Source organism: Helianthus annuus, chromosome 8, assembly GCF_002127325.2.
Source record: "Helianthus annuus cultivar XRQ/B chromosome 8, HanXRQr2.0-SUNRISE, whole genome shotgun sequence".
Taxonomy (NCBI): domain Eukaryota; kingdom Viridiplantae; phylum Streptophyta; class Magnoliopsida; order Asterales; family Asteraceae; genus Helianthus; species Helianthus annuus.
In genome coordinates, this window is record NC_035440.2 from 71,438,648 (window position 1) to 71,510,736 (window position 72,089).

General features: G+C 38.2%; 2 protein-coding genes across 2 annotated transcripts; both read right to left on the reverse strand.

Moving 5' to 3' along the window:
- Positions 1 to 22,339: 22,339 nt before the first annotated feature.
- LOC118480986 lies at positions 22,340 to 23,542 on the reverse strand. Its single transcript, XM_035976032.1, has one exon. The coding sequence runs from the start codon at positions 23,540 to 23,542 to the stop codon at positions 22,340 to 22,342; it is 1,203 nt and encodes a 400-aa protein (XP_035831925.1).
- A 31,420-nt stretch (positions 23,543 to 54,962) lies between these two features.
- Positions 54,963 to 59,209, reverse strand: LOC110873031 (probable xyloglucan glycosyltransferase 12). The gene is made up of 5 exons (XM_022121946.2): positions 58,059 to 59,209; positions 57,125 to 57,433; positions 56,726 to 57,016; positions 55,956 to 56,069; positions 54,963 to 55,854 (listed from the first exon to the last, which is right to left on the reverse strand). The coding sequence occupies exons 1-5, from the start codon at positions 58,791 to 58,793 to the stop codon at positions 55,240 to 55,242; spliced, it is 2,064 nt and encodes a 687-aa protein (XP_021977638.1). The 5' UTR covers positions 58,794 to 59,209; the 3' UTR covers positions 54,963 to 55,239.
- Positions 59,210 to 72,089: the final 12,880 nt, after the last annotated feature.

The window sequence follows — 72,089 nt, forward strand, 5'->3', positions numbered from 1 at the left end:
TCTGTTTTTGTGCATGGGGTGTGGGTTCTAGTTTCCCTTAGTAACTTCCACCATTCCGAGTGTGTTTTATCCATTACAACATCATTCAAACACCATTTAATACTTAAAAACCATCATTCATTCAAGAGTAAATTACATAATTTCCTAGAAAATAAAAACATAAACTAAATCTGGATAAGTAGGTCATGAAACACAAGAATTCTCAAACCTCAAAGAAGTCCTAGCCTATATAATTCTATTTTAAGAGCAAAATTTCTGAAAAGATAGTTTTTTTTTCGGTTGAGTGTGGCTTGAAGAACTTCTTCTCCGGAAAGGGCTCCTTACACATCGTTAAGCCATTCTTCTATCTCCCGAGGGAGAAGGAAGGCGGGCTCATTGGCATCCTCGTTTTGAGGAGGTGTGACTTCCACCGGAACCTCTTGTAAATTGTCAAGAGGAGGTTCCGCGGGGAGGTCATTGTCACACCCTGACTTTTGCGGAAGCGTGATTTGGTGTGACTTGCTTAATATCATTGCATTCAATCATAACAACAACTATATGATAAAACTAAAGTTGTTCATCCATTAAATAAGTTTAAAACATAGCAACATTGTCTTGAAACATAGACTTCAACTTCGAACTACAAACCATACGAATTGTTTAGAGTTCCATAAGGACTCAACAAAAGACTTTAAATGAAACCAGGCTTTAGAAGATGTGTCTTATCCAGGATAAGACACACTAACCAAACCCTAAGACACCGGATGACATCTTTTATTCTCAACATAACTTGAAACTTCCAAACGCCCGCCAGATCCACATTTAATTCCCTGAAATACATGTAGTTTGAAAACATCAACAAAAGTTGAGCGAGTTCATGTGATTTGTATGTATGCACAAATCATCCTTGTAAACATTTGTAAGTATGTATGTATGTATTTGTAAACTGGTATGAAGCGACAAGGAACAGATCAATTAATGTGTAGCTAATACATTAACATGTGTGAAACGATGTAGGAAGGCTCAAACCTAGCAGATTTTGTACCGGGCCTCCGGCTGTAAGACATAGTCATCACATGGGCCAAACCTCGGTACACATGGGTGTGGGCTTGCTACACCCAAATAGATCTATCACTCATATCCCTCGGTCCTAAAACGAGGATTAATGGTCTTAAGAGTGCGCCTACCCATTCACATGATCTAACAGTATTTTCCTTAGCTAACCATACCATTTGTAATTGTTTGTAAACATTTAGTAACATGTACTTCACCCCTGAAGTTATAAAACAAAAACAGTTAAAGAAGAGGGAGACATGAACTCACAGCTTTGCGTTCTTCGTATCCAATGTAACTCAAGCTTCCTCTAGATCGCACGACTACCTACAAGCGTGCTATGGTTCATTAGACGAGTGGGTCATGCCTTGACCTTGATCTTATTTAGTATTTTGAGTTACGTTCCTTTGTGTCTTCAATATTATTCTAAGTATATAATTATTTGTTAAAATAATAAATATTTTAACTTAAATTATATTTATTAGATTTTGGAATATCAGTTAACATATTGTACTTTAACTTGTCACATGACGTATTTTGTACATGTATATCCTTCCCAAGGATGGGTGTATTTGTATTCGTATTCTTATACTTGTATATTTTTGCCATGTATCGGTGTTGTATTCCCGGAGTGTATTTATACGTATGAAAATATGTATTTTCTTGTAATTGTTAAGTATTCTTATACTTAATTTCGTGTTAATTTTTCCGGAATATTATCTTTAATAAAAGTTCACCAATATATATTTCCAAAATATATATTTTGAGGAATATTACTTAGAAAAATTATTCATAATTTTTCCTTTGGCAAAAATATTTGTATTTTCATATAAGTTCCAAAAATATTATATTTTCAAGTCTAACTTGGAAGATATATACAAATCCATTTTCCTTCCAAAAATTATATTTCATGTTTACTTAAGGAAATACATTTTCTCCCAAAAATAATGTATTTCGTGTTTGTTCGAGATAATTTATATTTCTTCAAAAATATTATATCCTCTAAAATTTCAAGAAAAATATATATATTTTTACTTGCCAAAAATAATATATTTTCTCCTTGTCAAAAATATGATATAGTCTTGAAATACTTGTAAAAATCATATTTTTGTTTCCTTGGTGTCCAAAATATTATTTACCAAAAATATACTTGTGAATAAATATTTCGGAATATTTTTATGAGTTGTATTCCCTTGTTCGGTTTCACCAATATTTTGTGTATTCTTTGTATATTTATTCCTAGGAATTTTGGTAATATTTTGGATTGTAATTTTTAGTATTATGATGAGTTATATTATTTCAAGTCCTAGAATAATATAACTAATACACATAATATACAAATAATCACACACATGGTGTCATCTAAATATATATTTTCCTAAATACATATTTAGACACTTTTATTTATAAAAACCAACCTCTAATATTTATCTTTTTGTAACAAAAATTATGGCAAACTTTATGTGAAAAATTCATGGTTTAAAATACACTTGTAAATATTTGTTTGGAAATATTTTTCTAAGTGTTTAATTTTTAGAAAAATTTTGCCATAGTTTCCCCTAAAAATGGAGGTTTCCATACCTTGAAGGTATATCATTTTCTTTTGTAAAACCAACACAATCAATTCACAATCTGTTAGTGCATATGTCTGTTGACTTCGTCTTAATCGAGTCATGTAACTACAATAGGTAGACCAGGACACGTTGTACGAGAGAAACGGGAAACAGACCTGAATCAGCCACCCCTCACGAAGTGGCTAGGCCACCTCACACGAGGTGACCAAGTTCATGCGGCCTGGCCAGTTCGTGCGACCTGGGCCAGCTCGTGTGGACTGGTTCGTGCGGTCTAGCATTTCCTATATATATGTGGTCTTGGGTCTTCATTTGTAGGACTTTTGGATTCCGGTATCGAAGCTCTGCCGAAGTGTCTCCAGCTCGTGTAACCTTGTCAAATCAATACAATCGACATTTAAAGTGATTCTACGTGCAAAGCTATCTGTTACAACATCAATACGTCTGATTCCACCTTTCGTACTGATCGAGAACTCTTCTGAACGACTCGTTTGATCGAATCTCGATCCTACAAGTGGTATCAAAGCTCAGGAGGAAGAGTTCTTACCATTTCAGCTTGTTTTCACGGATAAAACTGATTTCTACTCATTTCTACCCACTTTTCTATACTTTTTCATCAAATTTACCGAGTTTTTACGGTTAGAATGATCTGATTTCGTGATATAACACGTGAAACATTGGTTTAAACAATCTGTGAACAAATTGGACGGTAAATCTACCTAAAAACTGGTAAAAATTTGACGAAATCATGAACTATTGAACTTAGAATTTTCAAACGAGGTGAATTTCTTTCCAAACCGTTTGATTTTTGAGACAGAAAGTTTGAAATCTGCCCAAACCGTTTGAGAAACACTCAGATTATGTGAAAAGATATCAGGTCGTTTGGAAAGAATTCCAGGTCGTTTGAAATTGGGTTCCAGGTCGCACGACCTGAATTCAAGTTGTGAGAAAAGTTTCAGCTCGTTTTGAAAGTGTCTCCAGGTCGCACGGTTTGAAAAACCAGAACGTACAGGGTGGTCAAATCGCTTAAAATTTCCAGATCGCTTGAGTTCAGGTCGTACCAAATCCAGGTTGTACCAACCTCAGGTCGCACCAAATTCAGATTGTGCCAACTTCCAGGTCATTTTAACTAATTCTTCCAGGTTGTGTGGTTTGAGGCTTCCAGCTCGTTCCAAACCCTCAGATCGTTTGAAGATTTTGTTTTTGTGAACTCTCGATACCAAAACATGGAAAACGTATTCTATAACGCGTTTAGTGCTACCTCGGCTACTTCAAGTTCAGTTGCTCAGAATGTAAATATGGAAAATGAAACGGGAACGTTACAAAAACCCCCAAAGTTGATGGGCATTGAAGAATATTACAGTTAGCAAGAGCAGTTCAAAAACTGGGTTCAACCAAATCATCTAATGTCTTGGGTTTGTATTGAAACTAAGTATGTTCGACCCCGTTCTGATGTGGGAGTTATAAAAATTATTTCTGAGTTTTCGGAAAAAGAGAGAGACATGTACAAGGCAGAAAAAATGATGATCAGTTTACTACAACAAGCTGTGAAAGAAGACATTTTCGTATTACTTCAACATGATGGTAGTGCACGTTCGATTTGGGAAGAACTTCGCACAAAATTCGAAGGAAGTACAGAGATGATCAAAAATAAAAAATCATTATTAAAGAAAGAATTTCAATTGTTTTCAAGTTTGTCGGGTGAAACTACAAAGACTCTTATTGAGAGATATTGTCATTTAGTGCGTTCAATGACCCGGTTGGATATCAATAAAGATCGAGAGGAATGGGTTGAAAAATTAGCCGATGCTTTACCTCAAAATGAATGGGGTACATATCTTATGATTTTGAAGAATACCGGAGAGTATGATAGATTGTCAATTGCTCAATTCATTGAAACACTTGAAGGACAAGATCTTGAACAACAAAAGATCGCTAGAATGAACAATTCAAGTGGTCAACAAGATATCAAGATGTATTTCAAAGGTAATATTCAAAATGTTGAAGCTGGTCCAAAGATCCAGACCGCTTTCAGCGCAGAAAACTCATCCGGTTCACTCAATCAAAGTTCAATCAACAACAGTGGATTTTCTTCATATCCGAGTGTTAATCCTAATGTTTCAACCTCAAATTATCAGTCTCAAAGCTCAAACAATGGTAATGGTCATGTGCTACAATGCAACATCGCGTTGCATCTTCAGAACGGTCAGAATTTCTCTGAAGAAGTCGCTAAAGGTCATATGACATTACTAGTTACCGTGTTAGAATCATATGAGAGTTTGGTTGCAGGAAGGATCAGAAATCCTATGTTAACAAAAGAGGATTACAATCAGATTGATGCTGAGGAAATGGAGCTAATGGATATTAAGTGGTGTTTAGCGAGCATGTTGAGGAGAGCTGAGAAATTTAAGCAGATTACCGGAAGAGATGACTTACGTGATGCTAATGTTTCTACTTTAGGTTTTGATAAGTCTAAAGTTACTTATTTTTGGTGCAGGGAAAAAGGACATTTCAAGAGGGAATGTACCAACCGAGAAGCAGGTGGAGCTCAGAATCCTTTCGGAAACAATGAATATTGTCGGAAAGCAATATATCATCGGGTAGCTCAACAACCGTCATCATCCCGTACTATTCCGATTGAAGATGGAAAGAAGAAAGCTTGTATTACTATGCCTCCAGATCAAGAAGATGAAAGAATTCCAGAGGGATTTAGCTGGGATAAATATATTTCGGCAGAAAGTAACTCAAAGTTTAGAGTATTTGTTGCACAGATCATTCAAGAGCCAGAGTTGATGAAAGAATGGATGGATGTGTTTGCAAATGATGAAAAAAGTCAAGATGGAGAGTTTGTCTCTTCAGAAGATAGTTCAGAAAAGACACCAGTCTTTGATCAATCATCAATTGATAGCAGTGATGATGATGAAGAAATTAATCAAATAAACATTGGTAAAAATCATTTATCTGCTGAAAGTTTCAAATTTTATTTTGCAGATAAATTGGAGGAGCTAAAGGAAAAACGAGCAGCAAAAGAAAAGAAAGAAGTAAAATGTGAGAATGTTGCTCAGGAAGAGAAATATGAACAGAGTGAAGAAGTTAAAGTTGTTGAGAAGATTGTTGAGATTGAAAAGATTGTAGAGGTCACAAAACCTTGTCTGAAATGTTTGGAACCATGCAAACATTATGAAGAGAAAGATAAGAAGTTTAGTGAGCTAGACAAGATGAAAGAAAAATTGTTGTTTGATGTTAAGTATGTAAAAGAATCGTATGATGTGTTGAACAAAATGGTTAATCAGTTGGAAAAGACAAACTCAGAAAGGGAAGATGCTTTGACAATGATGAATGCAGTGATGATGTCTAAGCAGAAGGCCACCAATCACTATATTGATGAGTGTGCAAAGTTGAAGCAAGAATTAGAGACTGAAAAGATTGAGAATGAAAGAATCAGTCGATTGCTAATGAATTACTCAAGTTCTGATTACTTGATTGATAGAATCTATCCGACAGTAGCAGGTTTTGAAGCTTTTCAAGATAAGAAGTCGGAAGATACGGATACTGGTAAGAAACAAAGTGCAAATTATAACAAGTGTCCGCCTCCGATCTGGGAAGGTTATTCTCCCAGAAAACCAAATTCGAAACAAGTCAAAAAGGCAGTCAATATAAAGTTAAAGTCTGAAACAACTGATGAGTTACTAGACAATATTGACGTCACATTCACATCGTTTGATACTGATCATGAGTCTGAGTTAATAAAGAAAGTGGTTGATCAGGTGTTGGATAAGGATGGGGAGTCAGAGTCAAAATCTGAATCTGAGAGTTCAAGTTCATCAGTTGACAGTTCGAAATCATCGGTCAAAAGGGTTTACAATAAAGAATTTTTGTTATCAAAAATTAATTTGAATGACGAAACACTCAAAGTTGCAAATACTTTAAATGACTCCGACAAATTATATTTTGATAAAGAATTTCCCATAAAAAATGTGAAAACTGAAAATATTAAAAAGATTTTCAAATTAATAGAAGTTAAAATTTCAGAAATACAAAATAAAATTGGTTTTTCAAAACCTAAATATACTTCGAGAGTTCAGCAAAGATTAAACAAAAAGAAGGGTTTTGGTTCTGGTCATTATAAGAGACCGAATCACAAAAACAACTTCAAAAAGAAGGGTGTGGGTTTTGATGTCGATAATAATAATAATGATAAAAGTTCTAAAACAAATACAGTATTTGTTTCAGGTGCTTCTTTAGAAGAAGAAAAGGAAAAAGTTTTCTGAAAACAGTCTAACAAGGAGTTTCTTGCTGAAAAACAAAAGTTTGAGAAGACTGTGTTTGGAACCAAAAAGGAAACAAGAACTTGCTATAGATGCAAAAAAGTTGGTCACATCACCTGGAACAGTCCAATGGTAACCAACATAAAACAGGAAGTTCTTTCTAAACTTTAAGAAAAAATTGTTGATGAAAATGAACCACCAACGGACAAATTCAAAGTGTTTAAAAATTCTACATTTGAAATTGATGAGAGTTCAAGACGTTTTTACAAAAGAAATGTGAATCTTAACAATCAAACGTGGGTTGTTAAGAAATCAGATGTTAAATCTGGCAATGAATCTGACTCGTCAAAGTCAGAGGAGCCACCAGTTGAACTAAAAAGAAAAAATTCAGTTCCGCCAATGGATGACGCACACTTTCCACCATTGCGGACTGAAAATTTAAAACAAAAAGTTGGAAAAGTAGAGATTTCGAATCAATTCTATTCTGAAAAGAAAGAATTTGATGTCAAAAAAGCGTTTAATGGCAAAGTAAAACATATCTTTGGTAAGATGGTCGATGGTAGGGGCCAAAGGGGTAAAAGAATTTTATGAATCAAAGAGGAGAACTTACACACCGAGTGAAAATAACTCGGATGCACCCAAGGCTGGTCAGGCTTGGGTGTCAGCATTCTTTGTTTGAAATCCTAACTTGCCGGAGCTCCCAAGTTGGTAATCGTGGAGCATGAATTGGCATCATTCTTGAAAAATTTTTGTGTGAAAAGTCTACAAGTGATAGTTTTTACAAGCTGTTGAAAGAACAAAGTGATGAATGAATCCCCATGATGTGTGAAATCAACAAAACTAATTTTTCGGAAAAACCATTTTGATTAAAACAAACTTAAATGTTTTGAAATCATAATGGGAAAATAGTTTGTTGTCAGGGGGAGTTCTAATTGTCTAAGCCAAGCGGATGGCGATTTGAAGCAATTCACATCAGTTTGTCATTTTATTTGTACAGTTTATTGTTTTTACTTTCAAATTTTCCTTGAAAATCAAAAATTAAAACATATTTGTGATTTTAGAGGGAGTAAAAATTTAGAAATTTTAAAAATTTGAAAAATCCGAAAACATGATAAAATCTAAAAAAGCCAAAAACATTGAAAAATCAAAAATGAGTTTTGTTGTGAAAAAGAGGAAATGATAGTACATCAGTGGACTATCACAATATGCTAAAGAAATTGAAAGTCAAAATAATTTTAAACAAGTCTCACTGATAATATGCCAGTAGACTTCACACGACTAGTAGATTGAATTTGAGATATAAACCTAAATATCAATACTTGCTTATCTCATGGGGAACATCTCTCGGATATATGGGTAACCCCCGAAATCTTGCTTGAGAGATTGCCTAATTCTGAGATACTAGGTCTTTATATTGTTTGATATCTGGGGTATTATACCTAGTCTTCTGATATTGCGGAAGCAATGGCCTAGACTTCGTATAATACTTTATGTGCTTTAAAAGCTTACTGTCTGCATAAAAATTGAAAAATATCGAAAGATGTAATTCAAGTGCAGTTGTAAAGAAGATCCCCAAGGGGGACACACCTCAAAGTCGAGCCTTCATCTCTTTGACTCAACGGAAGTTCATACCTGAGCTCTCAAGGTCTCGCACTAACCCAGAGTACAGATATCATTATGGTATATTCACCTGTAAGACTGAATCTAGGGAATCTTGATACGGGAGTATATTCTGAGGTGGGACACGCGAATAAGTTAAGTGCTTAAAACACTAATTCTCGTATCTCGAAATAATTGAACTTTGTGTGAAAATTTAAATGGATCAGTATACTGACAATCTAAGTTAATCGTTTTGAATTTAAAGTCTAAAAAAGGTCAACGGTGTTAGTGATTTGTCTCAAAAAATGATATGATCCTCTTACACAAACTCACAAAAATATGTTTGTATATAATATATTTCCCAAAATCCAAAAAGATTTTCAGTGTGTTTTAGCATAAAATTTTGAAAATTCAAAAAGATTTTATTTCATCTTATTTTCGACAACTGGTGTTGGAAAGCTGATTTTCAAAATTCCAAGTGCTGAACATGATGAACAGAATTTGTTTGAAATGACAAATGAATTTGAAATGATTAAATGGTTCATTAATTTGAAACCAAATTTGTTTTTACAAGTGAATAATCAGAGTTCATCAATGTCAAAACTGTCTATCTTGCAAATGGTGTCTAGATGATTAGACTATGAATGCTTTTAAAATAAAAAATCTTATGTTTTGAGTAGAGTATATGCAGGTAAAAATCTTTGAAAGAGCTAGGTTTGGACTCATGAGGACTTTCCACATAAGCGTATGCATATTAGAGCCAGGTTTCCAATGCAAAGTCTGCAGATAGTGAATTCCAGACTACGATCCCAGCTTATCGAAAGGGGGAGTCTGAAGACATAAGAGCCAGATTCAAATCTTGGAATAGCTTTCGAGATAGAAGCTGCTAATGTTGAAGAGCTTAATGAATCAAGAGATCTGATCAAGAGAATTAGAAAGTTCGAAGAGTAAGGTTGAGATTCTGGAAGAGTAAGAGAGAGTTTAATAAAGATGCGTACAATGGAGAATACTTTGGAGAGAGCGAGAAGACTGATCAAGACGGAAGACTCGACACACTGAAGACTCGTCATCATCCAAGGGGGAGTTTGTTAGTGCATATGTCTGTTGACTTCGTCTTGTATTGAGTCATGTTACTAGAATAGATAGACCAGGACACGTTGTACGAGAGAAACGAGAAACAGGCCTGAATCAGCCACCCCTCACAAAGTGGCTAGGCCACCTCGCACGAGGTGACCAAGTTCATGCGGCCTGGCCAGTTCGTGCGACCTGGGCCAGCTCGTGTGGACTGGTTCGTGCGGTCTGGCATCTCCTATATATATGTGGTCTTGGGTCTTCATTTGTAGGACTTTTGGATTCCGGTAGCGAAGCTCTGCCGAAGTGCCGCCAGCTCGTGTAACCTTGTTAAATCAATACAATCAACATTTAAAGTGATTCTGTGTGCAAATCTAGCTGTTATAACATCAATACGTCTGATTCCGCCTTTCGTATTAATCGAGAACTCTTCTGAACAACTCGTTTGATCGAATCTCAATCCTACACAATCAACAACAAACAATCTTTACTTACCAATTTTGCCAAAAACAAGCATATTCTACTATTTCATGAACTTGAAAATTTGTAAAAATTTGTAGTAACTTACTAGTGTTCTTAGTAAGCCTTGTTACCCTTTAAAGTGTGGTTATTTATTTATAAATCATATTCTTGAAGGATTTAGACTTTCACAACTTGTAAAATGATTTTTCTAAAAATCAGTCTTTTGAATTTTTCTTGTTAACAACATATTTCTACACTTGTTTTAACACTAAAACATGGTTGGTTTCTTTAAAAATTATAGTTATGTAAATCTTGTAATTTAAACTTGGTTTCTTGAGAAAACTATCTTTAAAATCATCCATGTTCAAGACTAATAACATGTATTCATCTTCATTTTACACAAAATCATCTTTGTTTTCAAGTTCATGTTCACATAATAGGATGATCATCTTGATTATCCACAAGATCATCCTCTCACTTGCTAGATCATGTGTTTAATCACAATCTAGCAAGTCTCATTGATGTTCAACACCATAAACATGTATGAACAACAATCATCAAGCATAACAACACATATTCATCAAGATTTCTTATGTATTCAAGCTTATGTTCAAGTTCTTTTCTTGTGATTCTTAGTGTTCTTCAAGATTATCATTATGTAACATCTTTTAACCACTTGAATAAGATGTAAAATGAAGAGTATAGTGTTCTTACTACTAGCTCAAGGCTAGGGATGATCAAGAGAAGAAATGAAGTGGATAAAAGCAAACGGTGAAGGTCCTTCAACTTACGAAAGCTCCAAGCTTCCTTATACGGCTTCTAACACCTTTGAGTATGTATGGATCGCATGAGAAGTGAATGAAGATGATGATGGTGTGGGGATGGGTTACGGCCATGAGGTAAGGGGAAGGGAAGGGGAAGATGGTTTGGTGATATGATGATGAAAATGAAATGCTTAGTCTTGTGGTTATACCTCATAATATGTCAACACAAGATTGTCTAGTGTATAATATGTTTAATAAAGTGGAAGCAAGATCAAATAAAATAACCAAATGAAATCTAGGGTGGGCCATGCTTGTTGGACCGAAAATAGGTAGGGGCGGGTCTTAGGTGTAGGTTGTAACTAAATGTTAGTTTATGGTTGAAATGTAGGTATTTAGTTAGATGTTTAGTTAGTTGATATCTATATAGTATGTTATGGTGTTCAGGGACCATAACTAGCTTGGTAATGTTAAAACAATGCTTCTAGTGAAAATTTGGTGTTTCGGGTAGTGTCCGGTTGTTCGGTTGGTTACCGGTTCGTTAAGGTGCTAATCTATGTAGTTTAGTGTGCTTTATGTTACCTTTTGTGACAGTTTTGATTCCCGACACTTAGGAAAGCATTCAGGACCATTTAAGCATATTTCTGCATAATATTAGTGTGTTTAAATGCTGAAAATTGCTGATTTTTGCTGAATTCAACACTTTAGGTGAGTTTTAGGCACTTTCCGGCACTTAAACTATCTCTAGGAAGGCAGTTTTATGATCCTTACTTTCCTACACACTATACTAGTGTAACTCTTGGTTTCTGGCCCATTCTGTACCTCAATACCATATCTGTCTATGTTCTGAATTATGTCAGCATTTTCTGTTTTGTCTGATAACTGTGTTTCGTGCATCATTTGAATCAACAAGGTTTGCATGCAATAATGCTATGTCATTTGCAATATATGATGCACATGTATGTATATGGTAATAATCAGAAAGCAGTTTCAGTAAATAAATTGTAATTCAGCACAGTCATTAGGCACTAATCATTATTTAATAATTATACGGATGCATGCAAATTTAACAGTTGTCACAGTCATCCCACCCGATGGGGTTAATGACTTCTTGTGCCAAGTTCCAATCTTCTTGGGGAAAGATTGGTTCCATAGGAGGCATTGCAAGAATATTCAACCTTTGTTGCAAAAGGTTGATTTCTTGGAAGCTATTTTCTAGCCCTACCGTGAGATAGTTGATACGGTCGATAAGGACTTCTTCTACGGATGTCATTTCGTCGAGAGCTTCTCGTAGTGCCATCACATAGCGCACAAGAGTTGCTTCGATCGAAGGCCTTCGTTCCTTGCGGCCGTTCCTTGAATGTGCTGAAGAGGTTGACATTCTAAGAAAACAAACCGAAAAACTTCAAATCAATGAAACAGTACTCCGGCCACGGCCCCATGCTCGCTGAGCACGACCCCGTGGCCACCTCTGTGCAGGTTTTTGAAACAAGGAATCTTGGAGCTTTAAATTTATTTTCTGACTTTTGAAGCATTTTTAAGCAGAAATAACTTAAAACAGTGTTGTAAAACTTATTTGACAAGATTCCTTGAATAAAAACCTAACAAATATTACAATAAAGCTTGAAAACATGGAGATTTCAAGCTTTAATGGAGGTTGTGAGGAGAAAATGAAGAAGAACGCAATGGACAAAAGTAGAAAAGACAAGATGGTTGTTGAGAACCTTCTATAGAATATACCTTATAGGGTATATGTGAAGATCCCACCAGATCTTTGTCTTTGGAATGGGTCCAAGAGTGTAGGAATCTTGCTGCATTTATAGAAAACGACAACATGCTGGACACGGCCCCGTGTCGGCTGGACACGGCCCCGTGTGCAGGCAAGGTTCTGACACTTTTTGTCTGTATTCTAACCTAAAGTCAGACGGGAATCTTTAGGTGGACACGGGGGCGTGTTGACCTGTACACGACCCCGTGGCTAGAGGTTTTTATGAAGAAATGTCTTATTTTAAGGAATTTATCCGGATCGGGTGGTTCCTTACTGGACGAAACAACACCGAAGTGCCTGAGATACCTAAGTTGCCCCAGTTTTAGACAAGAACGCAACAGGTTATCAGAAAGGGTGATTCCTAAGCTAAATACCGGTGGGCAAGACCAACCTTTATTTCCCTTATCCGGGCTCTCGTTAAAGAAGGTATATGTCGAATCGCTCAGGTCTATGTATGCATCGGTGGAAACCGATGGGGAGTCCTTCACGGCACAATCGACAAAGGGACGACTATCGCTCAAGTCTTCACAAGAGTTAGATGTGATTTCGGGGGCAACAATGTTGTTATAATCCGAATGTGATCCCAATAATTCTCCTTGATCGTCGTCTTGAGATGAATTAGTTATTTCCATCTCAAGTTCTTTTATCATTTGGAGAATTAGTTCTTCCATTTGAAATAGTTCTTCGAGAATCATTTCATTTAGAAGGGATGATTGAGAGCAATCGAGGGAGAGATAAGGATTATTTTTACTTTCACCCATCTTAAGGCTACAGGAAAACGATGGGTCTATATAGTGGGGATTGTAATTTAAAAAATAACATTTTAAATCTTCATGAGATCCGCCACATATTTGACACCACGTACCATAAGAGGAGCGAAAGTAAAAACGATCAGTATCACTCATGTTTGTGTCAGAAATTACCAACCGTCGGGATCTTACGGTTCTGTTTTCAGGATCTGAAGCTTGGGCACGGGGGCGTGTTCAGTGGGCACGGCCCCATGTTCAGCTACTGTCTGACTTAAAACAGGATTGCCAGTACCAAAGATTGGGCACGGGGGCGTGTTCAGCAGGCACGACCCCGTGCTGAGCTCTGCAGAAGCTGAAAAATTTAGAAAAACATAAAAATAAGAAAAACGATTAGGCCGTCGATTCCTAACTTTCTTAAAATCCGTGTGTCCCCGGCAACGGCGCCAAAAACTTGATGCGTGTCGAGTGTGATATATTTTTATTAATATTTTAAGCCCTTTTTAATACTTTAATCAAGTTTTAAATTTATAAAACACGATATTCTACTAACACTAAACACACATATGGGCAAGTGCACCCATCGTGAGCGTAGTATAGCGTTGGTAAGATACCGAGGTCGTCCAAGGACACAAGAGCTTTTAGTACCGGTTTATCCTCAACGTCTAATCAAATCAAAAGTTTAGAAAAGGTTTTAAACATGAAAATAAAAACTAAAAGTGCTAAAAAATAAAATAAAATAAAAACAGATAGACAAGATGAATCACTTGGATCCGACTTGCCTTTAATGTAACCTTTGATGATTTCCGCATTTTTGCACTTTTTAAGAGATTATCTTAGTTATAGTAGTAGGCCCCTCTTTTGAAGGTGACGTTACCCTCAACCCAGTGGTTTGAGTCAGCAAGGATACAATCCCAAAGGGTCAGAATATTGGAAGATAATTAATTAAGTTATTAATGCGTAATGTGGTAGGCCCCTCTTTTGAAGGTGACGTTACCCTCGGCTAAGTGGTTTGAGTCAGCAGGGATACAATCCCAAGTAGCCGGGTTAATGTATTAATAGTAGTTTACATATGTGAACAAACTGAAAGAAAATCTTTTTGGATTTTGAATATAAAATGCTGAAATGTAAACAAATTGAAATGTAATATTTACAAATACTGTTTTGGTGAGAAAACGTGCTAGAGGATCATATCAATTTAATGAGACATATCAACTGCACCGTTGATCTAAGAAACACTCAGTTTAAACAATTCACATGGATTGTCGGTATTGTTGTCCACTTAAACTCAATCTAAAAATTTTTAGAATGCTTACTGATACGTTAAGGTACATTAATTGGCACTAAGTTCTTACGGACCCCACAATCTCAGCATATCCCCTCATCATGTTATACACTGACTCGAGTAATGCCTTCAAACTTTCATCAACTGTGATTTATGTAAAAAAATAATGCAGAATGATTAAACATTAACAATCAGGTCGATCTTTCGATATGCAGAGAAAGTCCAATGTTTAATAAAAACAAGAAATAAGAACAAGTTGAAATTGTTTAGATCTTAACCACCATTTCGATATTCTCATAAACGCATAGGTAATCCAAGATTTAAACGAAAAACCAAGTAAAATAAAGCAGAATCATTCAGGCATTAACATCTAGTTCGATACTTTCGTATACGTAGAGGATACCCAATGCTTAAACAAAAAAAAGAAATAAAACAAGTTTAAATCTTTGCAAAATAAAATATACAATCACACAAGTTTAAATCTTTGCAAAATAAAATATACAATCACAGTGACTTTTTCAGTAAGTTGTGAAAGTTCACAAACTAACCGGTTTTTATGCTTTTCAGCATTCAACTCCAAGATTTAAACGAAAAACCAAGTAAAATAAAGCAGAATCATTCAGGCATTAACATCTAGTTTGATACTTTCGTATACATAGAGGATATCCAATGCTTAAACAAAATAAAGAAATAAAACAAGTTTAAATCTTTGCAAAATAAAATACACAATCACAGTGACTTTTTCAGTAAGTTGTGAAAGTTCACAAACTAACCGGTTTTTATGCTTTTCAGCATTCAACGATTACCGAGTAGGTACACAGTCACGAAGGACAAAACTAAGTACTATGCTTTCAATCGTGTTTATCATTAGAACTAGGCTTTTTCATTTATGTTTGTATCGTTGTCGCAAAACTACTAGTCTAGCTGTGCCTACCGACACATCTTTAGTGAAATTGTTTAACCATTTTAAACATTACATATCTTTAGCATGCATTAATAATCCAATGATGTACTATCATTCCCTCTTTTTGCACAAGTAATCTCATTTCCATTTTTCAATGTTTTTACCATTTTTGAGATTTTCTATTGTTTTTGGGTTTTTTTTTAAATTTATCTATCTAAAATGATTTTGAAATGATGTTTCAACTTGACAGAAATTTTGACATTTGAAAAAAAAAATCTCTCCCTCAAATTGAAAACATCTTTTCGAAATCGAAAATAAGAATCTTCTATTTAAACCATTTAACGACTTTTTACGAATGTGAACGCGAAACTATCATTTTGTTTGTGTGGAATACAAACTCTTTCATCCTTCACACTTTGCATGAATAACCACTGCTTCTGAGTAGGCGTTTGCTTGAAAACTGGTTATCCTGCACATTCAAACAAAACTTCAATTAGTTTTGAATTGGAACCCAATCCATTCTGGATTTAGGTTTACCAAATTCATCAACATATGACATAAACGACCTCTCACAATCTCTTTTATATTCAAACACTTTTATAAAAAATTTATCTGAAAATTAAACTTTCTTTGATTTTTTAATTATTTGATTAACCAATTTTTTTCCATTCTTCTCTCTTTTGTCCTCAGATTTTTATCTAATTAATTCGTTTCACTTGACTGATCATTCTTTGAAGAACAAAACGATTCTTCAGAACTAGTATCTGATTCCACGGTAGTATCCGAGGACAAAATCTTTTCTAAATACTCTCTCGCTCTCTTTCTTTTCTTTCTTAGTCTATCTTTCTACCCTTGTGATAATTTGACACTTTGATCTTTGGACTTTTCTTCTCCTTTCATAGTTTTCTTTTCTTCTTTCTTCTTCTTAGCCACCTTGTGAGATTCAACCCTCGATCTTCTCTTCGAGTTCATTGGGCAATCTTTGGCAACATGACCTTTGATTTGACAATTATAACATCTTCTCGTCTCAAATCTCTTACTCTGGCAGTTAACAACAATGTGTCCTTCAAAACCACAGTTGTAACACCATGTTATCATACCATTCTCCTCTTTCAAACCAAACACTCAAATCATAACACTGATTTGATGTGTAATAGTCATCACTTCTGTTTCTATAAGCTTGATTTGACTCTTGAGCACTATGGTCAAACCTGCACCACTTATTACCAACTTTTTGTGAGTTTTGATTTTCAATTTTTTGTGGATTTTTGTTTTGATAATGATTGGATGATTATACTGATAAACTTTTATTTTGGTTTTGAACAATTTTTTAATTTTTAGAGTTTTAAACATTTTTATTTTTTTTTCCCCAATTTGCTTAGAAGTTGAACATTCACCTTTTCAGCAAATTGTGGAATTATGTGTTAAACTTTTCTTTTAATTTCAAAAATATTTCATTTTTATCATTTTCATCATCAGTATCATTATCACAATTTTCAATTATAACTTCGTCATAATTTGCGACATCGTCACTTATTGGAATTTCAATTGAGGAAGTTTTGTTTTTTGTGTTATCAGTTACAACCGTTTTTTATTTACCCTTTTCTGACGGTCTATACCCAACCCCACGTTTACAAAATTCATATTCGTTCTCCACAATTTCTTCATTTTTATTGATAGGTTTTGGAACTATATTATCTAGCATTAAGGACAAAGCAACAAAACCTTTCAATTTATTTTCTAGATCTTCAATTTTATTATTAGCAAACTCAACGTCTTTTTCGAGTTGAGTTGTTTTCTCAAGATGAGAATTTATTGCAATTTGATTTTCAAAATCATTTTAATTTAAAACAGGTTTTTCATTTTTTAAAATTTTTATTTGATTTTTCAAATTATTTTCTAATTTTTAAAAATTTTCTTTTAAGTTTTTATTTATCAAACTTTTCGCATCCCTCATAACTTTGACATTTTCAACTCTGGTTTTATCACATTTTAAGCACAATGGTTCAGAACATGAAGACACATTTGTAGATATGCTAGATTCTTTGACTGCACTGTTCTACGCCATCATCTTTTCTCTCTCCATTTTCTTCTTCCATCTTGCTATCGGTTGATGTTTTTTTACGTTTCTAAGAAACTCATATACACTAACTTCAGACAAAATCAGAATGTTTCTTCAATATGAACACAAAATCAACCCACTCTGAGGGTAACAAATCTACAAACTTTAATATCTTCTCAGTATCTGAAATCTCGACACCATACTCGTTCATCCTATATACTAAATCATGGTACTATTCCGTCATCATTATAACTGATGCTTTTTGCGAAAACCTGAAATTTTCTAATTTATTTTTTTAACATCTGCCTTTCATTTGAATAACTCCCCATTTTAAATTTTTTAGTCTCTTGAACCCGAATAGTCAAACTCGAAAGCTTTGTAGATTAAAAATCCCGGTTCAAAACCCTTGTAGCTTCAAAGTTCAAAAATCACTTGTTATCAGCCCAATTGTACTAAAACAACCCGACCCACTTAACTAAACATGATCCAAAAATCACGGTCCAAATTTCAACACAATCAGCCCAAAACACTCTTTTGTTCACTATAAACTTCGGCTCACTAAACTGATTTTAGAAACCCAGTCTAAGAATCTCAACTTAAAACACGGTCCAATACTTGCAACAATCTTGACCCACGAATGCGATTTAAGAAACCCGATTAAAAAATATTGTAGTCCACTAATTATTATTATATATATCAATTTCTAACACCCTCTTGCGCCAGTCCACTTTTCTATATTTTTGCTTTTTACCACAATTGTTTATTGCCGTTTGCTTTCTCCACATGTATACTTTTCTATTTTTTTGCTTTTTATCACAATTGTTTCTTGCCGTTTGCTTTCTCCACACAACCATGATTTCTCAATTTCTCATTTTAACTTTCAACCATGATTTCTCAATTTCTCATTTTAACTTCTATCAAACTGTTTTCCACATCGTCATCCCACCATATATATTCTTATATTTGAATAGAATCAGAGAACCCCAAAAGAATTAATAAATCAAGTTTATACACATTCACAAACAAACAAATTTCTAACCATTGTCATCCATAATAATCCTTCATTACTTATTCATATTTCCCTTAATAATTAATTTACACCTATTTTATTTTACATCACAATAGTTCGTTTTTATTCTACCAGTTTAAATGAGTAATAAATCCATTAAAAAATTTTGAGTAATAAACTAAGTAAGAGTGTAAGACATCAGGGTTAAAAATGAAGAGAGATTACACGTGAATCGTAGAGTTGTCTAATCTTAGTATATAATTTTTCCTAACCCATCATGTAACTTAAAAATTAATACATATTATTGGAAATGTTGACAGTGTTTGTTTTTATGGTTTTTCATCTATGTAATACACGACTTTATTTTTGGGTTACATCAAACGAGTTTCATGAAATGGAACCGTTGTAGATAAAAATATTGTATCGTGAACAACATGTAAACAACATCGAGCACCGGCACTATAACAAATCAATCTTGTAGTCGTTTTATCTTTACCGGTTGTTATACCTGAGCGTCGCTATTGTAACGAACCGAATTGATACCAACCAAACGTCCGCCGTGAAGCGCGGAGATCCCACTAGTTCAAACCCAATTCACATTAGAAGTCCAAAATCTTGTAGTCCAAAATCTAACAATCACGGCCCAAACTGTACTCAAATAATCCGACCACCTAAAAATTTTTCGGCCCAAAAGTAGTAATACTAATTTGGCCCAAAATCTTTAAAATCAAATTGCACTCTCAAAACTTGAAGCCCAAACAACAAATGTATATTAGCCCAAAATTTATATATATTTTTAGCCCAATCTAATAATACTAGGCCCAATACTCCAAACGTTTCAACCCAATATCGTTCTTAACTTGCGACCCAATGAGTTAAAACAATTTTTATTCGACCTGATGAAAATTTTTCTTATTATTTTTTAAATGATTTGACTTTTATTTCTCTATAAAAACAAATACCGTATCCCAACACTTTCTATAAAACCTAAATTTTTAACACGTCACTTCCTTTTAGGCCACAAGGTGTGGCATCACGCCACCCCGTTATGTCATCCATTATAGCATTATGGGACGCCATCAACCACACCACCACCGTTAAACAGGGGGCGCTATCGAAGTCCCACCAACACATTAAAGGACGAATTTTGGGTGGTTTGAGGCATATGGTCAACATAATTGTTAAAGGGGGCGCTAGGGGGCTTTATCCCACACCATCATTGTTAAAGGGAGCGTCATTTTTTATCCCAAAATCTACGTGGCGCTTACGTGGCGTGATAAAGCCTCTTTAGAGGCTTTATACCACACCCTGTAGCCTTATCAACAGCAGCCAAAATCTTCACTTCTATCTCTCTTCGATTAACAACAAGAAGTCCGCAGTTTTTTTATTCAACCAAGTTGTTGTTTCTCTTCTTCTTCGAATAATTCTTTCACGCTATAACTCTTTCACGCTAGACAAAAACTATCACCTCATTTTTAGCAACACATGTGGCCAATACCCTTCGAACGGATGCGTTTTTCTTTCGATTTCTTTTCGTCGCTATATACCTTCTATTAACAACCAGCCGCTACTTCTCTTTGACCAACAATAAAAATTCGTCGCTTATACTCAATCCTTATAACAACACTTCACACTGTCGCAAGTTCACAACTTTGTCAATTATACCCTTTTTCTTCGTCTACACAACCTTTACGCACAAGAAAATGTCCCTTCGAAAGATAAGATCAAATGCAGCTTTGATGGATGCAAGTTAACATTCTTAACTAGTTAACATCACATATCGTCAGAATTGATGGATGCAGCTTTCTTCTTGGATTTCACAATCCGTTAATGCATACTAGAAATACTATTCAGAAATATAACTTGCTGAAACATGCTATTCGATTTCGTGATTCACAACCTGCTACTAATAGCAATCAAGTTCAATCGCACCGGTGGGACCCAGGAATTATTTCCTGAGGGTGCAAATGAAGGGTTCCACCAAACTTCAAGAGGTGCAGTCAGGATTTTTGCTTATAAAATACACAAAAAAATTAATTTTAAGAGGGGTGCCCGCCCACCCAAGGCATGCCTTGGGTCCGTCCTTGAATCGCACACTTACAACAACACTATCGAAACTTTTAGATCTGAATTATGATACTTTTGAAGAACAGTTATACTCTGATAATCAATAGTGATGCTTAAACATTGCTGATGTTTCTGATTTCATATATATTTCTTGTTTTCGAGGATTTATCAGTATTGTTTCAGCAATTTTAACCTTTAAAAACAGTTTGAAATCGATTGAACATATTTGAAATGATGGAAACTTTAATCCGATATCAATGAAACTTGTCTGAAAACTTCAAAAACCTTCATAGAAACTAACTGAAATCGATTGTGAACAGTCTATGATTCAACAGAAATGATCTAAACTCGAACATATATACATCGAAATCATTAAAAAGGGGGTGGCGGCGCAGCTTGTTGCCCGTCTACCAACCCATGATTTGTAATTTGCTCTAACCTTCTAATGGATATTTATATGTTTAAAAAAAACTTTAATAATATATTCAAAAACCATTAAAAATCACAACAGATTCTATCTTTTTCAGATTCAGATCTGCAGCCCAGTTATGATATAAACAGTCTGCAGTTCTTGTCCGAAAACAATAGCAAATCAACACAGTTTCGGTTGAAATCAGATTCAGATGTAAAAAATGTGTTTATTGAAAAGAAAAAAATCCGAATTTTATCCATAAAGTGAACTGAAACACAATTTAAACAGGCCGATATTATCAAAATTTCAACTGAAGATCACCATCTCAATCCGAAACAGATGAAATATGTTTGAAAAGTCCGATTCTTCAACTGAAAATCACTGACTCGAACTAAAAGTCAATCAAAACAGTTCAACGCTCAATCAAATCAATCCGATTTCACCGAAACTTGTTCGAATCAGTCCAGAATCGATATTAACAGTTTGAAAGCTGATGTAAATGATCCGGAGAATATAAAATCAAACTGAAAATCAATCAAGCCTAAAAATTTGAATTGTCATTGTTATTATATAATAATTTACATCGAGATAGTTGGTAAACGGGCAACAAGCTGCGCCGCTACCCCTTTTTTGAATAGCAAAACTAAGCATTTTAAAAACTACGACCATAGATCTCGGGGTCATAACATTACTATGCATGACCCTTTGAACTCGACTAGGTAGGTCCACAGCTTCTGGCGCCAGAAAACCAAAAGTATGAAAAGCAAATGGGATAAACACGTGCTGGTTGTCAAGGCACGCTTTCTCATGTTTGATCACTTTACCCGAAGCAGCCTTTAAAGCAGTTTGGCCCACTGTGAAAGCACTACTCCCTAAGCCCACAAGCGGGGAAACCCCATGTTAAATCCACACAGGCGTGTTTTCCTCCTACCCATCCAAAGACCAGAATGTCGGCTGGTCGAAGGGTAGATCTCCCTTCCACCGGGTCTGTTAAGAAATTAACGGGTGCCTCTTTCTTAGCCGAAATACCAACACACCTGAATATGTCAAAAAGGACATCCCTAACCAAATCATGTCGGTATTTGAACCCCGGGAGCTCTCTGCAATGAACTGCATGCTCACCAAAAGAATCCAAACACGCCTTATGACAAGCTGGGCATACCTCATCAACTGGGAATAAAGGAATCATGAGGCGATACTTAAGGATAGTACGGTACTCCACCGGCGACATATGCTGGCCTAACCCATCTATAGGTATAGCAAGAAGAAAATCTTGTGCATGTGGTGCTCGGAGACACTCAAAACGGCTTTTTGTCTAACGGTCAAGTCAAACTGCACTTCGATTTCGTGGACAATTTTACTAAAAAGAGCACGCGCCAATGTGTGATGGGCTTTAGGGGGGCGGTGTCCTTATTAGTGAAACCGCTGAAGTCAAAGCTTGGAATCGTGTCACGAAGACAAGCCAAAGCACAAACATAATCAGAATCCATATCGCATATGCCACTGTCTCTTAAGATGTGGTCCTGTAGCACCCACGATTGGGCCCTCGAAGCCACAAAAGCGTAGGATGAAGCCTCTACAGCCGAATACAACCCCAAACCTCCAAACCTAATAGGTAGAGAAGCAAGTCGCCACTGGAGGTCTCCAAAGAAAGGACCTCCACAAACCACCAATTCCTCAATCGCCTCACGCAAACCTTTGTCAAAGAGCAACGCTGCATCTTCCATGTGTACAGGTTGGCATGTCCTCAAGCCAAAGAAAAGTTTGGCAATGCCCATACAGGATCGAAGCAAGAGTAGTTCACTCTGCGGGTCACCTAATTTCGGTAGAAGACGCATCAAATCTACTGCCTTAGCAGCTCTTTTCTTTGCCAACCCACTAATAAAGCTTGCGTCTCTACTAACAGCCCCCCCCCCAAGATGCTTCACCCCCACTAACGGCCTCCTGATGTCCTTAGGAAATAACCCTTCACGAAACTTGCTACCATCACAAGAAGGCCAAAATAGCTCAGTTTTCTTAATATTAAGTTCAAGGCCCAATGTTGGACCTGACACCCTAATGATGTCCAACACTCTAGCCACCTCTTCTGAACTTCCAATGACAGTCCCATCATCAAGATACCTAGCATGAAGGAGAAGCTTGCATTTGTCTCTAATCTGATGCACAAGGGGGTGCAAAACAAGAGCGAAAAGAAGTGGTCCCAATGGGTCCCCTTGCTGAACTCCCATGGTAGACCAAATGTGCCCATCTCCAAGATACAATCTTGCTGGCTGCCCATATAGAAATTTAATCCACAAAGAAATAGAAGGACACCTCATCCTGACCTCACGAAGTAAGGCTGATCTATCCACCTGGTTAAAAGCATTAGAAAAATCTACCATAAACATTGCAAGAGACCCATCAGTGTGACGTTCACTTAGAACTCTATTGACGTTGTGTAAAATGGCCTCAGCGCCACCCGACACGCCGACCCCAAACTGAAAATCATTAAGGTACTTGGTCATTTCTTTACCAACACCCTTCATAGCAACCTTGGAAACCAAACGCCTTCATATAGTACCCACTGCAATAGGTCTAATCCCATTTTCGGGTTTTAAAAGCGGTGTAAGGGGAGCAGACGCGACAAACTCTGCCAAACACGATGGGCATTTCCCCCTAGCCATAAGTTGACTACCGCAGTGATAGCGCATAAGAGATCAATGGCAATAGCAGACCCCTCTCCACATAAAGCATCCAAAATGTGTTGTGCCCTCAAGCCATCCCTCTCGCATGAGGTTCCTTTAGGAAACGATTTAGTGCAGCAAAGAACACTATCCACCTCTGCGACAAGAGGAGGCTTAGAATATATAGTACCTGGCATACATGGAGGTTCTCTGTTACATCTGTCGACTTCGTCTTGTATCGAGTCTTGCATTGTTCATGGCACGAAGATCGAGAAATCAAGATGAAATGATAATTTCGCATGAAAGGGATAATTCCGCATGAAATTACCTTCTGGTAATTCTACACGGAATTAGCTGATTCCGTTTGAGTCTTAATTTCGCTTGTATGTAATCTCGTGTGAGTCAAGTTCATGCGGAATTAGTGTGTCTATATATAAGAGTGTTTCCGTGTCAGTTGGTACGAAATTATCTAGGTGTTTTCCGACGGCGAAGCTCTGTCGAAGTGTCGTCTTGCTGTAAAAATGTCTCAGATCATTATAAACGACAGTTAGAAGTGATATCTTGTTGAATTCAACTCATTATGTCTGTTTCCGCCTTTCATTTTGAGTAGAACGCCTCTGATCGACTCATCTCGGGTCCGACAGCGATCCTACATCTGGTATCAGAGCTCAGGAGGAGGAATTCTGCAGATTTCAGCTTGTTTTCATCTCATCTTCTTACTTCTACACTTTCTTTTCTTAATTGAACTAGTTTCCACGGTTAATATGGCCTGAATTTCACATATCATATACGAAAATATGTTTTAACAAAGCCTTGAGAAAATTGGACTTTAATTCGATATAAATCAGATAAAATCCATAATTCCGCTTGAAAATCTGTTCGAAATGATTACATCATCTTAATTCCATTTGAAAGTGTTCCTTAATTTCGCACGAAAATACATTGTGGTGTTAATTTCGTTTGAAACTGCATCTAATTCCGCACGGAGTTAGAATTTCGTTTGTATAATCTCGTGCCAAATCTAATTCCGTGTGAATAATTCCGCACGGAATTACGTAATTTCATTTGAAAAACTCTAATCTCGTTTGAAAGTTGTGTGCAGGTTAATTTCGTTTGAAAATGTCTAACGAAGAGTTCTACAACGCGTTTGCTTCATCCCCAACTACTCCGGCTGCTATTGCTCAAAACATGAACATGGAAAATGAGACCAGAACTTTGCAAAACCCCCGAAGCTTATGGGAATTGAGGAGTATTATGGGTGGAAAGATCGATTTGAAAACTGGGTACAAGCTAATCACTTGAGATCTTGGGAATGTATCGAGAAAAAGTATGTTAGACCACATACTGAGTTGGGAGTCACAAAAGCTATTTCAGAACTGAATGACAAAGAGAGAGAAATGTATAAAGCTGAAAAGATGATGATCAGTCTGTTACAGCAAGCGATCAAAGAAGACATATTCATATTGCTTCAACATGACAATACTTCACGATCGATTTGGGATGCGTTGAAGGTTAAATTTGAAGGTAGTGAAAAAATGATCAGGAGCAAGAAAGCATTGCTAAAGAAAGAATTTGATTTGTTTTCAAGTTTGTCAGGAGAATCGTCAAAGAAGCTGATTGAAAGATACTGCCACTTAGTTCGATCTATGTCTTTGTTAGGAATAGAGAAAAGCCAAGATGAGTGGGTCGACAAGTTAGCTGACGCTTTGCCTCAAAAAGAATGGGGTACATTTCTGATGATTCTAAAGAACACTGGGGAATATGATGGATTGACTATTTCACAATTCATTGAAAAGATTGAAAGTCAAGATCTTGAACAGCAAAAGATTGCGAGGATGAATAATCCGAGTAATCAACAAGATGTGAAAATGTATTACAAAGGCAGTGTTCAAGATGTTGAAATGAGTCCGAAAATTCAAACTGCTTTTAGTGCTGGGAACTCATCTGGAAATGTTGATCAAAGTTCAAACAGCAGCAGTGGAATCTCTTCATATCCAAGTGTTAATCCAAAGAGTTCAACTTCCAGTTTTCAGTCTCAAAGCTCAAAAACTGGAAATGGTTGTGTGATACAGTGCAACATTGCATTGAATCTCCCGAATGGTCAGAGTATTTCTGAAGAAGTTGCAAAAGATCACATGACATTACTTACTACAGTTTTGGAGACCTATGAGGGATTGGTCGCTGGAAGGATCGGAAATCCTATGTTAACAAAAGAGGATTACGATCAGATTGATGCAGAAGAAATGGAATTAATGGACATCAAATGGTGCTTGGCTAGTGTATTGAGGAGAGTAGAAAAGTTTAAAATGATTACAGGAAGAAATGATTTCTTAGATGCACATGTTTCCACTTAAGGTTTTGATAAATCTAAAGTTACTTGTTTTCGATGCAGGGAGAAAGGTCATTTCAAAAGAGAGTGCAAAAATCAAGAAGTTAGTGGAGCAAAGAATCCATTTGGAAAGGATGATTACTATCGGAAAGCCATATATCAACAAGTTGCTCATCAACCACCACAACAACAACAACAAAAAGAGCCACAAACTGCACATGCTAGAATGATCAAAGATGCAAATAAGAAAGCTTATTTTGGTATCATTGATCAAGATGATGAAAAAGTGGCAGAAGGTTTCAGCTGGGACAAATACATTCCACCTGATTCAAAAGTTGTTGCTCTCATTGCAAAAGTTATTCAAGAACCTTATTTGTTCACTGAATGGATGAATGTGATTGGTGTTAATACAAAGAATCAAGATGAAGAATATGAGATTTCAAATGAAAGTTCAGATAAAACAACAGATTTTGATCAATCACAATCTGATTCTAGTTCTTCAGATGATAGTTCAGAAAACACGATAGAGTTTGATCAATCACCAACTGATGATAGTGGTGATAATGAGGAAGAAAAACATATTAATGTTGCAAAAACTCAATTATCTCCTGAAAGTTTCCAATTTTATTTTGCAGATCGCTTAAAGAAGCTAAAGGAGAGACGAGCAGCAAAAGAACAGAAAAAGGAAAAATGTGAGAGTGTTGCTCAAAAGGAAAAGACTGAACAAAATGAAGAAATTAGAATTGCTGAAAAGACGGTTGAAGCTGAGAAAGTGATTGAAGTTGAAAAAGTTACTGAAGTGGTGAAAACAATCGAAGTTGAAAAGATTGTGGAAGTCGTCAAGCCTTGCTTAAAGTGTTTAGAATCTTGCAAGGAATGTGCAGCAAAAGATGAGAAGTTGAGTGAGCAAGAAAAGATGAAAGAACAATTATTGTTCAATCTCAACTATGTAAAAGAGTCATATGATGTGCTGAACAAGACAGTAACTGGTCTACAGAAGACAAATTCCGAAAGAGAAGATGCTTTGACAAAGATGAATGCAGTGATGATGTCGAAGCAAAAAGCTATCAATCACTACATTGAAGAATGTGCAAAGCTAAAGCAAGAGTTGGAAACTGAGAAAATTGAAAATGAAAGAATTAGAAGACTGGTGCAAAGTTATTCTAGTTCTGATTATATAATTGATCGAATTTATCCGACTGTTGCAGGTTTGGAAGCATTCCAAGATGATAAAAAGCATAAGAAGAAAGATACTGGTAAGAAATAGAGTATTAGTTATAACAAGTGTCCGCCTCCGATCTGGGAAGGTTATTCTCCTAGAAAACCAAATGAGGAGCAAGTCCAAAAGGCAATCAATATAAAACTGAAGTCTGATATAACCGATGATTTACCAGAAAACATTGACGTCCCTTTTACATCATCTGACACTGATCATGAGTCCGAGTTAATAAAAAAGGTGGTCGATCAGGTGTTGGATACAGATGAGGAGTCAAAGTCTGAGTCTGGAAGTTCGAGTTCGTCGATCAACAGTCCAAAATTGTCGGTTAAACGGGTTTATAGTAAAGAATTTTTGCTATCAAAATCTAATTTGGATGATGAAACATTCGAAGTTGCATATACTTTGAATGATTCTGACAAATTATATTCTGATAAAGAATTTCCAATAAGAGGTGTTAAACCTGAAATGATCAAAAAGATTTTCAAACTAACAGAAATTAGTATTTCTGAAATAAATGATGAAAATCTTACAAGAAAACCAAGACCTTACACCTCAAGAGTTCAACAACATCTAAACAAGAAAAAGGGTTACAGTTTTGGTTCTGGTTTTCAAAAGAAACCAAACCACAACGGTAATTTCAAAAAGAAAGGGTTAGGTTTCATTCCACCTGAAAATTATAAAAATGAGAAAATTTCTAAAACAAATACAAAATTTGTTTCAGGGACAAGCTATGAAGAGGAATCAAAAAGCTTATTCTGGAAACAATCAAACAGCGAATTCATTATCCAGAAGCAAGAGAGAATGGGGATTGGAGTGTTTTATAGAAAGGAGACTAGAACCTGTTACAAGTGCAATGAAGTTGGTCACATTGCATGGAATTGCTCTCAAGCTACAAAGACAAAACAGGAAGTCTCTGAAAAACTCAAAGAAAAAGTTGTTGAGAAAAATGAACCACCAACTGAAAAATTCAAAATTTTCGAAAATTCAACTTATGAAGTTGGTGAGTGTTCAAAGAAAAATTTTTACAAAAAGAAAGCTAAAGACAACCAAATGTGGGTTGTTAAGAAATTTGATGAAAAATCTGGCAATGATTCTGGTTCCATAAAGCCAGAAGAGCCACAAGTTGAGGTTAAAGAAGAAAACTCAGTACCTCTAATGGATGATGCAAATTTTCCACCATTGAGGGCTGAGAATTTTAAATCAAAAGTTGGTAAGGTTGAGATATCGAATCAATTCTATACTGAAAAGAAAGAATTTGATGTCGATAAAGCATTTAATGGGAATGTTAAAAAGATTTTTGGGAAAATGGTCGAGGGAAAGGCCAAAGGGGTTAAAGATTTTTATGCGACGAAGAAGGAAACTTATAACCCAACTGAAGCAGAGTTAAGTACACCCAAGGCTGGTCAGGCTTGGGTGAACATTTTCTTTACTTAAAAGTCCTGACTTGCCGGAGTTCTCAAGTTGGTAATCGTGGAACATGAATCGGCATCTTACTTAAAATTTGTTTTTGAACGTGTGTAAGTGTGACTTGCTAGAGCTCCCAGGTTGGTAAGTGTGGAGCAGGAATCGGCATATTTCTTGAAAATTCATGAAAGGTGATTTTGTTCTACATCTGGTACAGAGGTTTGTTCTTATATAGTGATTTATCAAGGTTATTAATTTGAACTTGATGTAATCTTCATACAAGTGGTTGAAAAACAATATGATGAACCCCGAACCTACAAGTGATTTGTAAAATCAACAAAATTTATTTTCCGGAAAAACCGTTTTGATTAAAACAAACTTAAGTGTTTTGAAATCTTAATGGGAAAATAGTTTGTTGTAAGGGGGAGTTCTGATTGTTTATGCCGCCGAGTGAATGGTAAATTGAAGCGATTCATAACAGTTGTCATTTTACCTGTATAGATTGTTTTCAATTTCTTTAAATGTGTTTACATTTTAGGGGGAGTAAAAATTCCAGAAAATTCAAAAACATTAGAAAATTTGAAAATTTGAAAAAGTCAAAAACATGATAAAATTCAAAAATGAGTTTTGATGTATAAAAGAGGAAATGATAGTACATCAGTGGACTATCACAACATGCTAAAGAATTAGAAAGTCAAATGTGATAAACAATCTCACTGCGGATGTGCCAGTAGATTTTTGTACATTTAGTAGATTGTTTTCGAGATATAAACTTAAAATTTCAAACTTTTAAGTTCTAAACATTTTAAGAAAGGCTTGAGAAAGGCTTCATTCACCCGAGCACCTCTCCTTGGGGCGCTCCAGTCCTCTTCGTTAAAAAGAAGGATGGGTCGTTCCGGATGTGCATCGATTATCGGGAATTGAACAAGCTGACCATCAAGAATCGCTATACCCTACCTCGCATTGATGATTTGTTTGATCAGCTACAAGGTGCTACGTGTTTCTCGAAGATCGATCTGCGCTCCGGCTATCACCAGTTACGTATTCAAGAGGATTATATACCTAAAACTGCTTTTCGCACCCGTTACGACCACTATGAGTTCGTTGTTATGCCTTTTGGTTTAACCAACGCACCCGCGGTCTTCATGGATCTGATGAATCGCGTGTGTAAACCTTATCTCGACCGTTTCGTCATCGTGTTCATCGACGATGTCTTGATCTATTCCAAATCGAAAACCGAACACGCGCAACATCTACGTTTGGTTCTCGAGCTACTCCAGGGGAATCAACTCTATGCCAAATTCTCCAAGTGCGAATTCTGGCTAGAGGAAGTTCAGTTTCTGGGTCACATTGTTAATAGTCAAGGTATCCACGTTGATTCCGCGAAGATTGAAGCAGTTAAGAGCTGGATTACACCTAAGAACTCGTCAGAAGTTCGTTCTTTTCTTGGACTAGCGGGTTATTATCGACGATTTATCGAAGGATTCTCCAAGATTGCTGTGCCGCCTACCGCCCTTACGCATAAAGACAGGTCTTTTGTTTGGGGAACTGAACAAGAGTCTGCTTTCCAAACCCTCAAGTATAAGCTTTGCAATGCTCCTGTTCTCACATTGCCTAATGGGAACGACGGTTTCATTGTCTACTGTGATGCTTCCAACCTCGGCCTCGGTTGTGTTCTCATGCAACGAGACAAGGTTATAGCTTATGCTTCTCGACAGCTCAAAATCCACGAGAAGAACTATACAACCCATGATCTCGAGCTAGGCGCGGTTGTTTTTGCATTAAAGATTTGGCGACACTACCTGTATGGTACCAAGTGTACGATCTTCACCGATCACAGGAGTTTACAACACATCTTTGATTAGAAAGAACTCAATATGCGCCAACGCCGATGGGTAGAACTCCTTAACGATTGCGACTGTGAGATTCGTTATCACCCAGGCAATGAATTTTTGTCGTTGCCGACGCACTCAGCAGACGGAGTTATTTGCTCAGCATCCGCGATACCCAAGCCTAATACGACCTCGAGACTCTAATCCGCGAAGCCCAACATGCCTATTTCAACGAACGAACCCTGAAGAGGGAACAAATCTATCACGATGGAGCTCAGCTTGTAAGTAGATCAAATGGGATATTCCACTTTCTGGACCGAATTTGGATCCCTAAGCGGACCAAATTACGACAGATTTTAATGGACGAAGCCCACAAATCTCGATATTTTATTCACCCCGGTGCCGATAAGATGTACCAGGATCTTCGTTACAAGTACTGGTGGCCGGGAATGAAAAGAGATATCACTCTCTATGTTGGGAACTTCCTGACTTGTGCAAGAGTCAAGGCTTAACATCAAAGGCCCTCTGGCTTACTCGAACAACCCCCAATCCCTGTGTGGAACTGGGAGAGTATAGCTATGGACTTCATAACCAAACTTCCGCACACGCTATCAGGTCACGACAGCATATGGGGTTGTTGTTGATCGTCTAACCAAATCAGCCCACTTTTTGCCAATACGGGAAGCCTACAAGGTAGAACGATTAGCCCGAATCTACACCGACGAGATCATTTGTAATCATGGTACGCCTCGTGACATCATCTCTGACCGTGATGCTCGGTTTACCTCGCGATTGTGGGAAACGTTTCAAGCAGCTCTCGGTACATCGCTTAACTTAAGTACCGCATTCCATCCTCAAACCGACGGACAAACTGAAAGAACGATCCGTACTCATGAAGACATGCTCCGTGCATGTGTCATAGACTTCGGTGGTAATTGGAATAAATACCTGCCGCTAGTCGAATTCTCGTACAATAACAGTTATTATACCAGCATCCAGATGGCACCATTCGAGGCCCTACATAGAAGGAGATGTCGATCGCCTATTGTGTGGCACGAGATCGGTCACTCACAATTAACCGGTCCTGAGCTATTACAAGAAACGATTGACAAAGTCCTCCAAATTCGAGACAACTTGTTGAAAGCTCGAAGTAGATAGAAAAGTTACGCCGATAGAAGACGCAAGCCCCTGGAATTTAACGTTGACGACTACGTACTCCTAAAGGTATCACCTTGGAAGGGTGTGGTCAGATTCGGCAAGAAAGGGAAACTAGCACCTCGATATGTTGGACCTTTTAAGATTCTAGAAAGGATCGGAAAAGTCGCCTACAGACTCGAACTACCGGAGTAACTTAGTAACGTCCACCCGACTTTCCATGTGTCAAACCTCTGAAAGTGCCTGGCTGAGCATGATTTAATTGTACCTCTCGACGACCTTCAAATAAACGAAACGCTACACTTCGTGGAGAAGCCTGTCGAAATCATGGATCGCCAAACCAAGCAACTCAGACGCTCGCGCATTCCTATCATGAAAGTCCGATGGGAAGGTAAACGAGGCGCAGAGTTCACTTGGGAACTCGAAAGCGACATAAAGGCGAAGTACCCGCAGTTATTTATGTGAAAGTTTAGAGAGAGAAAATAGCAAAAGGTGACTCACGGTGTCGTGCAGCTTTTCGCCTAATTTCGGGACGAAATTCCCTAAACAAGGGGAGGCTGTAACACCCCGTGTTTTCGAAAGTCAAAGTCAAGATTGACTTCTTTGACGATAGTTAGTCTATTTTATGTTTATGTTTACGTTAGTTGTATTATGTGGAGTAATTAAGTGCAATCGAATTAATCAAAGTTATTTATCAATACGAATCGATTCACGACATTGCATAGCAGGAAGTAACAATGCGATAAAGCTAATTAAACGATAATCGAACTACTCTAATCATCATCGAACTCGAAATTCGAATATCGAAATGGTGGGTTATTGTTATACGTGTGTGTGCGCCTTATGTGTTACTTGTGCATGTTTACTTTATGTTATGTCTGGAATCAACCGAATCAATCGAAACGCAATCAAACTCAATCGAAAATCGAATCATGATAATTGGTGGCGAAAAGACAGCGCGAAATAGGAATGCTTGTATGTAGATATAGTGGTTGGGATTAAAAGTAATTTGAATAGGAAACTCTATCGTACTCGCATCGTCCTCAATCGAAATCGAAATATCAAAAATCGTCACACCAAACACTCGAATCGTGCAGCTGAACGATCAGGCTACCAGCCGATCGAACAGCCAACCGATCGGACAGGCTGTCCGATCGAGCTGCCTGGCCGATCGGCCAGCACTTTCCTCTTATGGCATCCTATAAATACCCCTTGTCACTCTCAAACTTTCTACTTTTGGAAACCTCTGACCGACCAGCTCGTGCTCCCCTCCTTTTTTCAGATTTCTCTCGATTCCGGTAAGATTTCATCCTAAATCTTGTACTTTCTTAATCTACACGCACTCCTACACTTTTCTATCTTTCAAATCTTAGCTTTTAACCGTGAAATCATCAAGATTCAAGTGTTCTAGGATGATGTCATCATGGGTTCTTGAAGAACTTCATGTTTTGGCCTCAATCCACCAAGAATAACTTGAATCTAGCCGATTTCCACATAAACAAACAAAGATCTGTTATAGATCTAAACATATACGCGGTGAAAAGGATTGAAAGATGGATTTTCCAACTTTCTTTCAACCCTTTTACACTCAATGCCTTCAAACCGATAGAAACGAAGCTTGAGCCAACTTACTAATCATCCTAGTAGCTGTGTGGCTCAGGATTCAAGTTCTATCCACGAGGTTCATCGATTTCGGGTTAAACGTTAAAATCTGTTCCGAACACTTCACCGGCCGGATTTGGGTGATTCCTGTCCAAGCAGGAGAAACCAGTAAGAACGAGAGTTCTATGGTTCGACTCGTTGTCACACCCTGGCTTTGCAGAAGCGTGGTTAATTTGTGTGACTTCTTAATACCATAGCTTAATCATAACAAAGCTATATGAATTTAAAAAAAAACCATGCAAGTCATCCATTAAGTTTTTGAAAACATCATACAATACCATTGTTTTTAACATGCAACCATAACCTTGTTCAGTAACATTACAACTTATAACAAAACATAAACGTGATTTAGGGATTGTGTCTTGTCCAGGTAAGAGACACAACCCTAAACCCTGATGACTTCATGACCAGTGCAGCGGAAAACGTTTCATACCGTGCCAGATCCGTTTAATTTCCTGAAATACATGTGAGTTGAAAAATCAACAATAATGTTGAGCGAGTTCACGTGTAGGTGAGTATGTAAAACATTTGTGAGTATAAAAATAGTTGTGGTATGTAGCAGTGTAAGAGGACTTGTGATCATCAATGGTTTGCAAGGCCACTGACATATGTGAAGTGCAAATAGGGAGACTCAAACCTAGCAGATTTCGCCACGGCAAAGTATGTGGACAAAGTCACCCCACGGTCCGTTTCTAGTTTGGCCGGGGGCTGGGCTCGCTACACCCAGATAGATCTACCGCTCCTGTCCCTCGGTCCCTCCATGAGGACTAATGGCCCCATGTTGTTCCTATCCACTCACATGATCGTATAACACCTCCTTACGTTAAACATACCGTTGTAAAGTACTCGTAAATCATAGTAACATGTATTTCACCCCCGCAGTTAAGTAAACTGAAAACAGTTAGAGAAAAGGGGGACATGAACTCACAGTGAATGCGTATCTCTACCAAGTAATCCGAATATCCGAAGCTGTGCAACGACCTACAGGTGCTAATTCTATTAGACGGATGGCCGTGCCTTAGCTTTATAACTTACATTTTTAGGAGACGGTTAGACAACCGTTTCGTGTACATACTTGGTATTTTACCTTCCTTCCCAAGGATGGGGGATTTAAATACATGTGTATTTATACTATCTCATTAAGTCCCACTTAATATATTTTTATTTCTCTTTCCAAAATATAATTATTTTTCTCAAAAATAATATATTTTCTCTTTACATAATACTTTCCAAAATAATACGTTGACAACATACGTGTTGGTGAATATTTCCGCGTAATGCGTAAGTTACGTTTTAATGATTAGGTGGTAATAGAAATTACCGTTGTAACTTTTATGCTTGTCGTATAAGCGTTTGTATTATTTTGGGTTTGACAAGTTAGTAAATATTATTTTTACCCTAAAAATAATATTTATACATTTTCACAAAATAATCATAAACAGTGTTGTGACAAAATATATTTACCGAATATATATTTATCACGTTTAGTTTTGTGAAAATCCCACCTCCGATTATTTAATAAATAAAGTTATGGCGAAAATATATATTCGTAAATATTTCCAAAAATAATTCTAACACTTGTAAATAACTCTAAGTGTTAGATTTTAGAAAAATTTCGCCAGAGTTTCCCCTGTAACTGGAGGTGGCCACGCTTTCAAGCGTATCATTTTCTTTTACAAAATCACTTCTTTTATTTCAATCAATCAATTTCCGACATAATAAACAAGTTTCAACACTTCAAATTTGTAGACTAGTATGTAAAATCGCATCGTTTCATGAACTTGTAGTTTTTCCAAAAACCATGGTGTAGATCTCGTTATAATTTATGGATCTAGGTATAAAATGATCTAGTCTTATAAAAAACCCAGTTGTTATAACAGTTCTTTCTTTACAACTTCCCGACAACTTTTGTAAAAATGGTTATTTTGTCGGATCTTTCGTTTCACAAGTGTTTATACACTTGTAGACTATAAAAATCACATTTGTTAACATGTTATACAACTTTTATAAAACATGATTTTCTCGACATCCGGTCCTACGAATATACCACTTGTACATACGTAGATCGGCTCGTCTTAAATACTATTTTTCATGTTGAAACACTTTTACACAAGTTCATGTTTCCCGTGTGGTGGAGTTTCACCTTTTAACCCTCGTACCGCTGGCAACAAGTGTATGTCAAGATTCGGGATCTCAACAAAGTCGGGTTAAACGATGATAAGAGCCACCACATCGTAGATCGGGCCTTAACAATCAACATATTCAAATACTACGACATTTACACGCGTTATGTGCTTTTAACCAACGATATTCACATTTTAGTAGACTTTAATGATTCAAGAAGTGGGTTACCGACTTTTATCCGTCAAATATCCTTTTAACCACTTTAGACACGATTAAAAATGAGTTTCAAATGTTATACCTCTAGCTCGGGGCTAGGGAAGTTCTTTGGCGAAAATGGCGCGGATAAAAGCAAATGCACGAGGTCCTTTAGCTTCCGTTTGCTCCAAGCTTCGTTGTACGTGATCCCCGACACTAGTGTATGCTTGGAATGGCAAGACCCGAACTCGAAAATGGTGGTGTGAGTGTGGGTGTGTTCGGCCGAGAGAAGGGGAGCAAGAGGGAGAGAGTGTGTTGTGTTGATGTGTGTGTTTAGTGTGTGTGAGAGGGTGAGTTATTTATAGAGATTTCAAGCCCCTTCGTCCATCGGTTCTCCAAGCTTTTAGATATCCGCGTAATCTAATAAAATAAACAAAGGTTGTACCATCTAGTTCCATCCCAATGGAACCGGCCCAAAGGGGTGTGGGGTCGCCCGGTTGGGTCTCGATCGTGCAGTTACGGTTTAGTTTGGTTAAAGTCGGTTACTTTAAGGTCTAACCCCGTTAGTTGTTTAATGTGTTATATTGCGGGTGTTAGGGTAATCAGGGACCCTAACTGGCTCAGAAAAATACCAATAATAATCCTGGCAATATTTTTATGTTCCGGGTATTGTCCGGTTGTTCGGTCGGATAGGAATCCGTTAAAGTGCTTAAGATATCCTTTAAGCGTCGTAAGTAATATTTTTAGCGACACAATTTATTCAGCAAAGTGTCGTGAATAATTCTTTGTATTTTGGCACTTTATTAATTAGCTAGAAGCTAGTGTGTAAATAAAAGTGCTGTGTTCCGTGCTTAAGGTACGTTTTAGGCACATCCAATCTCTGTATCTTATTCCTAGAGACGCAATTATACAACCCTTGTATCTCTACACACACTATGGGTGTAGTAAAATAATTCTGGCTCATTCAGGCCTTTAGAGGCAGTGTCTGCCTGATGCTGGTTATATCAACATGTTCAATAGGTTATCCGTTCAAATGCTACTGTGCTTTTGTGCATCATGTTTGTCACTAGAGTTCAGTAAATAAATAATGTAGTGACAGGAAAAATCAAAGTATGATGCAGACATGTACATGTATCAACAATCAAGTAGCAGTTTATCAGAAATCTCAGTTAAGCACAGTAATTAGGCAACAGTTAATAGCTAATTAAGTCGTACGGATACCTAGTTTTGTGAGGGTTGTCACATTCTCCCCCCGTTAAATAAATTTCGTCCCGAAATTTAAGTTCTGCTTGTAGATGCAGAGTTTTTAGGAAATAAGTGGGGGTATTTCTCTTTCATCCGGTCCTCACGCTCCCAGGTGTATTCAGGACCATGTCTGGCATTCCAGCGAACCTTGACGAGTTTGACACTGCTCCGGCGGGTCCTGTTAACTTTCCAATCTGTGACCTCGACAGGTGCTTCTACGAAGTGGAGCGTGTCGTCAACATGAATCTCGTCGATAGGAATGGCAACGTCAACTTGAGTTGGACTCTTCTTTAAATTGGATACATGAAATGTATCGTGAACACCATTTAGTTCAGCAGGTAGGTCCAACTTGTATGCTACGGTTCCAATTCTTTCTAGAATTCTGAAAGGACCAATGTAGCGTGGATTTAACTTCCCACGCTTCCCAAAGCGTGCCACCCCTTTCCAGGGTGATACCTTCAATAACACCATCTCTCCAACTTGAAAATCCATATGTTTTCGGTTTGGATCCGCATAGGCCTTTTGTCTGTGGCGAGCGGCTTCGATGCGTTTAAGAATCTGCGCAATCTTGTCCGTCGTCTCTTGGACGATTTCGGGACCGGCAAGCTGCCTATCACCTGCGTCAGCCCAACATAGTGGTGATCGACACTTGCGTCCGTAAAGGGCTTCAAAAGGCGCGACACCAATACTGGTGTGGTAGCTGTTGTTGTATGAGAATTCGACCAAAGGTAAGTGTTTATCCCAGCTACCGCCCAAATCCATAGCACATGCTCTCAGCATGTCTTCCAAAGTCTGTATCGTTCGCTCGCTCTGGCCGTCAGTTTGCGGATGGAACGCAGTGCTCAGATTCAATTGTGAGCCAAAAGCTTCTTGGAAGGATTGCCATATCCTCGACACAAACCTTCCGTCTCTATCAGAGATGATCGAGAGGGGTACTCCATGTCGTGCTACGATCTCTCTTAAGTAAATTTCCGCAAGTTTACTAGTACTGTCTTTCTCCTTGATTGGCAGAAAGTGTGCGGACTTTGTTAGGCGGTCAACAATCACCCAAATCATATCATGGCCTCTTGGCGTTCTTGGCAGTTTTGTAACAAAATCCATTGAGATTTGTTCCCATTTCCACTTGGGAATCTCAGGTTGTTGCAGAAGTCCCGAGGGCTTCTGGTATTCCGCCTTGACCTTAGCGCACGTTAAACATTTGCTCACGTAAATAGCAACGTCGCCTTTCATCCTAGGCCACCAATAGTAATTTTTGAGATCTTGGTACATCTTATCCGATCCCGGGTGGATAGAGTACCGTGACTTGTGCGCTTCATCGAAAATAACTTCCCTTAATTCACCAAATAGAGGAACCCAAATCCTTTTCCCAAAACATAACGTTCCTTCCTCGTTTGGCACCAATATCTTCTCCATCCCACGGAGATACTCTTTCTCAAGGTTCTCCTCCTTGAGAGCTTCTTTCTGTGCTGCACGAACGCGCGAGGAGAGATCGGTTTGGATTATCATTTCCATAGCCCTAACCATTAGGGGCTTGATCCTTTCCTTACGACTTAAGGCATCAGCGACTACATTCGCCTTCCCTGGGTGATACTTTATCTCGCAGTCGTAATCGTTCAATAATTCAACCCATCGTCTTTGCCTCATATTCAACTCCTTCTGGTTGAATATATGCTGTAGGCTTTTGTGATCTGTGAAGATTGTGCACTTCGTACCATACAGGTAGTGTCTCCAGATCTTTAGTGCAAAAACCACTGCGCCTAGCTCCAAATCATGAGTGGTATAGTTCCTTTCGTGCACCTTCAGTTGGCGTGATGCGTAAGCGATGACCTTTTGACGTTGCATCAACACACAACCCAATCCCTGACGCGATGCGTCGCAGTATACCACAAAATTGTCGGTACCTTCTGGTAGAGCTAAGATTGGCGCGTTACAAAGCTTATCCTTTAATATCTGAAATGCTTCATCCTGTTTGATTCCCCAATCAAACTGCCTTTCTTTCTGCGTGAGGAGCGTCAAAGGTTGAGCGATTTTCGAGAAATCCTCGATGAACCTTCGATAGTAGCCAGCCAAACCCAAGAATTGCCGAATCTCGGTTGGCGTTTTTGGCGTTTCCCAATCTTTAATCGCCTCGATCTTGGTTGGATCCACGTGGATTCCATCTCCGTTCACCACGTGCCCAAGGAATTGCACTTCTCGTAGCCAAAACTCACACTTAGAGAACTTGGCGTACAATTGTTCCTTCTTTAGCAGCTCCAGTATGGCTCTAAGATGCTGCTCGTGTTCAGCCTTTGACTTGGAATAAATTAGGATGTCATCGATGAATACAATCACGAATTTATCCAGGTATGGCTTACAAACTCGGTTCATCAAATCCATGAACACTGCAGGTGCGTTTGTTAAACCAAACGGCATAACTAGAAACTCATAGTGCCCATATCGAGTTCTGAAAGCTGTTTTCGGGATACTTTCCTCCTGTATCCTTAGTTGATGGTACCCAGATCGAAGATCGATCTTTGAATAGAAGCTTGAACCTTGAAGCTGGTCAAACAGATCATCGATTCTTGGCAGGGGATACCTATTCTTGATTGTTAGCTTGTTCAATTCTCTGTAGTCAATACACATGCGGAAACTTCCGTCCTTCTTCTTGACAAATAAGACCGGAGCTCCCCAAGGCGAGAAGCTTGGTCGGATAAAACCCTTGTCTAACAACTCTTGCAGTTGTGTCGACAATTCCTGCATCTCAGACGGAGCAAGTCTGTATGGTGCCTTAGCCACAGGCGCGGCGCCTGGAACTAAGTCAATGTGAAACTCCACTTGCCTCTGAGGTGGCAGTCCGGGTAAGTCTTCTGGGAAGACTTCGGGATACTCCCTCACGACAGGGATGTCTTCGATCTTCGGCTCAGCAGCCTTCTTATCCACAATGTGTGCTAGAAAAGCAACACATCCTTTCTTCAGACACTTTCTTGCTTTCAGGCAACTAATCATCCTTAACGGCGTCTCACGCTTTTCTCCATGAACAACAATGGTCTCACCATCGTCGGTCGGAATACGAATAACCTTCTCGTGACATACTATCTCCGCCTTGTTCCCGGATAACCAATCCATTCCTACCACCACGTCGAAGCTTCCCAACTGGACTGGTAGTAGATCTAGAGTAAACTCGCGTTCTCCTAATTCAATCACACAGCCTCTGATCACATCATTGGCTTCTACAAATTTTCCATTAGCCAATTCGATTGCGTAGGGAATGTCTAACTTATTAGCGGCTAGCCCAAGTATATTCTTAAATTCTAGTGATATGAAGCTATAGTCGGCACCAGTATCAAACAGAACAGATGCATAGCGTTGATTTACAGGGAACGTACCAGTGACAACGTTGGGATCCTGGCGTGCTTCCCGTGCACCGATCTGGAACACCCTTCCACGGGCTTGGTTCAATCCCGGGCAATCCTTCTTGAAGTGCCCAATGTCACCGCAATGAAAACATCCTAATCTTTTTCCACTTCCCGCACCGTCCCCAACTGGCGGGTTGTTTTGATTGGCAGTTCCGGCTTGATTTGCATTGTAGCCTCGGTTATTCCCTTGTGGGCGATTTCCCAAACCACCACGATTATCGTTTCTATTCATATATCCTCCCTGGCCTCCCCGGCCTGTACTAGCCCAACATGATTCCTTTGAGTGGCCCGGTTTTCCACAAGATTCACAAACTTTCACGTTACAATAGCCAGCATGGTGGCGTTGGCAGTTGTTGCATTTGGGCTGGGTGCCCTGGTACCCTTTCCCTCTCTTGGTACTACCAGTTGATTTTCCTTTCTTTACTGCCATGCTGACGCCTTGTTTGAAGTTCGAAAACTTCCTTTTGTTATCTCCTGAGGACTCAACGTGAGTCTCTGTCTTCTTTGCCTTGACTTCATCAAACTTGTTTAAACGAATTGCCTCCTCAGTGAGAGCCACGCTCAAATCAATGGCTTCCGTGATAGTTGTCGGTTTGGAGGAGGTCACCATGCTAATGATTTGGGGAGCTAATCCCCAAATGAAGCGCTCGATTCGCTTGTATTCAGGCGTGACCATATAAGGAACCACTTGAGATAGGTCATGAAACCTCTGGACGTATTCTGCAACCTTTGGTCCATCCATCTTTAGGTGCCAAAATTCAGTCTCCAACCTTTGAATTTCTGCGCGGGAACAGTACTTCTTGCGCATAAGCTCCTTCAATTCGGCCCAAGTCAGGGCGTAGGCGGCAGCTTCGCCTAGTGTTTGCACTTGTAAGTTCCACCAAGATAGGGCTCCGTCTAGAAACAGCCCTGAGATGTAAGTGACCTGCTGGTCGAGCGCACATTTGCTCATGCGGATGGTGGAATCAGTCTTCTCTGCCCAGCGAACGAAAGCAACAGCACCACCTGTGCCGTCGAAGTTGATGGGCTTACAGTCCAAGAACTGTTTGTAGGTGCACCCATGAGGAGGATTTTGGTTGCCGTTAATGTTCGAGCTACTTCCGCTCGGTCCTCCTTGCGAGGCAGCGTATTGAGCAATGGCGCTAGCGATAAGTTGTTGGAGTTCTTCATGAGTCGTGGGCATCGGCTGCGGTTGACGTCTTGGTGCCATCTTCTACAGATGCGTACGTTGATTAGGTCATTTTAACATACGTATAAAGTAATAGTATATAACATCTCATGTTCACACACAACATCCCATGTCCCAACATCCCATGTCACAAATATCATATACACAACATCCCATGTTGCAAATATCATACATATAACATCCCATGTCCCAAATCATAAATAAGCAATCATGTGAATCAGATATGGTGAGAATACAGCGATTGTTATATATCGAGACCATAAAGTGTAGCAAGTGTGTCAGCACGTCACTGTATCATACAATCACAAATCAAATAGGGGCTACATCACCCCTGTCAAAAACAGCATCACATCAGTGTCACATACAACCAGTACATCAACAAATAACAACAAAAATCTGTATCGTCGGCTGGTCTCCAAAAATCTGTGCAGTCACAATCGCGGTCGTCTCACCATCGCCTACCACTATGGTACCAATGAGCCCTATGCGGATGGGGGTGGAGGAGGGGAAAAGTGAGTGTAGAGCAAGCGGCGTAAATGAAGCCAGTCCTCCTCCATCGCCTGCTGAGTGCGAATAACAGATGCAATCTGCTGCTCCATAGTCGTAAGTCGGGCAGCAAAGTCAGGAGGTAATGATCGAAAAGACTGAAAAGATGAAGATGTCTGACCAAGATATGGACCAAAAGATAGCTGAGCTCTCTCGAGCTCCTGGAGTCGCTGTGTATGAGACTCGTGCTGGTGTACAAACGACATCAAAAGATCCTCAATAGTATGGCCCAAATGAAATGGGTGGTATGGATCTGTAGGTGGCATGGCAGATGGGGTCGACCAAAGTAATGGCGTGCTGGTAAGATCGATAGGTGCAACAGAAGATGGGATAGATGCTATCTGAGGCATGAATGGCATGGTCATCGGTACATGACCGAAAGGGTGGGCTGAAGAGCCCTCTCCAGGCCCCGCTGGAGGAATAAATGATGGGATCTGAAATGAGAAATCAGTATGATGTGTGCCAGTGTGATGTGGGGGAAACGGTGGAACATCCTCGTCCGCCGGTATCCACCCGTGCTGTGCCTCCTCATCTGGAGGATCCATGTGCTCAGCAAAAAGAGCGTGCTCGGGCTCGATGGGTAAAGGATCGATAGGAGCAATAACGGGGTCAACAGGTGCAATATCAGGATCGACAGGATCAATAACAGGATCAGCAGGTATGTCACCAACGGGTAAAGGAACAATGGGATCAGCAGCAACATGATCGCCCTCGATCACAGGAACATCTACAGGGGGATCAGCATCAACAGGCTCAAGAGGAAAATCAGCATGAACAGGGTCATGCTCAAGTAAAGGGTCAAAAGCAGCTGCCTGCTCTGGGGCTATGGCAGGCTCAGGGTCGTCGAACGCCATGTCAAAGTCAAAATCTGGATCAATGGGACCGATAGGATCATCAGGGTCCTCCATATGCTCATCCATAGGAATATACTCGATATCATGGTCAGGATCAAATCCTGGAGGGAAAACAGGGTCAGAATCCTCGATATCATCATGCTCAAATGCGTAGCTCGGAATGGGGGCAGCTGAAGACGCCTGATCAGGGTCTGAGTCGTGAATAAACTGCTGCGCGCTCGCCCCGCGAGATGATACAGATGCCACAGACTCAAAAGAGTCTGGGACTGGTGAGTGAATGGGCGAGTCTCCAGCTGGAACGTCAGCTATCATCAAGAGACCGCCAGCAGGTAGAGGAGCTACGTCAGGATCCTCGTCCTCAAATGGCTCGTCCTCGTAAAGCTCGATGTCGCCGTCGGCATCGGCGTCTGGTAAAAGCTCATACGCAGGGTAAGAAGCAAGAGGAATCGGTGCCGGAATCGCAACAATAGGGAGGTACTCAGCAGGATCGCCATCAATAGGCTCATAGGCACCCTCGGGTAAAGCGAAGGGCAAGGAGTCATCAGTATGCTCATCAATGCCGTCGGGTAGAGCGAACGGCTGGAAGTCGTCATCGTCGGTGCTAGTATAGTCTGAGGTGTGCACCTCATGCTCTGAAGACATAACATCGTCTGACACTAACGGTAGAGGTCCAGTGGTATCTGATCCACCTGTAGCTGGTGAATCCATGGGTCTGTAACATAACACAGAATAAGCACAAAATCAGTGAATCAAATAGTCACATAAGTTACCAGATAATAATCACATAATCCACCTAGTCCCACTAGCCTCCCAGCCTCCCAGACTGTCCTTCCTAGTCTCACTAGCCAACACTCCTAGTCCCACTAGCCTCCCAGCCTCCCAGACTGTCCTTCCTAGTCCCACTAGTCAACACTCCTAGTCCCACTAGCCAACACTCCTAGTCCCACTAGCCTCCCAGCCTCCCAGACTGTCCTTCCTAGTCCCACTAGTCAACACTCCTAGTCCCACTAGCCAACACTCCTAGTCCCACTAGTCCGAACCTCAGCCTCCCAGACTGAGCCTAGAATAATGAATAAAATGTGCTCAACATTTGTTTGTAAAAAGTTTGTGGATCTGGACTTAAGTGGTATGCAGAAAAATGTTTTCGTGAGAGCCCTAGTGATCATAGTCTAGACTCGAGAAGGAATCCTAGTTCGCTATGATCAGAGCTCTGATACCAAGCTGTCACACCCTGGCTTTGCGGAAGCGTGGTTAATTTGTGTGACTTCTTAATACCATAGCTTAATCATAACAAAGCTATATGAATTTAAAAAAAAACCATGCAAGTCATCCATTAAGTTTTTGAAAACATCATACAATACCATTGTTTTTAACATGCAACCATAACCTTGTTCAGTAACATTACAACTTATAACAAAACATAAACGTGATTTAGGGATTGTGTCTTGTCCAGGTAAGAGACACAACCCTAAACCCTGATGACTTCATGACCAGTGCAGCGGAAAACGTTTCATACCGTGCCAGATCCGTTTAATTTCCTGAAATACATGTGAGTTGAAAAATCAACAATAATGTTGAGCGAGTTCACGTGTAGGTGAGTATGTAAAACATTTGTGAGTATAAAAATAGTTGTGGTATGTAGCAGTGTAAGAGGACTTGTGATCATCAATGGTTTGCAAGGCCACTGACATATGTGAAGTGCAAATAGGGAGACTCAAACCTAGCAGATTTCGCCACGGCAAAGTATGTGGACAAAGTCACCCCACGGTCCGTTTCTAGTTTGGCCGGGGGCTGGGCTCGCTACACCCAGATAGATCTACCGCTCCTGTCCCTCGGTCCCTCCATGAGGACTAATGGCCCCATGTTGTTCCTATCCACTCACATGATCGTATAACACCTCCTTACGTTAAACATACCGTTGTAAAGTACTCGTAAATCATAGTAACATGTATTTCACCCCCGCAGTTAAGTAAACTGAAAACAGTTAGAGAAAAGGGGGACATGAACTCACAGTGAATGCGTATCTCTACCAAGTAATCCGAATATCCGAAGCTGTGCAACGACCTACAGGTGCTAATTCTATTAGACGGATGGCCGTGCCTTAGCTTTATAACTTACATTTTTAGGAGACGGTTAGACAACCGTTTCGTGTACATACTTGGTATTTTACCTTCCTTCCCAAGGATGGGGGATTTAAATACATGTGTATTTATACTATCTCATTAAGTCCCACTTAATATATTTTTATTTCTCTTTCCAAAATATAATTATTTTTCTCAAAAATAATATATTTTCTCTTTACATAATACTTTCCAAAATAATACGTTGACAACATACGTGTTGGTGAATATTTCCGCGTAATGCGTAAGTTACGTTTTAATGATTAGGTGGTAATAGAAATTACCGTTGTAACTTTTATGCTTGTCGTATAAGCGTTTGTATTATTTTGGGTTTGACAAGTTAGTAAATATTATTTTTACCCTAAAAATAATATTTATACATTTTCACAAAATAATCATAAACAGTGTTGTGACAAAATATATTTACCGAATATATATTTATCACGTTTAGTTTTGTGAAAATCCCACCTCCGATTATTTAATAAATAAAGTTATGGCGAAAATATATATTCGTAAATATTTCCAAAAATAATTCTAACACTTGTAAATAACTCTAAGTGTTAGATTTTAGAAAAATTTCGCCAGAGTTTCCCCTGTAACTGGAGGTGGCCACGCTTTCAAGCGTATCATTTTCTTTTACAAAATCACTTCTTTATTTCAATCAATCAATTTCCGACATAATAAACAAGTTTCAACACTTCAAATTTGTAGACCAGTATGTAAAATCGCATCGTTTCATGAACTTGTAGTTTTTCCAAAAACCATGGTGTAGATCTCGTTATAATTTATGGATCTAGGTATAAAATGATCTAGTCTTATAAAAAACCCAGTTGTTATAACAGTTCTTTCTTTACAACTTCCCGACAACTTTTGTAAAAATGGTTATTTTGTCGGATCTTTCGTTTCACAAGTGTTTATACACTTGTAGACTATAAAAATCACATTTGTTAACATGTTATACAACTTTTATAAAACATGATTTTCTCGACATCCGGTCCTACGAATATACCACTTGTACATACGTAGATCGGCTCGTCTTAAATACTATTTTTCATGTTGAAACACTTTTACACAAGTTCATGTTTCCCGTGTGGTGGAGTTTCACCTTTTAACCCTCGTACCGCTGGCAACAAGTGTATGTCAAGATTCGGGATCTCAACAAAGTCGGGTTAAACGATGATAAGAGCCACCACATCGTAGATCGGGCCTTAACAATCAACATATTCAAATACTACGACATTTACACGCGTTATGTGCTTTTAACCAACGATATTCACATTTTAGTAGACTTTAATGATTCAAGAAGTGGGTTACCGACTTTTATCCGTCAAATATCCTTTTAACCACTTTAGACACGATTAAAAATGAGTTTCAAATGTTATACCTCTAGCTCGGGGCTAGGGAAGTTCTTTGGCGAAAATGGCGCGGATAAAAGCAAATGCACGAGGTCCTTTAGCTTCCGTTTGCTCCAAGCTTCGTTGTACGTGATCCCCGACACTAGTGTATGCTTGGAATGGCAAGACCCGAACTCGAAAATGGTGGTGTGAGTGTGGGTGTGTTCGGCCGAGAGAAGGGGAGCAAGAGGGAGAGAGTGTGTTGTGTTGATGTGTGTGTTTAGTGTGTGTGAGAGGGTGAGTTATTTATAGAGATTTCAAGCCCCTTCGTCCATCGGTTCTCCAAGCTTTTAGATATCCGCGTAATCTAATAAAATAAACAAAGGTTGTACCATCTAGTTCCATCCCAATGGAACCGGCCCAAAGGGGTGTGGGGTCGCCCGGTTGGGTCTCGATCGTGCAGTTACGGTTTAGTTTGGTTAAAGTCGGTTACTTTAAGGTCTAACCCCGTTAGTTGTTTAATGTGTTATATTGCGGGTGTTAGGGTAATCAGGGACCCTAACTGGCTCAGAAAAATACCAATAATAATCCTGGCAATATTTTTATGTTCCGGGTATTGTCCGGTTGTTCGGTCGGATAGGAATCCGTTAAAGTGCTTAAGATATCCTTTAAGCGTCGTAAGTAATATTTTTAGCGACACAATTTATTCAGCAAAGTGTCGGGAATAATTCTTTGTATTTTGGCACTTTATTAATTAGCTAGAAGCTAGTGTGTAAATAAAAGTGCTGTGTTCCGTGCTTAAGGTACGTTTTAGGCACATCCAATCTCTGTATCTTATTCCTAGAGACGCAATTATACAACCCTTGTATCTCTACACACACTATGGGTGTAGTAAAATAATTCTGGCTCATTCAGGCCTTTAGAGGCAGTGTCTGCCTGATGCTGGTTATATCAGCATGTTCAATAGGTTATCCGTTCAAATGCTACTGTGCTTTTGTGCATCATGTTTGTCACTAGAGTTCAGTAAATAAATAATGTAGTGACAGGAAAAATCAAAGTATGATGTAGACATGTACATGTATCAACAATCAAGTAGCAGTTTATCAGAAATCTCAGTTAAGCACAGTAATTAGGCAACAGTTAATAGCTAATTAAGTCGTACGGATACCTGGTTTTGTGAGGGTTGTCACACTCGTTGTCAAAATACCTCGATATAACGACAAACAAACCAGAACAGCCAAGTGTTAGACGAACAGGCCAGGTCAGGATGCTGACCGATCGGACTGCTGCCCGAACGGACAGCCAGCCGATCAGACAGTCAGCCGATCGACCAGGCCAGCCGATCGGCTAGCACATGGTCCCACACTTAATCAATTATTTTGAAGACTAGTATTGAACGAACTGCTGTTCGATCGGAGTACTGTCTGATCGGATTACTCTTCGGATCATGAGATACTATACTTCAACACTTAGTCGATTTTCAACATGTTCAACGCGTTTGGAGTGCCACCCGATCGAACAGCCGTCCGATCAGGTGACATCCTGCTGAGAACCTATTTACTGAAGTACCTAACCGATCGGATAGCCGGCCGAACGAACGACCGTTCGATCGACCGACCTGAAAGGTAAAGATACTTCAATGTTTTCAAATGTTACAACGAAAACTTCAAAAGTCAAACCATCATACACAAACACATCCTTCTCAAAGGAAGAAACAATCCACTCGAACAGCCATCCGATCGGCCTACCAACCGACCGAACAGCTGTCCGAACGGATTGCCAACCGAACGGTCAGCCGTCCGATCGGACTACCGTCCGATCGACCAGCGGTCCGACCCTCCAACACTTGTTTTCCATTTTACGCGTTGCTTATCGTTATACTATCAAACTATTCAGGCTAACCCTACTCTCAAGTGCTCCCTTCAATCCATCCATCGCTGTGAGTATACTCGAACCCTTTTTGCTTTAGCACTTTTGGGTGTTACATACGTTACTTATTCTAAATCACAATCGAACACACTACTCAATTACTTTCAACGCTAACCGTTACCGCATGTATTACGTGACTAAATGAATGCTTGTTGTTATGTTTACATGTGGAATGCTGTCTACCTGCCTTAGCGACAATAGTACTATAGTTTGGACTCATCACCCGTTCACACGGGGGTTGTTAAGGACAATTACTTGCATGGATTACGGTGGTAATCATGTATTGCAAACTGCCTCGGGCAGTCAAGCCGCAGTCATTGGTATCGATAGATCCATGTCGATAATTAACATGCTTCGTTTTCCTCTGTGTACGTGCTGGTTATGCGTAAACTATTTCGAACTCTATATGCTATTATCAAACTTGTATGCTCACCTTTACATTTTATGTATTGACTTTTATTTTAACGTATGTGACAGGTGTTTAAGATGCTTATCTGCTAGGAAGGCGAAGCTAGAATAAAAGACTAGAGTATAGTTGTCTGTAGATCTTGCAGCTTGAGTCTCTAGACATAGATAAACAATATTTATATTTAAATCTGAGTTGTCGGAACAGAATATTTGCATGGATCTTATCTGTAATAATTTGTTTGCTATTTGAGGTACGGTATAGGACGTACTATATAAATTGATTAGTAATGATAGTTGTTATGGAAACTTCTGGACAATCTGTTTCGATCCATACCATGCCCCGATGATTCCGCCATCGGTTGGGGTGTGAGATTTGTCTCAAAAACTGATATGATCCTCTTACACAAGCTCACAAAAATATTGTTTGTATATATTTCTTTACTGCATTTGTTTTTAAATTTCAAAAAGATTTTTAGTGTGTTTTAGCATAAATTTTAAAAAATTCCAAAAAGATTTTCGACAACTGTTGTTGGAGAGTTAATTTTCAAAGTTCCAAGTGCTAAACGAGATGAACAATCATTTGACGAGGAGTTTGTAATAAAGATTTTTATATCAATCCTACATGTGGTTATCGAAAATTTCTTGATGTTAAATCATTTTATTTCTACAATTGGTGTATGAGGTTATCAAATCTTTATATTTTAAAACTTATGTTTGTGGTAGAGAATGTGTAGGATAACCAGGTTCCGATACCTGAGGTTTCTGTGATTAGAGAGAGCCAGGTTACAACTATGGAACTAAAGATCACGCAAGCTGAGGATGCTGTTGAAATTAAGGAATCAAGAGATCTGATCAAGAGAATTAGAAAGCTTGTGAGTCAGATTGCAATCCTTAGACTTTAAAGATCATCATCCGAGCGGAGTTTATTCGAGAGGGGGAGTCTGTTGATGCTGATTAGAGAAGAGAAGAGAGATTTGAAGATGCTTTATATTGTCAAGACACTTCAAAGAGAAAAGTCAGACTGATAAAGACTAAAGATACGAAGACTCGATATAGTAGACTCGTCAACATCCGAGGGGGAGTCTGTTGGTGCATACGTCTGTTGACTTCGTCTTGTATCGAGTCTTGCATTGTTCATGGCACGAAGATCGAGAAATCAAGATGAAATGATAATTTCGCATGAAAGGGATAATTCCGCACGAAATTACCTTCTGGTAATTCCGCATGGAATTAGCTGATTCCGTTTGAGTCTTAATTTCGCTTGTATGTAATCTCGTGTGAGTCAAGTTCATGCGGAATTAGTGTGTCTATATATAAGAGTGTTTCCGTGTCAGTTGGTACGAAATTATCTAGGTGTTTTCCGACGGCGAAGCTCTGTCGAAGTGTCGTCTTGCTGTAAAAATGTTTCAGATCATTATAAACGACAGTTAAAAGTGATATCTTGCTGAATTCAACTCATTATGTCTGTTTCCGCCTTTCATTTTGAGTAGAACGCCTCTGATCGACTCATCTCGGGTCCGAAAGCGATCCTACATTCTCTGTACGGGTGTTTAGCCTCTAAAGCATGTACGGTATTATCATTGTACGGAGCAACACCGGATGAACATAACACCTTCACTGCAGCTGTAAAGTGGCCATCAGCAACCTTTCGAAGACACTGCCTAACATTGGTATTACTAACAGTACTCTCCTCAGGATTATCAACACCTCCTTGACCTAGAGACCCCACCGTAGGACTATGATGCACTGGGACGGGTACGGGAACGGGGTACAGGGACGGGTACGGGAACGGGAAACGGCAAAACTATAAAATTCAAGAAGCGGGGACGGGACGGGTACGGGAATAAAAACATATAAAAAATAAATATATATTAAAGATAATGTGACACAAAACCCCAAAATAGTTATATATTGATGTAAAGTTCAAAAATGCTAAATCAAGAAATTATATTTAATGCTAAATCAAGAAATTAATAAATAAATAATTTAATATGGAAACTTATTCGTTGATATTATTAAGTAGTCTTCCAAACAAAAATAATAAAAGACATATCATTAAACAATAGCTGTTTTATAGAGTTTTAGTTGGGCCAAGTAAAAGAAATGTCATTAAACAATAGCTTTTTTATAGAGTTTTAGTTGGGCTAAATACTAAGTTTTAAAAAGCCCAGTAGCAAGTGAAATAGGGCGTGCATTTTGTTATCTATTCATCTTCATCCCTAACAACAAAAGTGCAGCTCCCTGACGGCTGAACTTCCGCCGCACTTTTGCATCACGTTTCCACGCCGGAAACATGCCGGAAACGTTTCCTGCACGTCCCCAAACGTCGTCCCCAAACGCCATCCCCTTCTGCATCATGTTTCCACGCCGTACCCTACATGCCGGGGACGCTTCCCGACCGTCACCTTGCCGTTTCCGTCCCCTAGCAGTCCCCGGGACGGGAGACGGCACCTCATAGGCGTTTCCGTGCTTCCGAGCCGTAGGACTATCAAATATATTTTTAACTGAAACTCAATCAAATCAAACTGAAACTCATCCGATTCGAACACAATTACACGTAGAGCTTCCCGAGCTCTGATACCACTTGTGAGTTCAGGAACGGTTCATAACGAATACAAGCACCGCGGTGAATTCGGTTTAACGTTCGGAATCCGTTAAACCGAACCGTAGTCGAAAGCACGAACGTAAATAAACGTTGTTTTATTACGAACAAACGTAAACCGGACAGAGTTTCGATACTACAACATGATTCTAGATAGAACTTGTGAGAATCTGATCTTGAATGAAGGTGATGAACTTGTGTGGATGTGATCTTGAACGTCTGCTTTTGACTGTGTGTGATCCCTGATGATAGATGAAGAAAGAGTTGACAGACTTGCTCTGCATGAAGACTATCCTGAGAACAAAGTCTGTGAAACGTTGATACCACGCGTGAGGTGGCTGTTTTAAACCATATAGAGATTTTTATAGGCGACACACATGATCCGGATAATCCCGATGTCGAAATCCCATGGGCTAATGCATGTAGACCGTTTCAACCAGATTCTCATGTAGAAAGGCATTGGTGACATCAAGTTGGTGAATGTTCCATGACTGAGAAAAAGCTAAAGATAACACCAACCGGATAGTTGTTGGTTTAACCACCGGACTAAAAGTTTCCCCACAGTCAATACCCACCTGCTGTTTTCGACCATCACATACGAACTGAGCCTTATAACGTTCAAGACTTCCATCTGATTTAAATTTGTGCTTAAAAAGCCACATGCTGCGAATAATGCTCATATTTGGTGTTTTAGTAACAAGTTCCCAGGTCTCATTTTTAATGAGAGCACTAAATTCATCGTTCATATCATTATCCTCTTAACGTCTGTTGACTAACCTTTTTAACCTCTATTAACTAACCCTTTTAACATGGGTTGACTAACATCTGATACATAACATCTATCAATGTGGTAACCTCTGTTGGGGATAATGCATGACAATTGTTAGAAAACCTCTGTTGGAAAGCAACAGAGGTTTTTAACAGTCGATAGAGAACAGTGATCTGGTTGTCAACATAATGGAACTCCTGTTGACTAAAACTATTGACCATTAGTTTATATCAATTTTTTAAGTCTACACTAATTATTTTTTTACTTTCTATTAAAATGTGTTATGCATGGTTTTTTAAAAACCACCCGTATTTGCACACGGGTTTTACTACTAGTACACATAGTACAAACAACAATGCCAAGAATTGTTGCAAATTTATAGTATATAATATAGTATATAATTCTTTTGATGTTTTTTTTAATATTTTATTCTACTATGTTATTTTAAATGGTTAATTATTTTATCATTATAGTTTGAGCTTGTTTTTTATAAAATTTTTAATATGTTATATTATATACAAATGATAGAATAGACCTAGATGTTATCAAAGCTATTTAACATATATTTTTTTTTTCTAAATTGATGTCAGGGACCAGAACCGGTCAAGTTCCCGTCGCGTAGCAAGGCCGAACTGATTCCAGCTAAACAATAAAAATAGAATGTTTTATCTTTATAAATCTATAGCAAGTGCCGTAACTTACCAGTGTCATAACGAACCAAACCAATCATGACCGAACAACATTGGTACCAATATCAGTACTGTCAGAACCATTACTAATACTCGGTTCTATTTTTTTCTTTCAATTTGAAACACGTGTAGACGTCCTTTTAGGCATATCAGATCTTTATCTTTTAGGTTTTCTCTTTAAGTATTTATACGAGTGTCGGTATTGTATTGGCACCGTAATAAATCAAACCGATATCGACCGAATTCCCACAGCAACGCGCATAAAATTTTACTAGTTTTAATAGTAAAAAAAAGTAAATTATAGGGATGCTCCATATGGAAAAATAACACATACCTCCCCAACTATTCATGACTCAAAATAACACATACCTTCCCAACTATTCATGACTCACATTATTGGGATCTATGGCACTGGTCTGGCGACCCAGAGAAGACGTTCACTGTGAAAAGGGTTAGGGAGGAGCTAGCATTTCGTGCATTTCTCATCGACCTGCTTCTATCTGTCTAGATGTGATCTGTTAGGTTATATAAGATTTGCTGATGATGATAGGCAAAACCCAAGAGAACTATCTTCCCTACCTGTTGGAATAAGTTGAAGTACAATCTTTGGTTCTGAAGTTTCCCCCCTTGAAGGCTTCTCAAAACAACTACCCAAACTACTGGAACAAATATGTTACCTCCAAGAATAGAGAACGGAAGTACAAGTGTTGGACTGTCAAAGTGCTAGTCAACCAGTTAACAATCAAGTCAACAGAAGTCAAAACTGAAGACCAGAAAATCAAGTCAATAAGTCAACCAAAGACCAGAAGTACTGGATTCCTAGAAGTGTTGGTTCTCACCAGCAGTTTAGGAATCCAGTTGTTTACACTCTATCACTAGAAGTAGTAGTTCAATGTAACAGCGTAACTATCCAGCAGTTTTACTAACCACTGGCGATTACTTTATTTTATGAGTTGTGGGGGATCGCTTTCATTAGTGACGTCTCTCCTCCTATACATATAGTTCTTTGTACTCAATGTATCAGGAACACTAAGAGTCAAAAGGCATAAGAACTTAGTGTGAGAGATCACATGTTGAGGAGGAGTACACTTTGTACCTTTGAATTGAATTAAATCATTATACAGCCATTCCCAAATCCAACTGTATTGATGATGATGATGATGTGTTTGTATTAAGTGTTTTTGCTTGAATTTCCATATCTATTCATACAAACTGTTTAATAAAAACACACACATCACACTCTCTCAGGTCCAACATGATCCAAGCAGGTTCAAGCGCCTCAACAACGTATGTACCAAAACAAATATATTACCTCGATAAAATATTCCTTTCATTATTCCTCTGTAGTTTACGGAATCTGGTTAGTGTTCTAGAAATTAATATATTAAAATTAAGACCTACTACAAAAAACACAAATTTATATAATAAAATTACATTAAAATCATAAAATCTTATGTCAGTTTCTCTTTTTAAGTTATAATTATAGCATAAAATAAACACCCAATTTAATTTAAAACATAAAACATATTGTAAAAAAGTTATAATATAGTAGAAATGGTTAAACGGGTCAACCCGCCAACCCAACTAGGTTGACCCGAACCTGACCCGTTTAGCTAAATGGGTTGGCAGGTTCAACCTAAACCATTTAGACTATACCCAAACCCGTAAATTTTGTGTTAGGTTCGTGTCGTGTTTTCGGGTCGTGTCAGAAATCCACACCTCTAACCATTACATAACACACCGGGTGGAAGGCCAAAGGACTGATCTTGAGTCACATTGCAAGGACTTGCAGCAAAGGGCAATGTGATTTGCAAGCATTTACTACTGTTTATTTTTGTATGATTGTTGTAATTGCTACTTGAGTATTGTCTACTGCTGGTATATTGGCATATGTATTTAGTAAACCCATTTACAAGAAAACTAATTTGAAGAAACCACATGTTAGAAGAAAACCACTAAAACTAGATTTTAAAGGAAACCATTACAAGGAAACTTGTACATCACATATACCTGATAAATCATAAATGTCACGGGTGCTCATTGGTGGATCGATCCAACGAGGGGAATGTTCGACAATAAAACAACGACCAGGGTTTAGCTCGAGAAACGCCTGAGCTTTAGCAAGAGTGCAAGAGTCGAATACCAAAAATGAAATAAATGAGTATACAGTGGAAACCATATATGTAATTTCTTAAAATTGAAAATTATGAACATGTACCATCATCCATGTAAGTTACTATAGTAATAACAATATAATATAATTATCATGTTGAAGCTTACTATTTAGAAACAAGTAAAGGAATTTGAATTGGAAAAAAAGAGCAATCCCTAAATAATATACACTGCTACTGATTAAAGTTTCAGCTAAACATTATATAAACCACTTCATACAAAAGAATTGACCAAAACAAATAAAAACAACAAAACAATCCCCACAACACAAGTTACACAACTTCCTCGTACCGTGGTATCATGTTAACTGCTCTGGTTTCGGGTTCAAGAATATCTACTAAAACCCTCTCTTCATTTCGTTTCGTGTAAATTTACCTATCGACGTTTTCACGACGCGATCTGCTCACCGATCAAGTCGAACCCCACGAGCAAAAACGACAACCCTTGAAACAACAAGAAGTAGAAATGGATACCTTGAGCCGATAAAAGACTTCTCGCAGAAGCCGTTAGTAACAGAAACGCCAGCATCAACTCCTTTGTGTAGATCCTATTATGCTTCTTCTTTTTCTCCTTTTCTTTCAACTCGGCTTCGAGTTTCTCGAGATCGGGTTCCGACACGGCCTGTTGGATCTCTTTCGACTCGACTAACGAAACAAGATCACCTTCGGAGGACCTGCCGGATTTCTTGGTGACAACCCACTCGTACGCGCTGCCTAGCTGGAACAGGCCCGAGATCATGGCGTTGAATTTGGTTACCGACATTGTGTTTTCGAAGAGGAGATAGGGGACTAGAAACGGGAATGCTTTTGGGGACGGAAGGATGCTGAGAATCGACATGGTGGCGGGGACGTAACAGACGACCCAAGCCGGGAGGGTAGCCTCGGGTACGAACATCGTCATTGGGAGGATTATGCAGAAGAGGGTAAATGAGTAAAATGGTAGGATGAGTTTTCGTAGTAAGAAGAAAAGGAATATTATGTTTGCTTTCTTCCAAATGCTAATCTGTAAATAACAAACCAAGAATTTGATTAATAATAATAATCGGTTAAAAACGCGTATCCAAACACATTCTAAGCAAATGTATAGGACATATGAAGCCTGACCTTTGATTTGATGATGTCAGGCAAGCATAGACGAAACAATTGCATTGGCCCGGAATGCCATCTGTGTTGTTGCTTCCGGTAAGCTTCATATGATTCAGGCAATTCACACTGGCACTGTAAAAACAAAAAATGTAAATCATTAGCACCAGATAAGTGTGGCAAAACAAGTGTGTCGGGTTGGATAATGGGTCCATATAGGTTTTGAACAATATGGGCTCGGGTTGAATATTATAAATATAATGAAAATTTCAATTAATAAAAACAAGAAAAGCATGGGAAAACAAGAGGGTCGGGTCGGATAACGGGCCAAAACTGGTTGAACCAGTCGTTCTAGACAAAATAAAATAATAATAATAAATTAGCACTAGATAAGCCTTGCAAAACAAGCGGTCAGATCGGGTATGGGCCAAAGTGGCCGGAACAAAATGGGATCGAGTTGAAAGTAGTAAGTTTAGAAACAAAATAATGAAAACTTCAATAGATTAGCACCAGATAAGCCTCGCAAAACAAGCGGGTCAGACCAGATAATGGGTCAAAACTGGTTCGGGACAAAACGGGCTCAGGTTGAATCTTGTCATTTTATAAAGATTGAAAACTGAAACAAATTAGCACCAGAAAAAGACTGACAAAACAAGCGGGCCGGGTAGGATAACGGTTCAGAACTGGTCCTCAACAATATGGAATACGACTGAAAATGGTCATTTTAGAAAAAAAAAATATATCAAAAACAAACTCAATGTCATGAAACAATGTAGGATTTTCTTAAGTACCTCAACATCATTGAGAAATATCATTTTCCATCCATGAAGATGAGCTCTAACGGCAATGTCCATATCCTCGACGGTGGTCCTCTCCAACCACCCACCGGACTCCTCCAACGCCTTAATCCGCCACACTCCTGCCGTCCCGTTGAACCCGAAAAAGTTCAAGAAAATCCCATTCACTTGTTGTTCAACTTCAAAATGGAATGCTAAGTTAACGTGCTGCAACCGTGTTAGCAGATTCTCATCCCTGTTAACAAACGACCACCTTGCTTGCACCAGTCCCAATTCCTCATTATCCTACAAAATTACAATCAAATTCACACTAAATTACAATCAAATTTACCCTAAATTACCACCAAATTCACCTAATTTACACAAACGGAAACGAGAAAAAACGAAAAATACCTTAAAGTGGGGAACAGTTTTTATGAGGAAATCGGGATTGGGTTGGAAATCAGCATCGAAGATGGCAACAAATTCATAATCTTTAACGTAACTGCAATTCATAGCAGACTTGAGATTACCGGCTTTATACCCGTCTCGAATAACTCTATGTCGGTAAACAATATTCACACCCTCGTTTTTCCATTTACGAACCTCATCTTTGATCAACAACTGTGTTGTCGGGTCATCCGAATCATCCAAAACTTGGATTAATATCTTGGATTTTGGCCAGTTTAAGTTACAAACCGCACCAATCGACTGCTGATACACCTGGTAAACAACAAGTTCAGCATTTAGTAATAAATCTTGACGACAAATATGATAGACTTCCACACAAATTGCAGAATCTATACATCAAAATCCAAAATGTGTTAAAAAAAGATTCATGTTTTTATGCAAAGAAACCAAAATTGGAAATGGGTATTCAGAAAATTCAAATAAAAATGCAAATGGGTATTAAAAAAATTTAAGATTGCTACACAAATTGCCTTAATTTTCAGAAATTTAACAAAGAATCCATGTCTTATGCATATCAAATAAAATTAGCACATGGGTATGTAGAATAGTGAACAACAAGTTCAGCATTTGGTAATAAATCTTGTCAACAAATATCAAACATTCCCACAAAAATTGCCCCAAAATTCAAAATTTCATAAAAAAAACATCTTTTATGCAAATCAAACAAAACTAGCAAGTGGGTGTGCAAAATTTGGAAAATTCAACAATCTGTTCAAAAATTCTCATCTTTTTATCCAAATCAAACAAAATTGCAAATGGGCATTTGGAAAATCCAACAGTTTCTTCAAAAAAAAAAAAAAAGAAAAAGAAAACTCATCTTTTATCCAAATGAAACAAAATTACCAAAAGGGTATTTCAAAACCTGAACAAATTATACCTCTTTTTCATTACACATAGGGATCTGAACAAGAACCATAGGGAAAAACCCCTCATTATCCCCAGATTCAAGATCAGGCAACCTTTCTTTAGGCACAGGTTTAATCCTCTTAAACCGGATCCAAAAACACCCCAAACAAAGCACCAATCTATCCAAACTCTGTATCAAGAACAGATAAATACAAGCATTTGCCAACACCTGTAGCGGCGGTGCAAGATACCCGACCCGGATCCAAACCCATCTCGAATAAACCCAATCAAACAACCCCTTCACCGAAAAACCATCTTTTAACAAATACAAATACCCCAAATCAAGATCCGGAGCCCTGAAATGCCAGCCTTTGAAATAAGCAAAAATCTCAAAGATTAATAATATTATTGACACCCAGAGAAATATTTTTATAAAAAGGTAGAATCTTGAACCGGTTTTGCCGGTTTTTTCAGTGTCGGTGCGGCCGGCGGAGAGGCGGCGGCGTACGGCGGAGGCGAGGAAGAAAGTGGCCGGAGCAATGGAGGTGATGCAGCCGGCGGCACGGTGGGCTTTGAGGAGTAAAACCCATGTGAGTTGTTTGGCATTTTTGTTGTGACCCTTTGAAACGTTGTCGTTTAAGAAGTCATCTTCTGTTGGGGATTGAAGCTCCACCATTGACCAGTTGTTAGGGTTTTCCATTTTGACCACCACCGGAGTTCCATGGTGTCTGTCGCTCCGCCACCAGTTGAACGACGGCGCCGTCATGGGTTTGTTGAATCTTGAAGGAAAGGTGGAAACTTTGAAGCAAAAGATCAAAGATCATAGATCAAAGGTTGATGTTTGTTAAATGTTCAAGATTTGTGTCAGCATTGTGTTTTTGGGATGTTTTGAACTGGGTTTTTTAGAGAGAGAAAGTGTAGAGAGAGAGAGGAGAGAGAGTGAGGTGGTGGTGGTAGTACAAGACTAATAAAGTTGGAAGAAGATGAGTACAACAACAACTACAAAGGTTCTTCTTGCTTGAATTGATTTACAGCTTGCATAATGGGTTTTTTTTTTTTTTTTTTTTTTTTTTTTTGACTTAGAAAGTGTAGATTGAAATTTGAAATGGGAATAAAAAGGAAAACAAGGAAAGGTTTATTATGGTAACAGCTCAACAACACGGTTTGATTTAGATTTCTGTTGATCAAATCATGATGGTGACTTTGATTGTGATTATGAGCATTAATGAGATTAGAATAATTCAATAAAAGATTAAAATTTTGTAATAAAGATAATAAATAACAAAATAAAATAGAGTATAATGGACCAGCTCCTTGGATTTCTCTTTCAAACATGGAAATAATAAACCCAAGAAATCAGACAAAATCAAAATCATCCCTAAAATCTTGCTGAATTTTGATGTAAAAAACGGAGATTTTAAGGATTTTTTTTTTTTTTGATAAATAATTGCTTTTTGTTAATAAAGATTAAAGAGTAATAAGGCTCCGACAAAGATTCGTAATTTTCAAAGCTTTTTTAAAACACCCCCACACTATTTTTATATTGAAAAAAGAAAGCAATGTTTGTTGTAAAACTTTTAAAATGGGGGTAGACAACGCTTTATAAAACATTTCACCGTTTCTTTTATGAAAAAGATAAATGCTATTTTAATGAAATATATAATCTCATAGAGTAAGGTTAACATACAAAAAGCCTTATCATACATCACGTAGGAGACAATGGTAACCGTTGGATCAGGAGTATAATCACGCATGGGACCACATAATCACGCATGGGACCACATGGGACCACATAATCACGCATGGGACCACATAATCACGCATGAGACTATAATCACGCACGTTCTATGATAATAACGCACGTTATATTTTTTGTCATGTATGTTAATGTAGGTTAAGCCCTGAAATACATTATACTTTCTATAATCTCATATTGTAGAAAAAAAAATTAAAGACATTTTTACAGCCAATTTTTGTGACCCACATATATGTAAAGTACAAAATCTTGATAAATATATATTCTTTTAATATATATTATAAAAACACGAGTTTCTAAATTGTTTGTGACAACTTTATGTTTTATATATATTTCTATACACTTTAGAGGATTAATTGTTTGTGATCACTTTTATGTTGTATATATGTTTCTAAACAATCTTGAACGCAAAATTTACGGTCAAATAAAAATTGAGTAAAATAAGGAGTTAGAAATGATCAAATTTTCCCAAAGAGTTATTTAACAATATTTTAATTACGCTATTATAAACTAAGTTAATAAATTAAACCAAATAATATATTTTTAGTATTTAAGAGCCATTAAACCTAATGAATTATGTTATTTATGTTTAATTTTCACCTGTGTCATATTGGCGTGAATATTGGATAATAATGGTGACAAACCCACCGGAGGGGGTTCGATGCTGAGCCGCACCCCGGTTTTCATCCGGCTGTTACTTCAGCGATACATCTCTCATGTGGAGGCAGTACGGTTTCCGGAGAAACGCCGTAACCAGTGGCGGATGTAGCTTATACAAGGGGGCAACGCCCGCTACGGCTTGGCACGGAAAAATTTGGAAAAATTAATGTAAATTTTGGAAAAATTTGACTTTTTTTCGATTTCGTTACGGCTTATTTATAAAACGTTACGGCTACGATCCGTTTCTAGATCCGCCACTGGCCGTAACCAAGTCTAACCAACCCAGCACAGGCCCGATTAAGACAACGTAGTCTGAACAGATATTGACTAAGACCGCCGTTTAAACGGTGTGACATTAGATCACTAAAAAAAATAAACTCAACGTTCAAAAAAAAAGTTACACAAAAGCAAAGCTTGCTGAAGTGGCTTGGCTTGCCGACAAGTCGTCACTCATGTCATGTTCAATTTCATTGCAATTTTGGTATAAAACTTTCCGACATCAATTCATTTATAACGGTGAAAATTACATTTTATTATGGAATCTTTCTATCCGAAAAAATGCTTTTAAGGTTTAGATTTAGTGGATAATTAGGTTTATTTATGTATTGAGTTTTTAGCAATGAGATTGATATGTAGTAGATTTTTTTGAATATGTTTGGTTAATTAGTTAAACTGAGTTGATTGTCAAATACCTAAATACACATAAAAATGTGTTACGAATCAAATCGTTATCAAATTATCTAAAAATATAGATAAAAATTTGAGAGATAACAAAAATTTTGAAAGTGACTAATTCATTTCTTAGTTCATAATATAAAAAGAATATAGAGCTAATTATATAGCCATACAAAACACAAAGTGATTAACTATCCACTACTCTTTTGATTCACTAAAAACACTTGACCCGCTAATTACTATGATAACTTAGGGAGCGTTTGATTTGCAGGAATTCAATGGAATTTAAAGGAATTGGAATTTGAATTCCATCTTTTAAGATATTTGCTTCACAGAATTTGGTGAAACTGGAATCTCAATTCCAATCTTCATGTGTTTGGTTGACAATGGAGTTGGAATTGGAATTAGGCTTGAATTCCTTCAAATTCCTTTAACCAAAGGAATTCAAAATCCTTCCTATACGTGAAGGAATTAAAGTAAATTCATTAGAATCTTCGACCGTTTCGACCCGCACCGTTTCAACCCATACCGTTTCGACTCGTACTGTTTCGAATCAACCGTTTCGACGTGTACCATTTCGACGCGAACCGTTTTGACCCGTACCGTTTGGATCCGAAGCGTTTCGACGCGAACCGTTTCGACGCGTACCGTTTCGATCCTAACCGTTTCGACGCGAACCGTTTTGACCCGTACCATTTCGAATCAAACCGCCTCGACCCGAATTGGTGGTTGTGGGTGCCGCGGTGATGGATTCCAATTCATTTGACAACCAAACACAACAAAAATGGAATTGAGATTCCAATTCCAACAATTTCCAATTCCAATTGAAATGTTTAAATTCCAAATCTAATTCCTTCAAATTCTAATTCATATACAAATTCCAAATCTAATTTCAAATCAATCCGTGAACCAAACGCCCCCTTAGTGACTTGAACAAATGAATAAGAAAACAATATGATGCTTGTAACGTGGGTGTTCATGGATACGTATCAAAATGAGCATCAAGTATATACTAAATATACCATATAACACCGACCTTTACTACATAGTTGATACCCATAAGATTTGGCATTCTTTGTACCTAGTGAAAAGATTGTGTTTAGAATATCCATAATTATCAAATTTGCATTCGTAATGATTTCCGAGTGCGAAACAAACGTGACCTTATTTAACTCTAATATAGATAAGAGCATCCCTAATGTATGACTATTAGGGGGTGAGCTCTTGCTTAAAGTTAAACTTAACTGATTTGAACACAGACCAAACTGAAAACCAGGAATTGATGGAGGAAAAAAAGGAACCTGAAGACCCTGGTTGTTAGTCTCGGTTTTGAAACCAGTTGAGCCCAAACCGAACCAAAAAGCAACTTGATAAAAATGTGATAAAATCAAGAGTTAATTACTGTTTTCGTCCCTGTGGTTTGTCAAAAATCACTATTTCAGTCCATTAGTTCAAAAATTGTGATTTCAGTCCCTGTGGTTTCACTTTCGTAACCATTTCAGTCCACCTCGTAACCATTTCAGTCCCTGTGCTTAACAGAATAATGGATTGAAATGGTTACGAAAGTGAAACCACAGTGACTGAAATGGTTACGAAACTGAAATCACAGAGACTGAAATGGTTACGAAAGTGAAACCACAGAGGCTGAAATCGCAATTTTTAAACTAATAGACTGAAATAGTGATTTTTTACAAACCACATGGACAAAAACAGTAATTAACTCTAAAATCAAATATATTAGTATATGTGGCTGTGTGTATAAATGTGATAAATCAAATATATAGTAGTATATGTGTGTGTGTAAAAATGTGATAAATGAACTCAAGTTGGTTTAAACTTCATCTAGATCAAGTAACTTTATTCCACAACTCTGCACGTTTCATTCTTCCCTATATAGTAGTCTTGTTCTAAAACGTTGTAATTACAAAAGGTTTGATGTTGACAAGGTTGTAATTATGAAAGTAAAGAAAAGTAGTACTGAATTAATGATGCAACTAAAAAATAAGCTCAAACACTAGTAATTAAAACTTGATAAGCAAGAAACCATGCTAAGAAAAACATAATGCTAACAAATCAGTCAAAAAAATACGTGATTTGTTAAAAATCACTATTTCAGTCCATTAGTTTAAAAATTACGATTTCAGTCCCTGTGGTTTCACTTTCGTAACCATTTCAGTCCACCTCGTAACCATTTCAGTCCCTGTACTAACAGAATATATGGATTGAAATGGTTACGAAAGTGAAACCACAGTGACTGAAATGGTTACGAAAGTGAAACCACAGGAACTGAAATCGCAATTTTTAAACTAATGGACTGAAATAGTGATTTTTGACAAACCACAGGGACGAAAACAGTAATTAACTCAAAAATGATATTTAAAACTTAATTGACATATTCAACAATACAGTATATAAAATGCAATAAAATGAAAGTATGGGGGGTGGTTTTGAAATTTGAGGTCCATGCAATGAAGAGATGGTCCTTGTGTTGTAGGGGTGGTTGGGATTGAAATGTATTTGGACCGGCCGGCCGGTGGGGTTTTAATTATGTCACGTGAATATCAACGACAAATGTTTATATTATTATGAACCATACATAAATGATTAAATAAAAAAAATGTTACAAGTAGAAAGAGTTTTTGAATCAAATTAATGGTTAAGATTGACACAATGTTAAAATGGTTAATGGTAATTTAAAGACAAGTTGAAGAAGTAAAAATAAAAGAACGTGTATTTGTTTGACTTTTTATTTTATATATTTTCAAAAGAAGCAACGTTCTTATTCTTAATAAAAAAACAATGTGTTATAATATTGCATTTAAAAAGCTTGACATTTACCTCATTAAGAGGGTTCAAACTGATAGGATTTTATCTTTATAATAACATTTGATTCAGTGTTGATTACAATTTTACGTGATCTAACTCATTAAAATGATATGACTCACTTACACAGCTGCTATCAAAACGCAATACTAAAATGGGCACACATACCCACCTTATGAAACTCTTGTATATATATTTGTTGCATTTCACTACACCTAAAAAATGCTTTGTTGTCATGTATATTTTAGTGAAAATGAAGAAATAGAAAGTAAAATTAAGAGTAGATGACGATGAAGGGTAGCCGCTTAAAGGTTAAATGTTTTGACATGTGTGGCATGAGTTGGCAATAAGTCACAAAGGATAAGAGGGTCGATGGCATCAATTACTATCACACTTGGATCCCTTACAAATATGACACCCCGCACCAACCATTCAACCAACGTTTTCTACACTAAACTTATATAAATCATCTGCATTATTCAATGGCCGATACACTCGTTTTTTTTTTTCTACAAGTCTTATGTTAGTAACATATTTGAGAACATTCGATACAAACACTATATTCCAATAACATGTTTATATCACATTTGAGTTTACTTAAATATGTGGACTACCTTTTTATACTAATTTAATTATATTTGCACCATAATTTATAGGGAAATTCGTCCATAATAATCTCTAGGGGACGTCATTGGCCATTAGTAGTCTCCCTTTTGAATATTCCCCCTGCCAGTCAAACATTTCACATGTTTTTCCTCCACCGGTCCCCCGTTAAAAAAAAAAAAAAAAAAAAAAAAAACCCTTAACGGAATTAAGTTTTTTTTTTCGAATTACAAACAGATATTTTAGGGGCGTTTGATTAGAACGACGACACGAGTCGATTGATGTAAAACTTACCTCGAAAAGGTTCTCCAAACGACTTGATTTTTGTTACTTGGAAGTTTAAACACCTGAATTGAAGCATCGTTTTCGTCGTTTGGACTTTAGAGCACCGTTTGGAGGTAAGTTTTACATCAATCGACTCGTATCGTCGTTCTGATCAAAAGTCTTAAAACATCTGTTTGTAATTCGAAAAAAACTTAACTCCATTTAGTTTTTTTAACGGGGGACCGATTGAGGAAAAATAGGTGAAAGGTTGGACTAGCATGGGAATATTCAAAAGTAGGACAGCCAATGGCCAAGTTCCCTAATTTATATCACTTTGATTATTACATTTGTAAATTTTAGGCCAAAGTAATTGCTTTAGTTTAAATAAGAAATTCATCTCCAACATGACGCCTACAAGGTGAGGTTAAAGACGCTTGCAGACGTGGTAAGGAGAGAGGGGCGTCCGTGAAGAGGATGAGAGAGAAGATAGGTTTGTGATCGATTGACATGGGCAAAGTCGATGTGGAGTGTATGTCTTCTCTTCTGTTGCGGATGGTCTTACAAATATCCAACTAACAAATATCTTGTATGGCATGTATATATGCATTAAATTAAAGATAAAACACTCTACAAACTTATATTCGTAGATAAAACTTCTTATATCTCTGCTAACATTTTACATCCAACAAACCATGTTCGAATGTACTATAGCTAGCAATTTTGGACAAACGCGTGTTCATGAAACAATATATAATCATTATGACTTAAGACTATATGCCTATGGAACGAACACAAATATACACATACGCATGGAACAAGTAACATATACAGACATGTGCAAAGAATATGATGTAATAAGGTGTGTAAGAAGACTATGGTGAATTGATTATTTCCAAATTTTATCGGCTGGGATATTTGAAACTTGTAGAAACCAAAAATATCAAGATAATTTTTACAATGATTAGTACAATAAATACAGAGATTAGTATCTAAGGCTTCTTCGGTTACATGAATATCTTGAAATGGGATATTTGTTGTAGTAAATGTGGAGAATGTTGAATGTAGATATTCAATGTGTTACCAAAATGAGGTATGCTAGAGCGCCTAGTAGAGAGTATTCTGATATTGTCAGTAACATTCTTCTGGTTTTCCACTTAACCCGAGATGACATAAGGTATTATATAGTCCTTATATCTGGAGGTAAAGTATTATCCAGATCCAAAGGAGACGAATATATCCGTTTTATTAAATACCCCGTCATCATGGTACAAGTCCTTATATCTGGAGGTAAAGTATTGTCCTGATCCAAAGGAGACGAAGATCTCATTTTTATTAAATAGCTCGTCATCATGGTATAAGATAAGGTGATGGGCATCCCATCCAACGTGTGGTTGCCGTTTGCAGTGTTCCTCTTCTTTAAATGCACTTGGTTTTGATTTCTTAGTTGGGAGATGCAACCAGGATACTAAGAGACAATTATCTCTTTAATATGGATACTAGATTAAGATATTCTCCTAGGATCCACCTTAACTCGACTCTTCCCTAAACTTTATTAGTGGGCCAGGCGAAAGTAGGGTATCCTCTTCAAAACTGTAGTGAACGGTTTCGTTTACGATTTAGATCGAAAGTTGACTATTAAAAACCATATCGAACAGGGGCGAAACTAGCATTCAACGAGCCGTAGCACGGGCTACGGCTCAACTTCATATCGGTAGTGTATTTTTGTCGGTTTTATACAGAGGATACCCCTAAACAACTACGAGGATACCCCTAAACAACTAGGATACCCCTGACAAAACATGATACTTTAGCCCAAAATAAATAATAAACCTTTGAATGTAAGCCTAATTATTATGTAAGCCCAAGTCCCAACCCAACTAATATTTTAGCCTAAACAAATAATAACCCTTTTAATATGGGGTAGGGGCGCGACAACAGATTTGTGGAAACCAAACAACGTACAAGGCACAAGCATCTGAACTCCATAACATCAGCAGCAACAAAGTGCAGAAATGAAATACTGAGGTTGACCACTTGTTGTAGTCGCTGTGCTCATCTCAAGAACATACATGTCACACCCCATTATTCCACGTATTACCAGTTGGCCCGGCGGGGAGTATCGTGACGTAGTTGATATCATCATAGTCAATACACACAATAATATAGCACAACGGAAGGCTAGGTAAAATAAACTATTACAAACCATAACGTCTGAGCGTTCGAGTTTATGAATGTACAGACAAGAATGTAATAAGATCCACAGGCGGATCATAATGTACAAAGAAACAAAAACTACAGACTCCGGGTATCTATTGGATTTGCAAGATCCTCTATAACACCCTATAGCTCCAGCCTATTTCGAGAAGTACCTGTCAATCAATCTTTAGGAAAATACGTCAGTTTACACTGGTAAATACAATTTAACTGACTCGATTTGAAAACATTTAAGAAAATTGATTTAGGTGCACAAGGCACAAATCATTTATAACTTGGGACAATTTTAATAAAATCTTGTATACAGTTTTACATGCTTGTCATACACGTGGGGCCGGTTTGTAAGCCGGACATGATTAACTGACTCACCACTTATAGAACCTGTTATGGATCATTTTCTGAGTATACATATCCTGACTAATATCCCGCTTTTAATTGTTTATTTGTGACCAGGATACTGGACGGGGATATTGCTAACATCCTGGGCGATATCCTAAGGTTGAGTGAATTAAACACATGCAGGTTAATGGCTGTAAGTTACTAACGGTCATTAGGACTTCTTATCCTCAAGACTCGGGCGTATTTGTTATAAGGGAGCCGTTGAACCCGAAAGACTTGGTCCTCAACGTTCGAGTGGGAATATTCGCTGGATCCCGGAAGTTTAGGATAGTTTGTTACATTATCTTTACTATAAATAGATGGGGGTGGATCAGTTTAAGGCACGCAATTTTTACACTTACACTCTCGAACACTTTTACTCTCTAGCTCACCGCAAACACCACACTCAAACACTTGTATTCAAATTACATTGTAACACTTAGTCGATCCGCACCACATCCTGCACTGTATCCTGAAGTTTGAAGCAATAAGAAGAACAAGGCAGCTGCGATTGTCAGCTCCCGAGGTTTTATGCCGGCGATCTAGATTGATCAAGGGCTTTCCTCGTACATCACGTGTCAACCTTTACTTTTTTGCTCATTGTTTGATCATTGATACAGCTCTACATCCTGAGCCGTATCCTGAATACTGTTTTTCTAAATAACTTAACCAACATATTTTTAACACATTTTTTAGCACACTACCTCACAAAACTAATTTGATCACTTAATTGCTTAGGTAATTTTTGACCAAAACAATTTGGCGCCCACCGTGGGGCAAGTGGTGCTCTCTTTACTAAAAATTTTTGTGAAATCGCTAATCAGTCTTCTGTTTTCAAAATTTTTTGCCACATTGTTTACAATGGCCTCAAGATCAAACATGAGCTCCTCCACTGTGTCTGCTACGACCTCTGCTACTACTGGTTCGGTGCTTCCACCACCTCTTCCAAGGATACCGTTTTCTTCACAATCTCAAGATGTTATCCCTACTCGGAGTGTCCAGGAATCTGCTCCCGTTTTAGCCTCTAACGATGAAATTTTGACTTTATTTGGAAGTGTGCAGGAACAAATGAGGCAGCAACAGGAAACTAATCAAATGCTGTTAAGAGAAATACAACTCTTAAAAGCTAGCTCGAGTAGACCCGCTGAAGAAACTGTCACTCCTATACAGCCCAGGGCTTTGAATTTCAGTTCCGCAGTTTACACTGAGGATAATAGGGGGAATATTGTGCCCAGCCTTCCTCAGAATCATACTCCTGAAATACCCTCCTCGGTCAGGATGTCAACCATGAGGAGCTCAGGATATGCTTCAGGATATGGGCAGAACCCTCAGACTGGTAACGTGTCTAATAATAATAATACTCTTGCCACTAACAGTGTTGGATCTTTGCAGGATACAGCTGTGACATCAGCATTATCTAGGGAGCTTCAGAAGCTAAAGGATATGATATCCAGTGTACCTGGGGTGGTTCAGCCAATTCCTGAAGTATCCCAGGATAGCCACAGGATATCTCGGTTTGTGCATCCTATTTGTGATGCTGGAATCCCAAAAAGATTCCAAACTCCCAACATGAAGCTGTATGATGGGACTACGGATCCTGAAGAGCATATTGCCCAGTATAGGGAAAGAATGGAGATTAACCCTATCCCTCCGGAGCTCAAGGAAGCATGCTTATGCAAGGGATTTGGTTCTACTCTGATAGGATCAGCCTTAAAATGGCTGTTAAACGTTCCTCCTCACTCAATTACTTCGTTTGCTCATTTGGTTAATTTATTTAACAGTCAATTTTCTTGTAGTCGGAGTTTTGAGAAACTAACCAGTGATCTTTACAGGATAACTCAAGGGCCTCAGGAATCCTTGAGGGATTATGTGAACAAATTCAGTCGAGAATCCTTGGATATCCCACATCTTGATGTTGCAACGGTTGTGCAAGCTTTTAAGATGGGGTTACAAAAGGATTCTCAATTTTATCAGGATCTTGTAATGAATCCCTGCAGGAATCTCGACGAAGCTCGTAACAGGGCTTTGAGATATATCTGTTTGGAAGATGACAAGAAAATGCAAGAGAGGTTGAATTCTACCTCAACCTACGAATCAACCAACAGGAAATCAGAATCCTCATATAAGCCATATCGCTCTAAGCCATATGGCAGAAATGATAGCAAGAGAGTGAATGCTGTTGAAGACGAGGATCCTGAAGAATATCCTGAATTATCTGAATATTGTTTTTCTGTTAATATACCTGAACTAATGTATGCTATGCAGGGTTTGGGAGATAAAGCCAGGTGGCCTCGGAAGAATCAACAAAAAGCTGATTGGAAGGATAAATCCAAATGGTGTGCCTTCCATGAGGATTTCGGACATGTTACTGAGGATTGCATTGCCCTGAGGAAAGAAATAAGCTACCTACTAAGCAAAGGATATCTGAAGGACTTGCTGGGAAGAAAGAAAAATAAAGGGCAGGATCCCGAGAAGGATCTTGAGCGAGCAGGATCACCCCCAGCAGATGCCAAGATAATTAACTTTATTTCAGGAGGATCCGACATTTGTGGGACTTCGTATTCAGCGGCTAAGAGACATGCAAAGGAAGCTAAGAGTGAGAGGGGAGACAAACCAGTCAGGATGACTACTGTTTTGGTCAAAAATCACACAAGGATAATGCAACCAAACTCTATGTAAACGGGGAATGATGCTTGGTTTGATGAATAAAGTAAAGGATCACTTTAACGTAAAATATGCAAGTGACACAAGGATTTATACGAGGAAAAAGCCCTTGATCAATGAATGATCTCCGGCATAAAAAACCTCGGGTGATGGCAACTACCGATCACCAAGCTTCAATATAACAAACAATGTTTTTACAACTTCGGATGGTAACGAGCTAGGTACAAGGATCACTATAGTATCGTGTGTCAAAGCGTGTGAGAAATGTGTTGTGTCTTCCGAATGTGGAAGAGTGCTACTTATACAAGTATGCGTGGTCGTATTTTAGGTAAATAACCTAACTATTAGCTCGTTACCCCTTCAAGAATAGAAGTAAATTTAGCCTAAATTATCGCCCTTAAATTGTGCTGAGTTTCCATATTGTCCACAACGTCCATCTTTGATTATACATATGCCAAAGTAGCGTGACAGGTTCCTTGTTTACGTTGTTAAGAGCGGATCCTACTCGAAATTCCTGCAAGACAACATTAAATTCAAAGAGAACAATCGTTAGTATGATGATCCCTACGATGCTCCGTGATCCTGATCCTGGAACTTTTCTGAGGATCACTATCTGCCAAAGAAACAAGGATCACTGGTTAGGATCACATGTAAGGATCATAAGCCATAAAAATCCAGCCCTAACAATTGCCCCCAAAATATAAGGAGTGTTTATCTAATATAAACGAGTTATATTTTGCCGGTCTTATCTCTAACTGACTTAACGGATATATAGCCGTTACAATGGAACTATCCGTTGCAATCTGACGTCACGGAAGTGACAACCCTGCACGAATCATCATTATAAATAGAAATAGGGATAGGATCGTTTGCATTTAAATTCGAGAACTCTTCCCTTTATAACCGCGATCAGAGGATTGAACAGGTATTCCCCTTCTCCTTCTATCTTGCTTGCTCTGTTTTTCTTTTTCTTTCTATCGTCTTGAAAAGATGTTGCTCCGGAACTCTCCGCACAAGGATCCTAAGAAGAACAGTCCCTTGAAGGGTCAAGGGATCATCAAGGATTCTCCTACTGAGAGGTGTTGTTTCACCGATCCTCAGATCGACAAAATTCGTCATTGCTTTCCGGCGAGCACCCTCTTCAAGTCTTTTACCCCCACTGCTTTGAGTGATTTTATTTCTGATACTTGGGTAGCTTTCCCGATTACTCCGTTCTTGATTGGATATTCGTATCCTTTCCCACAGTTCACTCAATCCTTTTTCTCTCTTACCGGCATCTGCTATATCCAGGCTATGCCCATGATCTGGAGGGTGTTATACACCCTTGAAAGGATCATTGAACAAGCGGGTATTGACCTTGGTATGGCGGAGCTGGCTGAGATGTATGATCTTACCACTTTCGGATCCCATCGTTATTTGTTTAAGCGAAAAGCTGGAGAGGATCATCCTGTCTTCAAAGTTACCAAGAATGACACGAACTGGAAGCGTCGGTTCTTTTTTGTTAGGAGAGATTCCATCCCTAATGGGAAGGATTTGCCCAAGGAGTGGGCTACCCATGGTAGGATAGAGGATCCTGGAAGGATCACCATAAAATTTGTTCCTTAGGATGAGGATCACTGATATTTTCTTGTTTGTTGTGCAGCTATATCCGTTGCTCATCTTAAGTTGACTCCTGCTGCAAAAGAGAGACTCTTGGCTTTTAAGAAGCTTGATCCGGAGACAAGAACTTTTCAGGTTGCTACCCAGGATTCTCAAGAAGTATCCTCTGCCTCTGCCACAATGTCAAGTAAGTATTCATATTTATAAAGTAATTCTGTATAGGATTTCAAATGTAATTAGAATACTTATCTTATTTTGGTTGTGTAGGTGCTGGAAAACCTTCTAAGTCTGCCTCAAAGTTTGGCATCGATGATCTGACCAACGTGAAATCCTCAAGGAAGAAGAATCCTGCTAGCCCAAGTGCTTCTGCCCCTAAAGCACCTATTAGGGGTAAAGGAAAGAAGAGAAAGGCCTCTGAGGATTTAC

Excerpts from the sequence above, each read along its gene's own strand:
- LOC118480986 (XM_035976032.1), bottom strand. The coding sequence starts at position 23,542 with ATGAAGGGTGTTGGTAAAGAAATGACCAAGTACCTTAATGATTTTCAG.
- LOC110873031 (XM_022121946.2), bottom strand. The coding sequence starts at position 58,793 with ATGACGGCGCCGTCGTTCAACTGGTGGCGGAGCGACAGACACCATGGA. Across the intron at positions 56,070-56,725 it reads TATTTCTCAATGATGTTGAG|TGCCAGTGTGAATTGCCTGA; the intron begins GTACTTAAGAAA and ends TTGTTTTTACAG. Across the intron at positions 55,855-55,955 it reads CTGACATCATCAAATCAAAG|ATTAGCATTTGGAAGAAAGC; the intron begins GTCAGGCTTCAT and ends TGTTATTTACAG.